Raw genomic sequence first — 72,089 nt, forward strand, 5'->3', positions numbered from 1 at the left:
GAACTGAGAAGATCAGTGCTATACAAATCCATGCATTCTGCAAACTTGACTACCAAATGAAGAAGAAGGAGATAAGAAATAAACCAAGCACCGGAGCTTAGCCACCTGAAAAAGTGAAAATCAATCCCTCATTCTAGACCCATCACCCCAAAACATCAATCAAAGACCATCCCATCCCAAAACACAAACAATTTTAATATCCAACCCAAAATCCTATCCTCCTTGACACCTCCTCCCTCTGTAAACTGCACCTCTGACTTAGACTGGAGCATCGTGTTCCATTGTTTGCCAAATTGATGAACTAGGAATTAGTATTGGGGTTTCAAAATGGGTTTTGAAGAACTAATGAAGGCTTGCTTTAGGAATAGAGGTTGGGAATCCCAAATATAAAATATGAAAATATGGAATCTCAACTGATGAACCCGGTTTAGAAATATGGAATCTCAACTGGGTTCTTCTTTCTCTTCGAATTGGGAAATTCAGAATTAGGGTTCTTGTTTGAAGAATAGAGGCTCAGGAAAAAAAAAATGAAAAAATTGAAAGGGATCTGGGAAATGGGGAATAAATGAATAATGGAAATAGACAAATAGTCATAGATTAGGCTTTTTGGGCTTTAAAATATGTAAATTACAGGGCCAGGGACCGGCCCATAAATTTCTAAACGGTCCGGGCCTAGTATTTTTGTGCATTTTTTTTTATTTCAAAGCCCGCCCCGGACTTGAAGGTCCGGATCGGTCCGATCTAGGTTTTCGGGCTAAAATGCCCAGGCCTAGTCCCTAGTGCAGTTCATGCTGTGGTTTTGGATGTTATGGAGGCAATCTAAGTTGCATGGGTTCGTCGCTGGACACATATATGGTTGGAGATTGATTCTTTATTAGTGCTTTCTTATTTCCGTTCTCCAAACCTAATTCCTTGGCACCTTTGTAGTCGTTGGCTAAACTGTTTATATTAGACTCAGCAGCTTAATTTTCATGTCTCTCATATCTTCAGAGAAGGTAATGGTGTTGTGGACAAATTGACTAATTATGGTGCTTTACATGAGGGTTCAGTCTGGTGCAGGCCCGACCTTGCCCAAGGGTAACCTTGGTGACAGCCCAGGGCCCAAGGGAAGGTGGGGCACCACACACACACACATATATATATTATAATTTTTAATAATATATGTTGCAGAATATTAAAAAAAAAAAATCCAGAATTTTAGATCCAATAATTTTATAATTGTGTTTTTCTTCTTCTTCTCATTCTTCTACTATTCAAGTCATCGAGAACTGTAAAAAGTCAAGCTCCATTATAATAGAGTCTCTCACTCTCTCCAAAATATTAAAATGAAACGAATTTCTCTTTAAATTTGGGGTTTCAATGGTTATTCAATCCCTCAATTCATTTTCTTCATTTGTCCCTCTAGTCTTTCTCTTGTATGTTTTTCATCTCCCAATCTTTCTTCTCTCTATTTTTTTAGTTCTTCTAAGGTGATTAGACAAATTTTTTGACATTCCATGATGCAGGTTGAAGTATATATCAACATAGGTATTGGGTGTTCTTCAATTTTGAAATTAAGAATAGTAGAAGTTATATTTCTTGTTTTTGTGGTTCTAATAATTATTCTAAAAACTTGTAAATTGGTAACTTTACGGAGCCAAATTAATCTCAGAATCATCATCGAAAAATTCTCTAGACCAGCCTTGGACACCAAAAAAAATAAATTCGCCCTGGGCATGAAGAACCTCAGAACCGGCCCTGGTCTGGTGGCTTTCACTTCCTTCTTTTGTCATTAGTCAATTTGGTCATTATTATTCTTTGCAAACTAGCTATCGATCTTCCTAGTAGTATATTTGCTTGGGCTTTTTTTGGAGTTCCAATTTGTTTCATTTACTTTTTTGGTTTCCTTACTGTGTTTCTGGGAGTAGTGTTGGTGTGGTCTCTCTAATGCTTGTACTCTCTCTTGGCAAGGTTTTGGTTTAGTCCCCTTGCTTTGTACACTTTTATTTAATTATTAATAAAATTTTGAGTAAGAGCACTGAGTTTACTCTTACACCGCTTCCCTAAAAAAGAAAAAGAAAAAGAAAAAAAAACCCTGTTTGCTATTTAAGGAAAACTGAATTGGGAGAGAATTGAGTCGTACTTTCATTGATAATAGGGGCCTTTTTATATAGAGGATTACAAGCACAGAGATAGAGTTGTACATGGAAACATAATCGTACATTAATTGGATATCTCATAAGATTCTCCGAGAATATCTCTAATATAAACCCTCTTTCAACTAGAGCAAGTAACCTCGAGTTTGGGTGAGACACATATTCTGGAATTACTTGAACACTCCCCCTTGTGTCGCCCAAACGTTGTGCTCCTCTCGTTGCCTAATTAAAAACCTTGCCGAGTAACAAAAACTTGTGGGACAAAAATAACCTCGGTTGAAGGGGAAAAAGAGCACAACACACCCTTAACATTTCGAGACCATACATGTAGACATCTCCCCCTGATGACAACGGTCATGGGAGTTCAGATAACTTCCGCAAAAGATGCTACCAACATGTTTCTTGAAAGTGGAATTTAGGCAATGACTTAGTGAGCAAGTCTGCCACACTGTCCTCAGATCGAACCTAGTTCACTTTGATCTTGAGGAGAGTTTGTTGTTGCTGATTATGCTTAGTGTTGTCACTTTTGATGTAGCACTTGTTTCTGTATTCAAAACAAGCAGCATTATCTTAAATGCTCATAGGCTCATCTGTGGTAGACTTCAAACCACAATTGTTTGAACATGCGTAATTATGGATCCAATCCATATACATTCATGAACCACTTTGTGAAGAGCAATAATCTCTACATTGTTCGAAGATATAGCAACTACGGTCTATTTCTGTAGACCTCCAAGATATCACGGTCTTTACCCATGGTGAACACTTAACCATTTTGGGAATGACCTTTGTATGGGTCAGAGAGATACCCAACATCAGCAAAACCTTCCAAAACACATGTCGTTTTGGGATGGGGATAGTGGACACAGGCTAGTGTTGGCGGCGTTCCTAGTGTGTGATGGGTCCGAATCCATCATCTCTTTGTAGGGATAGAACAAGCCCATATCAATCATACATCTCAAGTATCGAAAGATATCTTTTACACCAATCCAATGGAGTCGCGTTGGCGCAGAGCTATATCTAGCTAACAAGTTTATGGAAAATGAGATGTCCGGTCTTGTGCATTGAGCTAAGTACAATAATGCGCCTATTGTACTCAAGTAAGGCACTCCTGCCTCTAGCACATCTTCATTATCATCCTTTCAACGAAGAGGATCCTTTCCAGGATCAAGACTACGGACGTTCATAGGGGTGCTTGAATGTTTGCCTTGTCAAAATGCCTAAGCATCTATCGACACGATGCTCAAGTTCCAAACTGAGACATAATCGTGTTCTCCCATAATCCTTCATCTCAAAATCGGATTTCAAGTGTTCAGAGGTTTCCCTTAACTCTTTAAGGGCTTCTAATGAAGATCATGTCCAACATGAACCTCGATAGAATCCGAAACTTGTTATGGAAACGCGTGGGCATATCCCTTCCTAATCAAGTAGTCACTTTAGTGAGCGTTCCAACCTTATTGTAAACGCGCTCCGTGGTCTAGAGCCACTTGACTTAGGTAAATGAAATTCACCATAAGCCTTCATGTATATTCCGTATCTAGATCCCCATATAGATACGTAGCGAGCACATTTGTAAGTTGCATGTTCAGTTATTCGGAAACTACCAAACTGACAAGGTAGTGGAGTGCAATGACATCCATTACGAGAGAATATGTCTCATCGTAGTTGATTCTAGGGCGTTTTGTGAGAAGCCTTGCATCATAAGGTGAGATTCCCATCTCTTTTTCTCATCACGCTTTTTAATGAAGACCCATTAGTCAATAGGTTTTATGTTAGGAGGTATTGGCATCACTGGCTCGAAAACCTTCCTCTTCGTTAGAGAATCCAACTTAACCTGGATTGCATCTTTCCATTTAGGCCAAATCTATCTATGTTGGCATTCATTCATCAACAGAGTGTGGTTTGATATCATCAGACTCAACAAAATCATGTGCAACTAAGTGCGTGACTACATCATCAATTATGATGGAGTTTCTATCCCACGTCTCATGTACACTAGTGTAATTTTCATAGAGCTCTATATTCTCAGGAATATGTTCTGACATTGAGGCGTCCCCCAACGATAACCATAACCCGGAAGATACTCATGAGCCAAATTTTGGGTCTTGATGATCAAAGGATTGTGTTGTGCCAAAGTATCCTTCGAACTAATGGGCCTCCCACGCATCCTAGCTAGAGCTATGGCCTGTAACGCCAGAGTGCCACTCTCTTTGGCGTTGGTGCCACGCCTACCTCCTTGTAGAGTGGCGCTACGTCCTCTCATAAGGACGTACTTCCTTGCTGGCATATTTGCAGCAGATGTGTGATCTCGTCACTTTAGTAGAGATCGAGATGAGACATAGTGGGGACAGGCCACGACAATCCTGTCGTTCCTGCTGAACATCCGTGTTCTTATCTCCCCCTAACGACAGGAAGACTGTCTCATCAAAGTGACAGTTCACAAATCTAGCGGTAAGGAGATTGCCTTGCAAGGGCATTAAGTGTCGGACGATTGTTGGAGTCTCAAATCCAACGTAGTTGCCCATTCGTCTGTGAAGACCCATCATAAAGCGCTATGGCTGATAGGAGCATTTTAATGTGATGTTTTAATTGTTATTTCCTCATATTTTACTTAGTTATTTCCTTAAATAAATCAGTTTTAATTTAGTTTTTATTTTCTAGGTACATCGGAGAAAATGGAGAAGAAATGAGCTGAAATGAAAACATATGGCGAAAAGAGAGGAGTCCTGATGGCACTAGGAAACCACATGGCTTGAAGATGACGTGGGAGATATTATGGGAGATTAAATCTGATTTTTGCATGGGAAATGATGGAGATAATGTGAAAATCAAGGAGATTACGTTGAGAATATCAAAGGAGAGTTTCAAGGGATTGTGCAATAAGAAAAGGCTCAAAACAAGTCCAGATTCGTTCCTTAATTCCCTCAAGATATGTTGGCTGAAATTAGAGAATCAAATCTGCAATTTTAATGTGAAAATCAAGAGAAAATCAAGGGAAGACATTAAGGATAAAGCCATGGAGAGATTTAAGGGAGAAAAGGTCCAAAATGCATCCAGATACATTGTCTAGGTTCATGCCTAGATATTTGGCCAAAAATTGTGAATAAAATCAGATTAAATCATGGGAAAATCAGCAACAAAATATTTGGAGCTTTTTGATTGGTTGGATGACACAACAGAGCTGACGTGGCGCTACGTGATTGGTCGAAGCTGTGTGGTGCAACCAGAAAATTCTTTGGAAATTAAATTCATGAAGCCTTGCCTTCCCCTATATATAGCCTCCTCTCTAGACGTTTTAGATACATGCCACCTCTCTCCCTCTGTAAATAAACATTAGAAAAATTCTCTCCATTCTCTAGTTTTTAGAAGCTCTGCGTCTCAACCAAGGAGGAGAACAAGTCATGCAATACATCAAGATCTTATCCGCCATCCACCCTTGTGTCGTCCCTAGAAGATTGCTTGCTTTCAAGAATCTTCAAGTTCTTCGTCTCAAGGCTTGTCATCCATCTTTCATATATGGTGTATTTCAAACTTTCTTTTCTTTTCTTTTGTTTGATTCGTAGAGTTATGAATTCTAGTTAACATGACGTTAAGGGCAAAGTTTAAAGCCCGTTTATATGTTTTGAAATAAAGTTGTGATTTTTATATGTTGATTTTTATGTTGCTTATGTGAGATTGCTTGATTGATTTTGGATTATAGAAAACTTTTGCATGTTTGTGTTCTTTGGTGGACAACTTAGGATATATGCATGTAATTGGAGCTAGATTTAAGTAGTAAAGGCTTTGGACAAAAGTCGAAATCAATTAAGGAGGATTGCAAATAGGTGAACTTATTCATAACTAGGTTGTGCACTTTGGTTGACATCCTTTCTTTGTTCTTCATGCGTTGAATGTGTTCTTGATTAGCTAGCTTTCTAGACTATGATTGCATGTTCAATAGGATTGATTTAGGTGCTTTCACTTAGATTAATTATTCAAGGAAAGTAAAAAATGGGAAATCGTTTGCTTTCTAACGTTTCACATGGTCTACTTCTTTCTCATGACATAGAAGATCAACTATAGGAATTGTGATTGGATTTCATTCATATGATTGTGGATTTGATCTTTGTTCCTTGCGTTCCACCCTTGTATATATGTTTTTACATTTTCTTTATTTTATTTATTTAATTTTTGATTTAATAATCCTAAACCCCCAAGTTTACTTGTATATATCTCTTTTCTTTGTTTTATTTTTGTAAATAATACTTTATACTTATTTTAATTCTTTAGTTGTTTTTTGCAATTACAGGTGTACCCTCAATCCCTGGTTAGAACGATCCCTATTTACTATATACTAACGATGACATTTTCAGGGTTAAATTATACGCTTGCTTTAAGCGTATCAGTAGCGGCGCAATTGGCACATAAATGGCACACTCAAAATATGAGTAAGTACTATACTTGTACCCAGTCACTAGCTGTAACGCAGAGATAGATTGAGTGGCGGTGGGTCGTAGACGAATTAGCATAGCTGCATGCGATATTGCATCACTCCAAGCGGATATAAGGAAATTAGTGCGCATTACCAATGTTCAGACTACCATCGTAGTCGTTTCCGCTAGACCAATTAGGTGTGTTTATGGGAATATAATGTCCAACATTAGTCCCAATGCAATAACCATCGAAAGTCTTCGATGTAAACTCTCTAGCATTGTCAAGTCCAATTGATGGAAGAGGATGATCCGGGGAGTGAGCCCGTTCTCATATGATATATGCTAGGAGTGTAGCATAAGCAGCATTTACAGGTGGACAATGGCACAACACGTGACCAGCGTGTTTGCGTATCAACCAATATCCTGAGGTATTTAAACGTCCGCAAGTTGGTTGAATCAGTCCATAGAATCCCCCATGGATTTTATGTAAGAACATAATGAGTATTTTCATATCCTTTGCATAGGGCCGTCTCAGTCCTAATTTTCCTAAGGAACGGCTTTTGTAAAGTAACCGAGAGGCTTTAGAAGCAACCAATGAGAATTTTGGTTAGGTCTGAGCGTCTAAAATGCTATGTGAAGCAAGTTGGTGATTGCAGCATCACCTGGGGCACCATCACTATGATGGACGCTATCCATGGTGTCATGGATAGGGACTGTGCCAGCCCCAGGCTGGTGGTGGACGGAGATCGTGCCCTAGGCAGCAGCGTCGGTCACACTTAGTTCAGAAATCAACTTTTGATTCATGCTTCGTTTCGCTCAAAAGAAAAGATGTCCATGTGAAATCTTTAGTAGACGGATCATCATATCATGACCATGATGACCTATCATGCCGTGACAAAGCCAATATGTGTCTAAATCCAAGAGATCTTCTCTCGTAACTTTATTGGATTTAATAAATCGAATAGTGACATAAAGTTCACTAGAGAGACACACAAACTTCTCTAAGATGCGTCTTTGTTCGCAATCATTAGAGGTATTGCAAAAGACCTCATTTCCGTTCTCTACATGCGTTTTCGCATGGAATCCATTGGCTATTTATAGGTGTGATTCACCCTAGAAACGTAGAGAGTTTCTGTGACAGTAATTAAGGTGCCATTTGGCAAGTGGAACTTGGGCTATTCCATGTCCTTGAATTAATACTGATGGCCCAGCCAACGTAGTCACAAAAGTCATATGCTCAGAATCAAATTGGAGTCATAAAGAACTCGAAATTTTATTCATAAGCCAACGGAGTTACATCATTGTCTCTTTGACTAAACAAAATTTAATCCAAAATGATAGCTAATGCAAAACAATGGCAGTCGTCTAACTTCTTTCGATAATTCCAAAAGAAATGTGACCAGGTGAGTAGAGAGATGTCGGTGGAGCAAGGCTCGCTTAAGTACCACTAATCTTAGAACCTTCCTAGACATCACACTAACTTTGAGTGAGATTACTTTGAAGAAAAGCTAAACCATTGGCATTTACTACAAAAATATATAGCAATTGCCTATTACATCTCTTGGAAAAATAAAGACATAAATAGAATTGGCGATCTATTGATCCCAGCCAGATTTGTAGTCTTCAACCCTTCACTCTAGATCATCTTCTTGATCTTCTTGTTTCACATAGTGAGCTTCTCTTGCTTCACAATATGCTTTGTAGGCGGTGACAAGTTCTTCACGAGCTCTACAAATGTGTGCCCAATAATTAGACACTCCACATCGAGAACATATATCTCTTTGCTCAAACTCCATTGATTGAGGAGCTTTGAAAGCGTCATTTAGATGGCTCTTAGTGTTGGTGGCGCCACTAACAGGGCCGGAGGCGTTGCCTCCATCTCTTTCCACATTGACCTCTTCGGTTCCGTGTTCGCCTATTTTGGCCATTACCTTTCCAAGTAGAGTGATTATATGGACCAGAACGTCCAAATGTATTCCTAAGATTAGGGTTTCGCTCTTGGCGCCCTCTCTTTCGAGTGCGACTATAATTGGATTCCGGAATATGCGCTGTTCCCACGGATCTCGAATTATAGTTCTTTACAAGGATGTTGCCATGCTTTTTAGAGACATTCATAGCTCTAATGAGCTCATGAAACCTTGTGATTCGTCTTGCAGTAACATCGATTCGATAGTTCTTAGCAACCATCAATGCAGAGACGGGGAAAGTAGAGAGAGTCTTCTCAATTAACATCGCATTTGTGATCTCTTTACCACAGAATTCCATTAAGGATTTAATGCGAAGTGTTTCCGAGTTGTAGTCAAGAACTGACTTGAAATCACAGAAGCGGAGGCTATGCCATCTCACTTCTAACTCAGGAAGCAGGGAGTCACGGACGTTGCCAAATCTATCTTCAAGTGAGACCCACAGCCTTCTGGGGTCTTCTTCATTCATACACTCGTACTGGAGCGAATCATCCATATGACGAGTCATTAGGATGATTGCTTTCGCCTTATTTGCCTCTAAGGCTGCTCTATTTGCTTCCAAAACTTGAGCTTGCTCAACAGTTAGCACGTCCTGGCTATGCTCGAGAATCATATCCAAGATTCCATCGGCCTTGAGATGCTGGCGGATATCATGAACCCACTTGTGATATTCAGAGCCAGTTGTTCCCAATGGAGCAAAGTCCAATTTGTTCAGGTTACTTATCCTGAAAGAGAACAAGAAATTATGGTTAGTTTCGGAGAGAAAAAGGCTACCACGAAAACAAATAAAATTTCTGAGCGTAGTCGCTTCCAAGAAATTCCATTCCAAGAGGGGTTGGATTAGATCGAAACAATGATGTTTGTGGTCGATCGTTTTATCTCAACAAACTCTAAGTTTGGAGAACTCTACAAGCTCCAAGCTTGGAGTGAGCACGAACCTCCACAGTTCAGCTTAATTTGGTCTCCCCTATGATAAAGAAAGGTGGGTAGAAGAAGGGAGGTTGCAAGTCCCCGAAAAAGAAGAGAAATTGAATTTAAAAACTCTAAAAAAAGGGAATGTTTAGTAAAAAATACCTCGAAATAGGTCGCCGGAAAATTTGACCAGAAAAAGTCGCCGGAAAATTGGCCGGAAAAGTTGCCGGCGATCGTTGACTGTTGACATGGCAATGGGGTCCAGTGATGACGTGGCTACTGACGTGGCTTGTCTGTGGGCTCGGCTTGATCTCGGCTTGGGCTCTGCTTGGGCTAGGCTTGGGCTTGGCTTGGGCCTCTGGGTTGCAGCTTCTCCTTCCTCCTTTTTTTTTTTTTCCTTTTCTTTTCCTTCTGCCGGATTTTCTGCCGGACTTTCAGTTGGCCAGTTCACAAGTTTTTGGCAGGTTTTTGTGATATTTCTTCCGGTTCCTAAATCTTGAGGTGTGGGATATTCTTGTGACAAAATTTGGTGGAAATTGGTGGTCCGGAAGAAGGTGAACCGGTGGAATATTTGCTGCGAATTGTATAGAGCTTCCGGTGGCTGGTTCGGTTGGTTTCCAGGCGGTTCTTGGGGTGGGGCCACCAGTTCTGAACTCCTAGGATCGAGTTCTTCAATGTGTGAGGTGGAGGCAGAAAAGACTTCAATGTTTTGTATTTGGATTCAAGGTTTTTAGCTTCTTGAATCAGAGTTTGGCTATTTGTTTCAGGGTTAGGGCTTCATGCTGATAACGTGTTTAGGAAAAATTGAATTGGGAGAGAATTGAGTCGTACTTTCATTGATAATAGGGGCCTCTTTATATAGAGGATTATAAGCATAGAGATAAAGTTGTACATAGAAACATAATCGTACATTGATTGGATATCTCATAAGATTCTCCGAGAATATCTCTAATATAAACCATATTTCAACTAGAGCAAGTAACCTCGAGTTTGGGCCAGACACATATTCTGGATTTACTTGAACATTTGCTTAATTAGTATAATTTTTCTTTTTTAAGATAAGTCAATACAATAACCTGATGTGAAAGGAAAACATGTCTGTATAACAATCTCATGACAAAATGTTCCTACAAAAGAGAACGAGTACCAAAGAAAATATTCCTTCGCTTATGTGCGGAAGCAACCACATATTTGGAGGGTGATGAGTAATACCATCTTGCACAACAACACTAGCTTTCTGGTCCTTAGTTTTCTCCCAACAGATGCACTTTTTAAATAACTGTTGACAATAATATATGTGTCACACGTGAATGCCTCTGATTCATTTAAAATAAAAGAAATTAAAATATAAAACAAAGAAATAACACTCGTCCATCTTCTTCCTTCAATCATAGACGTAATCCATAAGCTAAAAATTAGAATTTGATTTACTAAAAGAAAAAGTTCACCAAATCTAACAATTTTTTTTCTTCAATTTAATTTTATCTTTTTTATTTTCATTATCTGAATGTCTTTTATTCTTCTGTAGGTTTGTCTCTCTCTTTTTTGTTTTTGTTTTTTGATCTCTAGCTAGTAGGACATTTCTACACCACTAGGGCATCAATACTCGAACTCTTGAATATGATACTGTGTCAAATCTTGAGAATGGGGATGAACTAAATGTAGGTTGAATTTTACATATGTGTATATAGATTGGTTGAAAACTATGGAACCTCATTTCTATTTCTATATTTTGACGGAACCGAAAAGACCTCTTAGATGCAAACAAACAACAATTAACATTTTTATTTTATTTTTTCATATTTTATGACAAAAACATTCTAGCAATCAACTTATTCTTTCGATAAAAGAAAAAGAAAAACTTATTCATATGAAACAAACACAGAACTCAAGAAAAAGTGAAACTATGGCATTACTCGCCCTTTTGTAGGTGAAGGTTCTGAGTTTGAATAGTTGATTGATTATTGTGTGTTCTTAGTTGTTATGTAATCAATAAATAAAAATAAGGGCTAAATACTGTTTACTACTCTATGGTTTGGGTCCAACATCAATTCAGTCATTCGACTTTCAATTTCATCAAAAACACCCCCACACTATCATTTCTTGTCCAATAGGTCCATCTGTTATGATTCCATCAATTTCAGCCGTTTAGTTGCTGACATGGCATTCTGACTCAGAACAGGTGGGACCCACATGGAAGGCAAAATTTCAAAAATGTCCCTGACCAGGAGGGAGAGTCACGAAAGAAGAAGAAGAAGAATTTTTTTTTTTTGGTGAATAGAAGAAGAAGAAGAAGCAGAAGAAGATAGTACTATAATACTGGGAGGTCCTCCACAGAGCGGAGGAGGAGGAGCCGGCCACCCTGGTCGAAAGCCATGGAAGCTTCTCAGCAATTGAGGTTACAGGTGGGACCCACATGGAAGGCAAAATTTCAAAAATGCCCCTGACCAGGAGGGAGAGTCACAGAAGAAGAAGAAGAAGATTTGTTTTTTGGTGAATAGAAGAAGAAGAAGAAGAAGATAGTACTATAGTATTGGGAGATCATCCACAGCGCGGAGGAGGAGGAGCCTGCCACCTTGGTCGAAAGCCATGGAAGCTTCTCAGCAATTGAGGCTAACGCCGAGGGGATGATCAGGTCTAATTATTTCTCACTAGAGAATCAGGGAAGGTATGGCTAGGCTAAGAGTGAAGAGGATTCGATTGAGTCCGATAACCCAAGCTGGATTTACTCGGTTTCGGTCACTACGTATAAGGAATCAGGTGGGTTATGGTCCAATTCGGCCAATGATCGGTCTGATGACCGGAAATGTCATGATTTTGAGGTGAGAAGCGAGTTGGGTTTCGACGGAAATGAGCAAAGTCGGGTGCTTTCGGAGCCTGTGGAGGAGAGTTTGGGGAAATTGGGGTCGAATGAGGCGGAAGGGAAAGTGATTTCCAAGAAATTGGGGAAGTTTGAAGCTTTGATAAGGATTCAGACAAGTTTCGGTCTGATTCTGGCTGAGAAAGCTTGGTTTCTGTGAAATTTGACAAGTGACTCGAACAAGGAATCAGCAGATGAAGAATCAGCTGAGACTCAAAGTGTTGTAATGGAAGAAGCGAAAACGGTGGCGAAGTCAGGTGGTGAGGGTGAGAAGAGGGTGGTTTATGGTGGAAGGTTCCATTGGAGGTGTTGAAGTATTGTGTTTTCAAGGTGAGTCCTATTTGGTCTTTCTCTGTGCCGCAGCAGTAATGGCTTTAGTTATCTTAGGAAGGAGATTGTATAGGATGAAGCGAAAGAGCCAGAGCTTGCAACTCAAAGTTGCTCCGGATGATAAGGTTAGTTGTTGCGATTCATTATTAGCTAATGCGTTTATAGTTGTTCTTACTTCATGTTTATTCGGTGCCGGCATATGAACACTCCCTCCTGGTCAGGGACATTTTTGAAATTTTGCCTTTCATGTGGGTTCCACTTGTGCTAAGTCAGAATGCCACGTCAGCAGCTAAACAACTGAAATTGACGGAATCATAACGGATAGACCTATTGGACGAGAAATAGTAGTGTGGGGGTGTTTTTGATGAAATTGAAAGTCGAGAGACTTAATTGATGTTGGACCCAAACCACATGGTAGTAAACAGTATTTAGTCCTAAAAATAATTTTAAAAAGGAGAGAAACTATAGCTATAAATGTAGTTCTTTGCTCGACTTACCTCATATGTGGTTCAGTTGTGATTCCAAAACCAAAGGGGAAGAGGGGATCATAATTTTTGTCACCAACATTCATAGGGAGCTGGTCTACTCTCTTGAACCAAGTCCTAGCAAGCTTTCCAGTGAATCCATAATCCCCGAAAAGAACATCAGCAACTCCTTGGCCTTCAGTTCCAGGTAGCCATGCAGCCACAAGGGCATCCATCATTGGAAGATAGGGCTCAATCACAAGAGGACGGCCAGAGACAACAATAACAACACACTGGACTACGCTGCAGACATTGCTAATGATGCTTGGGCCTGGTTCTGGAATGGTCAAATTCAAATTATCCCCTTTCGTCTCTGCGTAAGGGGGTTCACCAACAGCAACAATGGCATAGTCAATGTTGCTTGCCTTGATAAAATCAGGATCTGGATTTAAACTGTGCACAACTTCTGTTGTCGCGTAAACTGTAGCTATGACGCCACCTAGAATCGTGGTTCCTGTTTTCAGAGATGGATTATTTAGTATACTACTATATATTCATGTCAATTCGCAATATACATTCTGAATGAGATGAAGCAATCCATACCAACAGTGTTGTTATTGCCACTTACTCCTTGCCAAGTGATACTCCAACCACCACATTGATATCCCAAATTGTTTGCATGAGTTCCGGCAACAAGGATCCTATTGGCCTTTTTAGGGAGAGGCAGGAATGGTGTGTTTGGTTTTTTTCCGTTCTTCAAAAGAACAAGTGACTTCCTTACTGCCTCCCTTGCCAGATCTCGATGAGCCTGTTACATATACATATGTATAAGCTTTCATGAACGAGATCAAGAATTATAGTAATTTTAGGATGGCGATGAATACTACTGACAGTCGGGCAATTAAGTGATGTAGGGTGTAAGAGTTCAAAACTACCTGGCATCCAAGCCGGTCAACGAAGGTATAATCAGCCATGGGGTTGTCGAACAGACCCATTATGAACTTAATCCTCAGTATCCTATACACTGCATCATCAATGCGGCTGTCGGATATTAGGTTTTTAAAGTGAAGGTCGAGTACAGTATCATGGAACTCTGTATAGTTGAAGGGAAGTATGAACTGAAAACCATCAAGAAGCAGTTCGAATATCATAATAGTGTTTTTTACTTTGATTAACCTTAGTATTTTGCATTGGTAACATGCTTAAGTTAGCAACAAACCATGTCAATACCAGCTGTAACACCAGCAAGAACCGAGTATGTGTAATTCGAATGGAACGGATAGGTAATTTTGTCAAGACCCTGCCAGTCGGAGATGACAAAACCCTGAAAGTGGCCGGAGAACGTACAACAACATGTTAATTAGTTAGGTGTAATTCATTGGTTCTGGCATATATTATGTAAGAGTGTATTTGATATATTAAACACTACCATAACAATCGATGAAAAAAATTTAGTGAACATATTTTGCCATCCCAGCTAGCAGTACGTACCCCTCTTCGAATTGAATTTTACAAAACTAGTTAGGTGTAAGTTATACCTACCTTGAACTTCAAGGTGTCCTTGAGATAGTTGGTGACAAGGTCATGGTTAGCGTGCATCTTGACTCCATTCAAGCTAGAGTATGAAACCATGATACTGCACACACCCTTGTCAATAGAGTCCAAGTAACCAGGCATGTGGATCTTCAACAGTTCATTCCGATCAATGGCAGTGTTGTTCTCATTGATTCCCTTGATGGTGCCACCATCTCCCACATAGTGCTTTGCACAGCCAGCTACCTTCTCCCTACCGACCATAACGAAAGAGTAAATCTATCGCACAAGGAAAAATATCTGTTTTCATGGCTTGATTACGGCCTTTCTGGATTAATTTCTATATTAAAATGAAATTTACAAGTTACTAATTACCGCTCTAAGCACAAATTCATTACATTTTCTTTTCACGAGGCCATAATAAACGCATGCATGGCATGGTAAGAAAATGTACAACCAGACTGCCAAAGCAGAGTCTTTCAAGTCACCAAGACCTTTTTTTTTCAAAAGAGGGTCAAAGGGTTTCACTCCTGCCCTCATGGTGACTCGAACCCATGACTTCGTACATAGATAGTAGGTGCTCTAACTATTGAACTAACACCACTTCGTCAAAAGTCAAGTCACCAAGACTTCACATATTATAGCCTAGCTAATTCGAGAAATAGACAGTTGCCCAGCTGTGAGGAATATAATAAAGGACCATCAAGTACCAAGTAGCGGAGTAGTAAAATACTTGTTCGATCAACTTACTTTCCACCAACGTAAGGATGGCCTTTCTGTCCAGCTGGGACTTCGCCTTGCAATCCGGCTATTATTTCAGTCATTTGTCTTACAATGGAGGGATCCTCGCTAAAACTTTCATAACACCTACCCCATCTTGGATCTCTGCAGACCTTTCATTGTACATATTACGGATTATAATATGGAAAAGGAAACACAGGTATTGCAAATTATTTTTTGATCATTGGACATACTGCAACTTCTCAAAACTGTTAAAAGTTAATGAATAGCATGCATACCGCAACACATGGTGAAAATGCATATTGAATGCCGGTAGCTTTAACTTCAGCGGCAGTTGCCGCACCTATCCTCTTAATAAGATCTGGATCCCTGCAAAAAATAATTGAATTGGAAAGTTGTCATATACGTTATGCTCGTCATGAAGAGCTAGATTTCCATTCGAAAGAGTCATGACTTGCCTGGTAACTCCAAGTCCAACATTATGTGGGAACAATGTGGCCTTGTAGACATTATTGTGGCCATGAACGGCATCAATGCCATAAATAATAGGGATTGCAAGCCGGCTTTGAAGTGACCAATTTTGAAACTTGTTGATCATGTCGATGTCTTCATACGCAGTAAGTCCAACTCTTGGCAAACTCTCTCCCCCATTCAGTACACTTCCTATGTTGTGTTCCTTCATAAGCTCCTCCGTGACACTACCACGGTCCAGCTGCGCCATTTGAGCAACCTTCTCGTCTAGTGTCATTCGATCCATAAGGTCATTTATTCGAGTCTCGATTGGCTGCCTAGGGTCTTTGTATGCCATGTATTCATTATCTTCTAGTTTCCTGTGCTGTCTAGATAACCTTGCTTCTGTCATGGCCGCCCAGCAACATAGGCACGCAAGTCCCACTAACAGGACTGAAGAATTTATCCTTTTCATCACTGGAGATTATTCAAAACCTGTTGTGCAAGTAAACTTTTCTAATTTACAGATTTAAACAAACAACATTTATTCCAGTTTCGAAAATGGAAAGCATCATTATTAACAATGCTAGTCAAAGGAAAAAGAGTTAAATGATTCGAGAAACAAAAATAGAAATAGGAGAGTACATGTTCACAGTAACTCATGAATTGGTAAGAGGAAGGAGCTATTCGCGGTGACCCAAGCATTATATTTTCATTGAATTCCTTAGTACTAGTCCATCTGCGAAACATTCTCTATTGGGAAAATAAGAGAAAAGCACGTACCCATAGAATCTCTGTCAACAAGAAATTGTAGTTGACAAAGCCGTTACTCTCTCTGCCTACATGGGCGTGGCTATTGTCAGAATTTTTGCCGGAGTTGAGACATCTGTTAAACTGCGGAAGCAAAGCCGGAGAATGCCGGAGATTAGACCAATAGGTCTAACCAAGGAATGATTAGAAGTCGTGAATTTTTGAAATTGAATTGGCTTTTATGTCTCTTTTTCAATGATCTTCATGTGACGTAACATTGTTATTCTTTTTTATTGGGTGTAAAGAAGGAAAACATGAAATATTTGATTTTGAAAATTCTCAAAATGCCGGCAGTTTTAGTATATCTCTGTCAAAATTGTTGGAAAATAGAGCAAAATTAGTTTGGTATAGCTGTCAACATTTAACTCATTCATTCTATATCATTCATTCTGTATCATCACATTGATTCTATATTATTAGGCATTGGCCTAGAATAGCTTTCATTTTTGTATCCTAGAATCAAGCTGTATTCTTATATATATGATATACAGATCAATAGAGCAGTTATCACCTCCTGCAAATCAGTCTTTATTGTTTTTCAAAAATTTCCCATCAAAACTATGGACTTTGTTACCCAAATTGTAATTGTCACTTCAGCATTGTTTCAAGTGTTTCGTATGAAATGTTATTACTCTAATTGATCGCGCCAAAATAGGCACTCAATTTAATCCTGCAAAATTTAGTTGTCAGTATAGGATAAACAGAGATCGTTCAGTTCGGGTATTATAGGGTACAACTGCACAAAAATGTCAATTAACAAATAAAAGAATAAAATTGGGGGGGGGGGGGGGGGGGGGTTTGAAATTTGGTTCCTAATGTACTTAAAATAACAACAAAACAAATAAAACTATCTACAATGATTGACTTCTTCACACTCAAATCAGAATTTTCAAACCATATCAACATGCAACGAGTTGTTTCAATCTATACAACCTAAAATCGTGCTAACACTAAATATCAGAAATGAATTCGAAGTACAAGTCTGAAGAGATCGATTACCACTTTAATTCTTCTTTTTAGTCTCCTAAGTTAGGAAAAATCCATAACTTAAAATATTTCATATAAAACATTACGTTAATATTGAAGAGCAGCCATCAACATTAAATATGAATCATTAATTTCAATTAGAATTCTGAATTCAAAAATGTATGCATCCATAAAAAGTTACAAACGCACAAAACATGTAGCATATAATCTCAACCATTGTACGTAGCCTTTACCACTTCAATTTCTGTCCTAAAACGATTAGGTGAATTAGAACACAAATTTGGCTTTATTAACCTGCAGATTAACATCATTATTTAACCAAAATCATATGCTTAAAGATATAAAAGTAGGAGTGTGCAAAACATGGTACAAATCGGCCAAACCGGTCAAAACCGACTGATAAATATGGTTTGGTTAGAGTTTTTTAACTTTAAAAATTGAAAATCGGTTCACTACCGAACCAAACCATTTATGAACTGGGTTGGTTTGGTTTCTCTTGTACTTAAACCGTGGAACCCGAACCGACCGGTATGTTTGAAATATAAGAGAATTATACACACACACACACACAATAAATATATATTCATTTGTCTGGTTTGTTCTAAGTAAGTTCTAAATTTCCATTTATAACTTTATTCTAAAATGATATACTATCATATAGAATTTAAGGCCCAAAGCCTAAAACCTTACTATATAATCGCTACAATTTTTTTTATCCTTTCATATCACATCTCTGACTCTCAATCTCTCATTCTTTGACCTTTGATACTATCATATTAAGCTAGTATTGATGGCTAAGTCGTTAAATAAGTGAATCATTTTGAATCTAATTTATGTTTTAGTTTTGGACTATATGTTTAATTTGGATTTTAATTAGATAATTTAACATAATTTCAATTCTTGAGATTGAATTTTTACTATGATTTTTTTCATAAATAGCATGTTAATAATATATAGGTGAAAACCGCCTAACCGACCAAACCAAACCATCTTTAGTTGGATTGGATTGGGTCGGATTGAGTTTTTTTTTTTTTAATGACCGGTTATCTAAAATGTCTAAACTGCTCACTTTGGCATAGAGACGGTTTGGAGTCAAAACTGATCCAACCCAATCTGTGTGCAGCCCTATATAAAAGGATGGCATGAAATCATATTGTAGAGATATCATAAACAACTCAAGACCATAAAGAAATGAATCTGAAAATTACTAACATAAATTCGTTCTTAACAAAAATCCAATTCCAATAATAAAGTTCATAAACGAAATCTGAAATTTAATACTAAAGAGTATGAAAACAGAAATAAGGGCCATGGATTACACTTTTTGATCTTCAAGGAAACTTGGAGAACGTCAAGAGAACATAGGGCTAGGCCTTCAAGAACATGAATAGCCTTGGAGAAGTCCTAAATCTCTTCACGGCAAGATGCTTCTTCTTTTTTTCCTGAATTTTGGAGAGAAAAGAGCTAGGCTAATTAACTGAATTTTGAGTGAAGAAGTGATGATTTTGGAGTCAAGAATTGCTGCTATTTATAGCGGAATCCTCCTCTCTTGTGATGCAATCATGGCCATTCATCTAGAGGTGATTTCTCCTCCAAATTTCCTTGATTTTTTCATGACAAAGTCTTGATTTTTCTGATCTCTTTTCCCTTTAATGACTGACAGTATATTCCTTGGATACCTCTAGAGTTAATCATGTAATGCTCCTTTTTTCCCTTGAATAGTGACCAGATACATCCCTTATTTCTCTCATTTGAATTGCACTAATTTCTTCTTCCAAGAATTGTGCACATGCATAAATAACTCCTATAATCAAGAAAAATCAGAAATTAATTAATGTCTATAATCCAATAAAAATTAAGATAATTAGGATAAATATTGACTATAAACACTCCCCTTTTATCTCCACAAAATAAGAAGAATTTGTGTGAATGAAAACTCTTTGAATTCCTCCTTATTTATGTAAGTCTTCTTATCCTTCAAGATTTTTTGATTTCATCACTCAAGAGTTCTCAATGGAATGGACTCCTAAATTCTCTCTTTAAAACAAAAAAAAAAAAATCAGAAATAGGAAAGTTCAAAGGAAGAAAGTTTCCTAAAACAAAATAGGAAATATTTCCTAAAATGAAAGAGGAAAGTTTCTAAAATGACTTGTCATTTACGCTCTTTTATGCTCTTTTTCACCACTTTTCTCCATTTCAGTCCTTGAAGTACCTAAAAACAGAAACTTTGTTAGAGTTGTTATAAACTAGAGAATAAGAGAGATATAGAATAGAGAAACAAAATGTAGGAGGAGGTAGAAGTGTGTGTTTCATTCTCATTAGACCCCTTTATATAGGAGTAGTGTTTACCTCATAAGGACATAACTAATGAGTATTTTCAGTGGACAACCACATATATATAATATTTACAACACTCCCCCTTGGATGTCTACGAATTTGTGATATGGTGTTGGATGCGATTAATGTTGTCTCATCAAAAACCTTGCCAGGTAACAAAAACCCGTGGAATAAAAACAACCCTGGTCTAAGGAGAAAAAGAGTGCAACGCGCATATGTCTTCGGTAGCATAATTTTGAATGCTCCCCCTGATTGTTGCAAGTTTCAATCATGTATGTAATAAAATACATGCACCATGTATATTAGATATGGTGTGTCGATCACGTAGGTGAGACTATGTGTGCTTTGCATAAAGGGGACTCATCATAAATTGCAATTCCTGCAAAGGTTAGGGCAATACCAATAAAACTGTGATATTCTTAATGAATCTTACCTGACATGATAAGAGTAAAACCAATTTCATATGCTCAAATTATAGATAAAGATATTAGTTAAAGAATAACAATATAAAGGAACAATAATTGACACGTTTACCTTTATCCGAGCATTGAAGTTTAAGTATGGAATACTTAGCCACAAATATTAATTAGTGTAATTGATAATTTCATATATGCTCACTACTAGAGAAAACCCATTTAGAGACAAAACCTTTTGGGATGGACCAATTTTTCGTCCCCCAAACACATAATTAGGGACAAATTTTTTAATTTTGTCTCTAAATTACAGGACCCGCCCCGGATTTCACCCTGAAATCCGAGGTGGCCATGCGGGGTCCACCTTAGAGATAACTCTACCGAGAACTGGCCGAGTCACCCCTAATAGATCAGAGCTAAACGAAGAAGTGCGGAAGCTATTCGTCAACTATGCCTCGAACCATGTACGCCTGACCTCAACCAATAACGCCTGCAAACTAGGCATTAGAAACCGAAAGGCCCAAGGGAAAGTAGACGAAAAACGTTAACGTGAGGGGACAAAAAATAAACAATTTAAAAGAAAAAGGATTTCATACTTTCCCACATTTATTCTCTTAAAAAAAAATCTGATGCATGCACAATAAGAAAACACATTTAGCTTTAAATCCAAGGATTTCAAAACGATAAACCGACTAGCCTCGCTAGTCACAACATTCGAAAAATATATATCGTAAAACCAAAATTTCGATTCTCAAGAAGATAAGACCAGCCTCGCTGGCTACAATGAAAATCAGACTAGTCCTGCTAGTCAAGCAACAATAAGATATGGGGAAGAAGTATCACCATACAAAAGAAGGGAGCTTCTTAGGCTCGGGTCAGAGTGTCCCACACTCTGGAGCATCTCATGCTCTGCTCAGCTCACCCGCAAACACATAGTAAGCGGGGAGGAGTACTAATAAGGCTCGACTACACCCACGTGAGGAGGAGAACTAAATGACGACCCAGGTATGGTGGGTAAAAACCATTCAAATCCAGTAAATCTATAGGGCTTCCCCATAAGTCCCGCAAATAAATAAAAATAAAACACGGGTACGATTGCCAACCGTACCAGGAAATTCTCGTAAAAAGTCACATAAATCAATAGCGTGTCCCACACGCTAAAAGAATAATTAGATCAATCGTTTCCTCGACGAAAATTCCATTTAAAATCCGAAAACAATTCATTCCCGAAATCACTTTATAATATTTCATAAATCCCAAAATCCAATCAAATCCGAAATCACTTCATAGTCCGAAAAACCAAAATCACTACCGATAGCAATTCATCATATGCTCAAAATATAAAAGATGATAATTAAATAAAGCATTACTTTAGAGAAATAAATGCATGCATCAATATTCAAAATCAAACGCCCACTCATAGTACTGGTTGGCGACCACGCAAACGAGTTCCTTCGTCAAGCGGTAGCTCGATATATCGTCCTGTACACAAGTACACTTCTATAAACGACAATTCGAATAAATAATTACGAACCTAAATGAAAACCCGAAAATCCCTATCTCCATTACTTCTCAGATTCAATCCAAATCACACCCATAACACCAATTCCTTGATTTACATATTCCACAACGAAAACGAGGGAAATCCAACGGTCGGACTTCTCACAATTCAATCACAAAACTCCGAATTTCAGAAAATCACAAACAATTCCAAAATTCACCAAACTTCTTATACAAAGCTCTACAACATTTATAGGATTTAATGGGCTAAAAACTAGAATCAAAACACTGCCCTACACGCTGCAGCCGCCGCCACCGCCACCAGCTCCGATGGCCACCAAATTTTGGCAGCACCACCTACTCAACAGTCCAAGCATTTTTCACAGCTACAACAAGTTCCAATTTTACCTGTAAGTGATCGAAATTGGCAGGTAAAGTTTTTCCAGAAAAAAACCCGAGAACCCTACGATTTGAAATCGTCGATTCGAGCTCCACACTGCAAATCGTGGGTCAAGGCTAGGGGCAAAATGATCCTTGGCAAAAACTGAACCTTCGACGCCGGTTTGGTGGCCGGAGATGGCTGGAATCGCTGAAAGTCGACGAAAGTTCTGATAGACTACAGTGAACTTCACGGCTTAAAATCGAGCTCCTTCGGCCGAATCACTGCAAAACACCACCACAGATGTGACAAGGAGGAAGAGGCGAGCTTGCCGGTGCCTGGATTCCGTCTTGGGTCGGCTGGAGAAGGAAGAAATCCGAGGAAGAATCAGACCGATGAGAAGAAAAGGATCGGGGAAGAAGAGAGAGAAAACTGGGTAGGTTTCCAAAAATGGCAACTCACCACAGTAACTTTCACATTTTTGGCCATAACTTTCACATACAAACTCCGATTTTAGTGTACCACATGTCCACAAACTCGGTTTAACATCCTCTACAACTTTCATGAAGAACATTTTCTCAAGTTTTGACCCGAACAAAAAGTCAACTTTTAGGGCCACTAAAAGTATCGAAACAAAGTAAAAAGTGAAAGTAGGTGTTGTTTACCGTCCAAATGACTGGTAAACGGGTAAATTGAGATATGGGACGTTACACTAAAAGTTTTGGTCTTCCGAATTGTTCATTCAATGTTGTTAGAGACAAATAAATTTCAATTGGGGACGAAAAATATTTGTCCCAAAATTTAATTGGGGATAAGATTTAATTTGGTCTCCTATATTTTTTTTATTTTGTAAATAATTGGTAAAAATTTAAGTGGAGAATTATGATGACTTTTAAAATTTAGTCGAAAAGAATAGGGGCCAAATTTTTTGCCCCCAATTCTATTGGCAATATTTTTGTTTTACTGAAGTTTTTTTTGGCGGGTATTGCTAAAAAGAATTTTTGTCTTACTTACATTTTCTTTTGGCGGGATTTAGCAAAGAATCAATAAGTAGGAGACCTTTGGCGGGATTTAGAAAAAATTTAATAAGTAGGAGACCTTTTAAGGTAGGAGAACTTTGGCGAGATTTAGCATTGTTAATAAGTAGGAGACCTTTGGCGGGATTTAGCAAAGAGGTAATAAGTAGGAGACCTGCTGGCAGGATTTAGGAGAGAGTTAATATAGGAAACCTTTTAAGGCTTTAGCAGGAATCTTTAGGTCTCCATAAGTAGGAGACCTTTTATTCTGTAATATTGATCACGGCATAATACCACTTTGAGTCTTATTCATACAAAAGCCTCCAAACACCAATACATCCGAGCAACAAGGTCTCCATCATGGAATCTCTCTTCTCTCGTATTTTCCTTTCGCTTAGCCTCTAGTTATGTTTTGGTTTCTTCTCTTCTCTCCGTCTCATAATCATTATAGTTGGAGAAACCATACTACGAATTTTCAGAATTTTTACTCCAAAATCCAAAGGCCTAAGATCTCTTCAATTAGATTTGTCGTGCAAAACAAAAAAGTACTTTTTTTTTTTAACAAACAGCAAAGTTACAAGTCATATTGAACTACAATTTTTCATGTTTGCAGTGATATATCGATCAATATTTTTTAAAGTTTTGATATTGCTGATTTTTTTTCCTTACAGTATTGCAGATAGTTTTACTGGATTTGGTCAGATATATCTGGTAATACACCATATGCATTTGCTTGATCAATTGGTATTTGAGGGCTTTAAGTTGATACATGATAGCTATGCTATTTTTGTACTCTATGGATGGCTGGATGTTTGTGTGGCATGTATTGTTCTCAATATTTCAATTTGCGAAATTTTTACCTTCTCTTACAAGCTATGATGTCTTGGTCCTTTACTCATCACCAATCGATTTAGTAACAGAATCGTAACCGATTGTTCATGCAACTGACCAAAATAGTAGCTCATAGCACACCAGATAACAGATATAATCATTTCATCCATCCATTGTTGTCAAAAATGCAAATGCAGTACTTATTTTTGTTGGAATTAGAAGATTCACAAAACTATACAAGTGCTCGAATACCACTATTGCATTGAAAATATGATAGCAATACATATCGTTTTAGATCGGACACTGCATGAACTCCACAGAATAAAGATAAAATCAATAATATCACTCTTCTGACGTTACTGATAGCAGTAAGGCCTTGATCAAACTGCCCTTAGTCCTCTTCATCTTTTTTAGCTTGTCTTCAACTTCATCCGGTGCTTCAAAAACTAGCTTGTTCAGTTTCCCCTTCTCTTAAAGATTCTAAATTATTTGTAGATTTGAAGTTTTCTGTAATCTTCTTACTTTTGACTTTGGGTTTCCTTCTTCTCATAAAATATATATATGAAATTGAGAATAGGTATGTGTTGAGCATGAACAATTGGTGATTTAATGTGTGTTATTTCATTGCAGGTAGCAAATTGGTGATCGTAATGGAAAGGTAGAGTGCTTTATCTCATGTTTGGGCATGTAGGTCTGATTACATGCTTTATCTCATGTTTGTTTGCTTGTTTTTAATTGTCTAACTCAAGTTAAACCATTGATATCTTGTGTGTATTTTTGCTTTGATTAGTTGGTAAGCATTCAGTGTGCGGTTTTGGTACTATTTGATATTTTGCACTTATTAAATAATGTTTTATGCTCATCATGAATCCATTTCTATACAACATTATGATTGCTTTCTTTGATGTTTCCTTATGAAATCCTGTTTACTCCTTTCAATATTCCTTTATCAAGGTCCAACACATATTTTCATCTCCTTAGTTTCATGAATTTTCTTGGAGTCAGCGGTATTTTATGATTAAAGCTTTTGATCAGATACATGTTCAACGATAGTCCATATGCCTCTGGTTCTCCATCAAACTGGTTCTCCATCAAAAGCCGTCTGCATTATTGATCTTAATTGGTTACATATATTATTTATAGTTGAAGACTTGTGAAGCATAATATGAAAGTGCTTGATCAATTTGTTCATGTTTGTTGGATTTGAAAAAAGAGTTGATGTTAGGCTCTATTTATTACTATTATCCATAATAAATTCAAATTTTTGGTAAAAACAAATTCTATTTATATAATTGGCGACAACCATTAGATTTGTTGTCTAATATAATTCAATAATTTATTAAAAATAAAAATTAAATTTAAAAATAATTTAAAATTTCAGAATAAAAGGAGACGAAGTGAGTTTCGTCCCCTATTAGTCTGATTGGCACCATTAAATTTAAAATATAAAGTAAAATAAATAGAAAGAGATGGAGTGTGTTTCGTCCCCTATTTGTCCGATTGGCGCCATTAAATTAGAATTTTTTTTTTAATTTTAAGAAAAGGAGACGGATTGAGTTTCGTCCCCTATTTGTCTGATGGTGCCATTAAATTTGAAAAAAAAAATTAATTTGAATAAAAGGAGACGGAGTGAGTTTTGTCCCCTATTTGTCTAATTGGCACCATTAAATTAGAAAAAAAATTTAAATTTTGAAAATAAAAGGAGACGGACTGAGTTGGTCCCCTATTCCTTTGATTGGCGCCAATTTATTTTATTTTCCCTCCATTCTCTCAATGCTCAATGAGAATTGGGGATGAATTTTCATTGAATAGGGGACAATTTTTATTTCTTCTCCAAATACATTAGGAGACGGAATTTATCAGTCGTTGCCTTAAACAATTTGGGACGAGCTTTAGGAGACGACTTTAGCCACAAAACGATTCTGTCTCAAATTTTTTAGGGGACGAATTCTCAGCTATTAGAGACAAAATCAATTTGTCTCTGAATGGGTTTTCTCTAGTAGTGCTAGATAAATTCATAACTTCGTGTAAGTTAGAATATGTTGCAACACTGTGAGCATGATTCTAATTTGATTTATTGGTCTTGTCATAGTACTCATTGAGGAAATAAGTCACTTTGACGGTAAATGAGTATATATGAGCTTCAAGATTTTTTGATTCTATGAGTGAGCTTTAAGCTCTTTCATTTATTCATGGACTTGCCTTTGGCAATATAAATCCATTAAGGATTCGGTTAAGCAATATGCTTATGATGACACATAGGATTTGGGGATTTGCTTGTAGCAATTTGCCTATAAGATCTTCATATTAACCAAAACAACATACCATAAGCCTCTCGTCAATATAACACATATATGTAACACTGTACTTATAGAAAAGTTGTCACTTGGAGAAGAATGATAAGCCCATGTCTCTATAAAGAGACTTGTGTCATAGTGATTTCAATTCACTTTAGTACAGCCTCTTGTAATTTTTAGGTCAAGACGAGATATATCAAGATCCATAATTATTAGAACAGTATGTTCTATGAAAAATGATAGAAAAATCATATACGAAACAAAAGTTTCGAAGTGTTCATAAATATGAACAACGGATCCCATAGGAAACACACAAGAAAAACATTTGTGTGATGTCTATAGAACCATAGGTTCTAAGACTACTCGGTCAGAAGACTAGAGTCTTGAGCAATGGAACATGTAGTTCTCATTGTTGTATATGAAATATAAATGTTCAACAATTATATGAACGCATACAAAAAAATTGATATTCATCTATAGAGAAAAAAAGAAACTCATAGATCATTTGTCTTGGTATGAGCAACTATGTTGCACCATAAGACTTGCAGATCGATCATCATGGAGTTCAAAGAAGAAGAAGAAAAAGAAAAGAAAAGAGCAAAGTGTGCTGATAACATGTTATAAACTAGAGAATAAGAGAGAGATAGAATAGATAAACAAAATGTAGGAGGAGGTAGAAATGCGTGTTTCATTCTCATTAGACCCCTTTATATAGGAGTAGTGTTTATATCATAAAGACATAGCTAATGAGTATTTTCAGTGGACAACCACACACACACACATATATATATATATATATATATAATATTTACAACAAGAGTTAGTAATTTTAAGAAAATAACTTAGCCAAATGAGGCAAAATACATATTAAAAACGTCACATTTTGTGTTCTTATCACTAATCGCGAAATTTTGATAGACATTAAAGTGTTACTGGAATTTATAGTTGATTTACCATTGTAATAGTTTGTAAACTTCTGGTGGCAAAGCAAAGCAAAAGTACCATTTGTGATTTTTTTTCCCTATCCAAAAACCTTCTCTCTTAGCCAATTTTTAAGTTATACCTAAACTACACAAATTTAAGTAATTCCAACAAGTAAAGTTGAACATTTGTAAGGAAGGAAAGAAGAAGAGACTATCACCGGCTTAGTTGAATCCAATGTCTAACTTGACTTCTTAATCGGTTGAGTTATAAGGTCAAAACCAAATGGAAAGAGGGGATCATAATGTTTGTCACCAACATTCATAGGGAGCTGATCTACTGTCTTGAACCAAGTCCTAGGAAGCTTGCCGGTAAATAATCGCCAAAGAGAACATCTGTAACTCCTTGACCTTCAGTTCCAGGTAGCCATGCAGCCACAAGAGCATCCATCAATGAAATGTAGGGTTCGATCACAACAGGACGGCCAGAGATTACTACAACCACACACTTGACTTTGCCACATACATTGGTGATGGTGCTTGGACCCGGTTGTGCAATTGTCAAATTTAAATTGTCCCCGTTTGTCTCCGCATAAGGGAGCTCTCCAACAACAACAATGGCATAGGAGAAGTTGTTTTCCTTGACAAAATCAGCGCCGGGACTTTCACTGAAGATGATTTCGGTGCTGGGGTCTACTGCAGCTGTGATGGCACTTAGGATGGTGGCTCTTGTATTGATGAAATAAAGTGTTTAGGGTTTTGAGGTAAGCAATAGTGTATATATAAGAAGTATGCTAAATTATGAAATAAAGGTGGGAACTTGTTATATATATGTACCAGAAGTATAGTTGTTTCCAGTAACTCCTTGCCAAGTGACACTCCAGCTACCACACTGATAACCCAAATTATTAGCATGAGTTCCAGCAACTAGATTCTTGGGGCCTTTTTAGGGAGTGGTAGTATTGGTGTACGTATCTGCATTATCTCCGTTCTTCAGAAGAACAAGCTACTACCTCACCGCTTCCCTTGCCAAATCTCTGTGTGCCTATTTGTTGACATCAAGTAGTTGGTTAATTTGGTTACTCATATGAAGCTAGCTAGACTAGTATTAGTACAATAAGTGATAAAAAATAACCTGGCTTCCAAGCTGGTCAACAAAGCTCTCATCAGCCAAGGGGTTCTCAAACAGACCCATAGTGAACTTGACTCACAAAATTCTCCCAACTGCATCATCAATACGACTCATTGGGACGAGTTTGTTGTTGACATGATTAGTTAGAATCCCAATGAACTCAGTATGATTAAAGGGAACCATGACCTGAAATACACCAAGAAGCATTTTTACTGTATCACATTATCTTGAAACTGTAGTGTATCACCTCGATATGTAACATCTGTATGTTGCACTAGTAAGTGATGACATCAATCAGTCATCCTGAAGATAGAAACTAACCATGTCAATGCCAGCTTGAATACCAGCAAGAGATGGGTAAGTTTGTTGATACCCTGCCAGTCAGAGATGACAAATCCCTGAAATTTGAACAAGGTACCAGAGGAGGATGAGAAAAGTTAGTACTAATTCATTCATGTTCCTGAGAAATTAGGCATGGACTTTTAGGCTGTTGTATACATACGTACCCTGAACTTAAGCGTGTTCTTAAGAAATTGGGCGATGAGCTTGTGGTTAGCATGCATCTTCGTTCCATTCAAGCTGGAGTAGGAAACCATGACAGTGGATACGCCCTTGATGATAGAATGGTAATAACCAGGCATGTGAATGTTCAATAATCCATGCTTATCAATCACGGTATCGTTCTCATTGATGCCCTTAATCGTACCACTGTCTCCAACAAAGTGTTTTGCGCAAGCCGCTACCTTATCCCTATCGATCATAAGCAAAATTCATTCACACAAGGCCAGCCAGTAAAATTTCATAGTAGTTTTTTAGCGTCATATATGAAATTATTGCATTATGTTATCTATATATGACTTAATATAGGCTGTTCAGTAGAATAGTTTTACAACTTACTTTCCACCAACAAATGGAACACCCTTCCGTGAATCAGCTGGTATTTCGCCTTGCAATCGAAGTATGATATCAGTCATTTGTTTTACGATTTCAGGATCCTCGCTGTAACTCTCGTAACATACATCTACCCCATCTTGGATCTCTGCAGACCTGTTGTGCAGTTTATAAGGTGTAAGGTTATTTTTTACTAAATTAGTTCAGTAAACAAGTCAAGTTACAAGAGAAACATTGCAACTTTGCTAGAATTGTTCAATCAATCAACAGCGTACCGCAACACATGGTGAAAAAGCATAGTTAATGGCTTAATGCCAGCAGCTCTAACTACGAGAGCAGTTGCAGAACCAATTTTCTTCACAAGTTCTGGATCCCTGCACAAGATGGCAAAATTGTTATGCAAATTAGATAACGCCTAACAATAGTTTAAAACATTTGTTATTTTGGCCATCTCTTTAGAAATTTTGAAGCAAGGCCAAGCCACATAAATTATAAATTAAAAGCCATATATAAGGAAGTAATTTTTCTGAAGATCAGTCAGCAGCTTCCAAACTCATAGCACACAAATATATATGCTCCTAAAGAAGCGTGTATATATATCGACACACACACACTCTTCATATATAGACACACACACACACACATTTCACACATACATACAAACAAGAAATAACCCTGTCTTGCAAGTTGCAACAGATGTATCATATTACTTAGTTAATTAATTAATTAATCTGACTGATTGAGATAATAATATATTGCATAAAATTAAATATCGTATCAATATAAGGAGGCTAGAGATGACTGGCCTGGTAGCTCCAAGACCAACATTATGAGGGAAAATGGTGGCCTTATAAGCATTATTGTGGCCATGAACAACATCAATTGTTGTGCGGAAGCGTAACAAACTCAATATTAATATGGAACTAGATAAGCGACCAAACAACGAAAAAGAAAGCAAACACAAAAACACAAGAATTTATAGTGGTTCACTCAATCAATGTGATTGAACTACGTCCACTTTCGGAGCCGGCGAGAAATTCCACTATAATCAATTGGAGAGAATACAATTAGAGTTTGATGATAAACTCTCTACCCAAAATTCCAATACCCCAATAACCTAGTTAACTCCCTCTCTTTGCAATATTGGCGACATATATATGTGTTGTCTAATTAATCTAGATATACATATATATATATATATATATCCTATCCTAATTAACCTAGGGGCCTTGCCCACGTGATCACCATGGGCCATTCAATTGGATTTTGCCCACCAATTAAATAAAGCCAATATTCAATAATCTCCACCTTGGCTTTATTTTGATGTAAATTCTCCAAAGCAAAACTTAAAAAAACAATCGCCGCTCCGACATCCCCGTAGGGAATTTCAAATTCTACAAACACCAATCAAGTTCAAGCACTCAATGGAACCGACTTTGTCAACATATCAGCAGGATTATCTGCAGTTCCAATTTTGAGGAGTTGAACATCACCATCCTCCACCATCTGACGAATCTTGTGAAATTTGACATTGATATGTTTAGTATGAGCATGAGTAACTTGGTTCTCTGCTAAATGAATAGCACTTTGACTGTCACAAAAAATATCCACATATTCTTGAATAATTCCCAAGTCCTCAAGCAAACCACGAAGCCAAACTGCTTCTTTTGCACCCTCTGTTACCGCCATATATTCAGCTTCTGTAGTCGACAAAGCAATTGTAGATTGCAAATTCGACTTCCAACTCACCGGTCCACTAGCAAGAGTAAACACATAAGCTGTAGTAGATCGGCACTTATCCAAATCACTTGCGAAATCAGAGTCCACATATCCAACAACACATTGACTCTTCTTATCCTGCTGAAAAACCAATCCAACACCCACAGTACCAAGAATATACCGTAGAATCCACTTCACTGCTTGCCAATGACCTTTACCTGGGTTATGCATATATCTGCTCACCACACTTAAGGCCTGTGAAATATCCGGTCTAGTACACACCATACAATACATCAAGCTACCAACAACACTAGCATAAGGAACTTTAGCCATATATTTCATATCATCATCTGTGCTAGGAGACATAATAGATTTAAGCTTAAAGTGAGAGGCAAGAGGTGTACTTACAGGTTTAGATTTATCATTCATGCCAAACCGATGCAGTACCTTCTTCAAATATTGCTTCTGTGACAAACAAACTTTGCCGCTTGATTTATCTCTTTCAATTTCCATGCCCAAAATCTTTTTAGCTTCTCCCAAGTCCTTCATCTCAAATTCACCACTTAATTGTGATTTTAATTTATTTATCTCCACCTTGCTCTTAGATGCAATTAACATATCATCAACATATAAGAGCAAATAAATGAAGGTCCCATCCTGTAGCTTGCGAAAATAAACACATGGATCATAAAGACTCCGAGTGTACTTCTGACCGAACATAAATTTATCAAACCGCCTGTACCACTGCCTTGGAGATTGTTTCAAACCATATAATGATTTATGCAGTTTGCAGACCCAATTTTCTTTACCAGCAATTTTAAACCCTTCTGGCTGAGTCATATATATCTCTTCTTTTAATTCACCATGTAAGAAAGCAGTTTTTACATCAAGTTATACTAACTCAAGATCAAACTGTGCAACCAAGGCCAATAAAATACGAATAGAAGAATGCTTAACAATAGGAGAAAATACCTCATTGTAGTCAATTCTTTCTTTTTGTGCGTAGCCTTTAGCTACCAATCTAGCCTTATACCGTGATCCTTCCTTTTTAGCAAACACCCACTTGCAACCAATTGCTCTCTTCCCATGCGGTAACTGAACCAACTCCCATGTTTTACTCTTGTGAAGAGACTTCATCTCCTCACCCATAGCTTTTTCCCATTCTACACAATCTGCATGTATGACAGCTTCTTCATAAGTAGTAGGAATTTCTTCTTCAGTAACTAGAAGTGAATAAGTCACCATATCATTAAGCCAAGCTGGCTTTTGAGCATTCTTTTTCCCTTTGTAGTTGCAATTGGGCCATCTTGCTGTGTAGGCTCTTGGGTTGGAGCCTCTACTTCAATACTCATGTCCTCAATATTTAAATCATCTGAATCAACATTAGGACTCACTGGATCAATTGGAGTTTCAACAATTTTTTTCTTTAACTCCACCTGCTGCAAACTCTCTACGATCATTCTCTGCTCTTCAGAATTTTTCTGCTTGTTCTGATCAACCATAATAGCCTCATCAAAAGTTACATCTCTTCTTACAACAACTTTCTTCACATCTGAACACCAAAGCTTAAATCCCTTAACACCCTCATTAAATCCCAAGGATATAGCTTTCTTGGCCCTTGGATCAAGCTTGCTTTCCCTGACACGAAAATAAGCAGGACAACCAAAAATATGTAAATAATGATAATCAGTAGCAGGTTTACCAGACCATACCTCCATGGGAGTTTTTCCCTCAAGTGCAATAGTAGGTAACCTATTAATGAGATGGCTTGCATACACAACTGCCTCAGCCCAAAATTCTTTGCCCAATCCAGCATTAGACAACATACACAAAATTTTCTCCAATAAAGTCCGATTCATGCGCTCTGCCACCCCATTCTGTTGTGGTGTCTCTCTAACTGTGAAGTGTCTCACAATGCCCTCATCTTGACATAATTTCAAGAACGGATCAGATTTGCATTCACCCCCATTATCTGACCTGAGCCTCTTAATTTTTCGACTGGTCTAAGTCTCAATCATCTTCTTCCACTTGACAAATATATCTAAGACTTCATCTTTATGCTTCATGGTGTACACCCATACTCTTCTAGAGAAGTCATCAACAAAAGAGATAATAATGCTTACCTCCCAAAGATGCAGTTTTGGTAGGTCCCCATACATCAGTGTGAACATAATCTAGAGTACCTTTAGTCTGATGAACTGCGGTACCAAATTTAACTCTAGTATGTTTTCCCAAGACACAATGTTCACAAAATTCTAATTTTCCTGTCTTTGCACCTTTCAATAGACCTTACTTCACTAATCCCTGCATTGCTTTCTCACCAGCATGTCCAAGACGCATATGCCATAATTTTGTATTGTCTGCATCATCATCTATAGTCTCAGATATTGCTGTTTCACCTGTCACTGTGCTCCCTTGTAGAAAATATAAATTTCTGAACCTTTCACCTCTTATCATCACAAGTGAACCAGAGACAACTTTAGCAACTCCACTTTTCAATGTAATTGTGTGCCCTTTTGATTCTAAAGTTCCCAAAGAGATAAGATTTTTCTTCAAATTTGGAACATACCGGACATTAGTTAATTCTCTGACTACTCCATCATGCATCTTGAGATGAATTGTACCAATCCCTCTTGTTCTGCAAGGACTGTTGTCTCCCATCAAAACTATTCCACCATTCAACTCCTTGAAAGTAGAGAACCACTCCCTATTAGGGCACATATGATGTGAACAACCTGAATCCATAATCCAATTGTCAGAATAACCAACTGCAGATGAACTAGCCAAAGCAAACTCAATCTCTTCTTCTTCAAAATCTTCAAAAGCTGATGAACAACTCAAAGCAAAATCAAAGTCGTCATCTTCATCATCTCTTACAACATTCACTTCAGAATCCTTCTTGTCTTTATTCTTCAACTTAGGACAATCTTTCTTCCAATGACCTTTGTTGCGACAAAAAGCACACTCATCTTTTGCAGGAAATTTACTTCTTGACTTGGAACGAGATTTACCTCTTTTTCCAGTAGGTTTTCTCTCATCAGATCTGCCCCTTACTACAAGTGCTTCACCTGAAACATTCTGAAGTTGCTTCTCTTTCTTTCTGCACTCATTATTTATCAATGAATTGCACACATCATCAAATTTCACATCATTCTTTCCATGCAACAAAGTTGTAATCAAATGGTCATACTCGTCAGGAAGAGAATTTAGCAAACACAACGCTTTATCCTCATCACTAATTTTCACATCCAAATTAGCCAAATCTGCAAGTATCTTATTGAAATCACTGATGTGTTCAGACACAGAAACACCCTGTCGATAATTAAATTGAAAAAGCCGCCTCTTCAGGTGAAACCGATTTTCAGCACTCTTGATCATATATTGGTCTTCTAATTTCTTCCACAACTCTTTTGCAGAAGTTTCTTTCATGACAAGGAATTTCTGATCTTTAGCAAGGCACATTCTGATAGAACCACAAGTCCACTTGTTAATTCTCGCCCACTCCACATCATCTATGTTTGCAGGTTTATCTTCCAGAGCTATATCCAATTCTTGTTGACACAAGACATCCATCATCTCACATTGCCACATGCCAAAATTGTTGGTGCCATTAAACTTTTCAACTTCAAATTTGGCATTACCAATTGATGGCCTGGAAGTCGACCAACGCGAAGAACCTGAAGACTTAGGCCCTTTCTTTTTCTCGTCAACCATGATTTCCAATCAATGAATCAACTCCCAATTCAGAACCAGAGCTCTGATGCCAGTTTGTTGTGCGGAAGCGTAACAAACTCAATATTAATATGGAACTAGATGAGCGACCAAACAATGAAAAAGAAAGCAAACACAAAAACACAAGAATTTATAGTGGTTCACTCAATCAATGTGATTGAGCTACGTCCACTTTCGGAGCCGGCGAGAAATTCCACTATAATCAATTGTAGAGAATACAATTAGAGTTTGATTATAAACTCTCTACCCAAAATTCCAATACCCCAATAACCTAGTTAACTCCCTCTCTTTGCAATACTGGCGGCATATATGTGTGTTGTCTAATTAATCTAGACATACATATATATATATATATATATATATATATCCTATCCTAATTAACCTAGGGGCCTTGCCCACGTGATCACCATGGGCCATTCAATTGGATTTTGCCCATCAATTAAATAAAGCCAATATTCAATATCAATGCCATAAATCATAGAGATTCCAAGGTGGCTAGACAATGAACCGTTTTGAAAGTCATTGAACATTTTGATCCAGTCCTGTGGAGTGGCCTGCGGCTGCAGTACGCTTCCTCTGCCACTCAGTACACTGCCTATTGAGTAGTTCCACATGATCTCAGCTGTTGCATTTCCATGTTCCAGCTGCGTCATCTGCCCCACCTTTTCTGCTACTGTCATTCTGCCCATCAGGTCCTTGATTATAGCATTTATCGGCTTCTTTGGGTCCTTGTATGCCATGTATTCTACTTCTGCTGCCCAGAAAGATAGCCACAACACTCCCCATAACAGGACTAACGATGTACTTCCCTTCATCACAAATTCAAACCTAGCTAGTGTTGAGAATATATATACATCCCACATGGGAAAAATGGGGCCTTGCCTAGAAGTTTATAAGGGTTTGGGTCACTCCATCCATTGCCAATTGGTTTTAGATGTGAACCCCAGATTACTTTATCATGGTATCAGAGCGGGTTACCCACGGGTGCATGCCTAACGGCCACACGGACTCCACGTCACCCAAGTTGTCCACGTGTATGGCTTGAAAATTTGCCACACGTGCGGGGGTGTGTTGAGAATATATATACATCCCACATGGGAAAAATGGGGCCTTGCCTAGAAGTTTATAAGGGTTTGGGTCATTCCATCCATTGCCAATTGGTTTTGGATGTGAACCCCAGATTATTTTATCATCTAGCCAGTTGCTTTTTAAGTAATCCATCATATATATAGAATTAGATAAAGATATTGCACCTAAGAGAATGTGAAGAGGATACGAACAAATCAATATACACAGAAAGCACATATATACCTTTTAAGGTTTTTTGCACCAACTGTGTCTGAAGACTTGGGTGAATGATAATATAATACCCGAACTTACAAAGTTATCAAAGTAATACCCAGACTCAATTTTTCTTATCAACGTAGTACCTGCGGTCGATTTCCGTCATGGTGCCGTTAATCCGAACACGTGTGACGCATGTGAGGTTGGATGATGACAACAAGACTGATTTGCCTTAAATGTAGGGTCATATCCGATATTTTACCTATTTTTAATTAAAAAATAACTATTTACCTTTTATTTTTTAATCATTTTTTTCTACAGTCTCGTCTTCTTCCTCTACTGTCTCTGCCTTTCGACTTCTTCCTCCTAAAAGCCCAGCTTCAAATACAATCTCTCACTTTAGACTCCACTCTAACTCCATTACCATGCTTGACCATTTTCTGATATACCGGCTTGAATTTCTCTTCTTTAAACTCACGATATGAATTGGAAATCTGTTTCAATTTGAGGTAATTAAGGGTTCATTCTCAGTCCTCATGAACGTTTGGTGTATTTTAGGCGGTAAATTTCTGGGTTCTTTGTTCTTGGCTTCTAGGTTTGTTGAGTTTATGGGTTTCTTTTTTTTATCAAATAATACTTGAATTAATCAATAAGAACTCAAATCCAAAATTTCATCTTCAATAATTGATCAGATTTTTTTTTTCTACTGGGTTCAAGAACATGAATGAATCAACGTTGTTGTGATTCTTCTTTTGCTTTTTTGCTGGGTTCAAGAACATGAAGATGAAGAATTGTTGGGTCAAGTGTTACCAACATGAATTTCTCTTCTCTAAATTCATGAAGACCATTTCCAATTCGTCTACTTCCTCTACCATTTCTCTTGATTCAAGTGAATATATGGGCTTAGAAAACCTGGGTTGGCCTTGTGGATTTTTGCTGAGATGGTGCGAGGATGAAGAAGACGAAGAGGGCATGGAAGAAAGGTCTTCATCGCCGGAGTCGACAATGGGAATGAGAAGCTCTCAATCTCGCGGCTCTCTGTCTCTGCTGCTTGCCATTACAATTGATGACGATGACGACTTCTCATCGCCCATCACCCACGGACCCAGAAATTCAAAGCGAGACCCAGAAGATGAACTTGAACTTGAAATTTTCTTTTTTTGTTGTTCTTTAAGTTTGTATCAATTGATTGGAACTCTAGAGAGAGAAAGATGGCATCATAATGGTTTGCTGGGTTTAAGAAGAGGAACATGAATGGGCCCAAGAACATCAACGTTTGCTGGGATTTCTTTTGTTTTTGGTTGCTTTTTGGCTGCATTTAAGATGATGAACATGGTTGATCAGAAAAAAAAAAAGAAAAAAAAGTCGATGAGCATAGAGTTTCTGGAGGAGAGAGAAAAATAAGTTTTTTTTAATTTTGAATTTATTCATTTAAGGTTTGATGGAGTGAAAAAGTCTTTTTTGCCCTCATTTTGCGACTCATGTGCGTCACACGTGGTTAAGATTGACGGCACCGTGACGGAAATCGAGTGCAGGTACTACGTTGATAAGAAAAATAGAGTATGAGTATTACTTTGATAATTTTGTAAGTTTAGGTATCATATTGTCAGTTACCCAAGTATCTAGACATTGTTGGTGAAAAAAAGCCTACCTTTTAATAGTAGAGAATATGAATTCACAGGATCGACAAGCTAGAATGTTAGACTATTAATGGAGTCATCATATATAGAGGAATAATTTGCACGTAGGAGTGATTCAAGGGATAGGTTTAATTTGGATGAGAACAAATTTATGAGTCTTATCTAATTTGGATGATTCGTAGGAATATAATTTTAGCATAATTAGTTTCCAAACTGGTCTTTAATTTGAAGATTTCGAAAACCTTACCAACTTAATTAATGACTCTATCCATTTTTCAGAGCAGTCATGGACTCATCGTGCATATTTGAAATTCTCTTTTAAAAAAAGAAAAAAAAAAAATAATAAAAAAACTCTTTTTTGGAATTTTTTTGCCCTTCTCTAGTTCAACTCTAAAAATATCGTGTCTAAACGTGAGGCGGTAAGATGAAGTTAGATTTTTTATTTTTTGGGCTGTAGTTCAAAAAAGTTAAGTAACAAAATATTGAGATAAAGTTTATTCTAAAAAAAAAAGGAACAAAGAAAAAAAAAATTAACACACATGAGAGTTTGTGTTAAGAGGAAAATATTGAATAAAATGTTAATTAGATCCTATATTCAATTGTCCTCTTAAGGTTGTTCGAAAGGATTTGTTTCCCATCTAGACCACCAAAAAATCTCCCAAAAAGTTCCTAATGAGAGTAAAATTATCAGGTTCCTCATATAGCGGCGGGATGCCAGAAACCCGAACCCAGATACGAACATGTTTCATTGAAGCCTCAGCAATAGGTAGGACTCCATCATACTCCTCCAGACAGACCGGAGCACGATCAAAACACCAAATTCCTCTTCTAAGAACCTTATTCCGTTCTTAGATTGATTCAAAAGAGAATAAGAAAACATTATCCTCCCTTTCCTATACCCTAAAGTCCCTTTCCACCATCCATGTTAAGAAGAAGTGAGATTTGAAGGCAACAGAGTCCACAGGTCTGCGAGTAAGAGATCTTCCAAGGAGAAAAGATTGGGAGGATTTGCACACAGAGCCTCCACTCATCTTTCCAAGGTCTGGGGCTTTACCACCCTCGGCAAGAGCCAAGGAGGCAGCGAAGCTAGTAGTGACTGCGTCAATGGAGGCCATGAAAGAGGAAGAAAAGTGATGGATCTGGTCTGGTAGGAGAGAGTGGCAAAGTTGCCGTGCTAGGGTTTTGGGAGAGGAACTAGGGGAGAGAAACTAGGGTGAGAGAAAATCTCCTTTTGATTGATACCAATTCCAGCTTTTGAAGGCTCTTGTTAACTCACTGATATACTTTATTAGGATGATGAGGTGAATATGACTGATAAAATCAAAGCATAAATTGCTCCATGGAAAGATCTCAGAGAGGTACAATCATGAGATATCATCAGAATGTTGACTAAACAGAGCAGGGCAATGGAAGTTCTCATTGCACGGAAATTGCTTTTCTATTTACTATCATGTAATAAATTTTTTGCAAAAAATAATTTACAATTCAGTAACTTATTAGGATGAAGAAAATTTAGGGGAGTGAAATCTAAACTCCCCAATTTACAATCCAAACTTGTTTTTTCATTTTTTAGTTGAAATTTTTATAAAAAGAAAAAACGTAAGTTAATAAAGGGAAAATTTAAGTTACTAAAGAAGGAAACATAATGTGGATTGTAAAATAGGAAGTGTGACTCACACTCCCTAAAATGTAAGTATTCTTGTGTGGGCTTGATTATGGTGAATGCTATTGACGTTGTCCGGGCATCCCAAGTTTAGGCAAAAGTCTCATTGATAAAGGAACAAGAGCAATATGAAGTATGTTGAGTGATTTGGAAAATGAGGAATGTTACGTCCCAAAACTAAATTTACCGGTTTACTAGTCATTTGGACGGTAAACGACAATTATTTTCACCTTTTACTTTATTCGATACTTTTAGTGGCCCTAAAAATTGACCTTTTGTTCGGAGAAGTTTTTGAGAAAATTTCCTTCATGAAAATCATAGAGAACATTAAACAGAGTCCGTGCATACATGGTACATAAAAATCGGAGTTCGTATATGAAAGTTATAAGCGAAAAGGTTGAGTTACTGTTCATGGTAACTTTCTATATATATGGAAAGTTACTGTGGTAGGTTTCCAAAACCAGAAAGCCACCTCGGGTAACTCCCTCTCTCTCTCTCTCTCTCTCTCTCTCTCTCTCTCTCTCTCTCTCTCTCTCTCTCTCTCTCTCTCTCTGCGTCGCCCTCCTTCCTTTTCTTCTTCGATTTGCCATTGTCCGGCCACCAAACGGCGAGCCCCTGGTGGCGGTCGGTTCATCTCTTCCTCCCCTACACGCCTATGGTCGTGGGTCACGGTGATTTGGGCAAAGAAGCATGAATTGAAGCCTGGAAGTATACTGTACCAGTTGACGTTTTCCGGTTATTTTTCCAGATTCCGGCCATCTCTGGCAATGAAACCAGGTCTAATAGGAGAGCTTGAGCCATAAAACCTATTCCTCCAAGTTTCTTGCCTCAACTTACACCATGGAGAGAGAATTAAAGGAAACCCGATTTTAGGGTTTGAAGAAATTCTGGGTCTTCTTTTTTGGCCTAATTCCTGCAATTTAAGGTATATCTAGGCTTAGGTGCAGTTGAGAAAGTTGTTTGTATTGTTGTTGTGAAGATGTGGCTAGAATTTGGTGGTCGGAAGTGGAGTTGGCCGTGAAGGCATGTAGGGCAGAAGTATATTTCCTGTTTTTAGCCAATTAGATCTTGTATTAGTTGTAGGTTCTGTAAATATGTTTTGGTGAAAATTGGAGAACTTTGATATCGATTATGAATTTATGAAATTTGGAGTTTCAGATGTCGATTTATGGGAATCTGACCTTTGGATTTCCCTTGTTCTCACTATGGAATACTTTAATCGACGGATTGATATTAGTGGTGAAGTTTGGGTTGAACTCGAAAAGAAATGGAGATGTTGGGTTTACGTGGGGTTTTCGGTTTTTGTTTTGGAATCATAATTAATTGTCGATTTGTTGTTTATGGAATATAATATTGTACAGGACAAGGTACTGACCCATTGCTCAACGAGGATCGTTGGATATGAGTTTGCAATGCTCGGACTTGGATTTATGACTAATGATGATTTTCGACGAGTTATTTTCCGATATGATTTCCGGAATTAAGTACGTATATCTTTATTCATCGATTTTGTGATTTCTGGAGGATTTCTGAAAATATGATTTTTTCCGATGGAATTATATCTATCTATCATTTCTCGTTTGTTGGTTTATGGATTTGAGAATATCTTGGTGTGTGGGACACGTCATTGATTCATTTTTTTTCTCATGAGATTTTCCGAGTACGGTTAGAAATTGTACTCGTGTTTTCATTTGCGAGATATTGGGGAAGCCTTTCTGATTTTCGATTTTTCGCATGATATTAATCCATCATACCTAGGTCTCCATATTTATATTATTGCTAGCTAGCCTAGTAGTACTCCTCCTTGCTTACTCTGTGTTTGTGGGTGAGTTGAGCAGAGCATGGGATGCTCAAGAGTCTGGGAGGCTCCGACCCGAGCCTGGGAGGCTTCCTTACTTGTATGGTGATAACTTCTTCCCCATACACTATTGTTATTGACTAGCGGGGCTAGTCCGGTTTGTTTAACCAGCGGGCCTGATCTTATTTTCTTGAGCATCGGAGTCTCAATCTTTTTACTTGGCTGTTTGTGACTAGCGTGCTTAGTCGGTTTTCTTGAGCTGATTATCATTCAGATTATTTTCTTTAATTTTTGCATGAATTGAGCTTTAAAGGAATAAATGTGGGAAACTATAAAACTCCTTTTTCTTTACAATTACTTATTTTTGTCCGCTCACACTAACGTTTTTATGTACTTTCTCCCTGAGTCTTTCAGTTTCATTCGCCTAGTCTGCAGAATAGCTGTTTCGGCATAGTAGGATTCGAGGCATAGCATTTGCTGCTGTTGTTTTCCTTATTGTAGGTTATTTATTGAGCCTACTTGTATCTTGATTTCTTTTTCATCTTGTAGATTGCTCTGATAACCTGTGAGACAAATGTTGTAAAGTTTGAGAGTTACACATGTGTATTTGGATTATGTTGTATTATTCGGTTTTCAGTTGTTAATTGTAGAGTTGTGATTTGGGGAGCAGGGCGGTTCCAGAAGAATAAGGATGGTTTGTTAGAAGTGTGAATGTGTTTCTAGAAGTTTTGGGTAGTCTATTTTAGGGGTGACTCTACTGAATTTTCGGTAGAGTTATTCCTAAGGTGGGTGCCAAAGGGCCACCTCAGATTTCAGGGTGGATTTCAGGGTAGGTCTTGTCAAGGAACCTCTTAGCATTATCTATGTGCTCATTTTGATATCAATTCAGCTAGTTTTTGGTTTGATGAGAGCAAAGCAGCTTTGGACTATGAGACTCTTCTTCAGACTCTCTCGAAGATTCATCCCATAAAATAGCAGGAGAGACATGAGGTTGAGTTTATCTATACTTATATGGAGAAGGGTGATGAAGGATTAAACAATGATAAAATTAAGGAGTTTCACGCTAAAAAGGCTAAGGAGAAATAAAGTGGAGTACAAACTTCTCAAGCTAAGAGCTTGCAAGGTTGTTACTGTATACCCCAATATCCAAATTTACTGGTTTTCTATTCATTTGGACGGTAAATGACAATTATCTTCACTTTTTAACTTCGTTTCGATCATGTAGGGGATCAAAAGTTGACTTTTTGTTTAGTTCAGTTTTTTAGGAAACTTCCTTTTGTAAAGTTGTAGAGCATGGTAAATTGAGTTCATGGACATGTGGCACACTAAAGTGGGAGTTGTAATGAAGAAGTTATAAGGGTTTCAAGTCAGTGGCAATTTGTAATTTTTCTGAAAATTTCTGATACTATAAGCAGCAGTTTCCTTTCCAGAAACAACCATCTTGGGAACTTTCTAGAAGTGGAAAGTCGTCCCCAAGAACTAGAATTTTCAATTTCGGCTTCAAACCTTCTCGACCTTACCGGCGACGATTCCGACCACCTCAGGATGTGAAACCGATCACATTCTCTTCGTCTTGGAACGATATTTCCGATCATATATACTTTGCATCATATCATTCACTGTACATGAGGAATCGAAGAAAAGAAGGTACGACGCTTTTAGGGCATATTTTTCAAATTTCGGTCAATTTCGGCCAAATTGGACGTTGAGACTAACTGGGTTTTGTTCGTCTTGCGATGTTCTACCTGAGGAAGACAAATTTCGGATTTGAGCGTTTTTGGCCCCAAATCGTTTTGAGGTACATTTCGGCTTCTACACTTAAAATTGGACTGTGTTAGTTGAGAAAATTGTTGGGGATGATGAAAGGATCATGGTGATGAAATTTCATGACCCAATTCGGGGTCATAGGTGGCGGCGCTAGGGTCACGTCCGGCCACTTTAGGGTTTCTAATTGGGTGATTCTGGTAGAGCATGACGTTATAGACATGTGGTTTAGTTTGGTTACCATATGATGAACTTTGGGATCGATAGGAATTTCTGAAGTTTCAGAAATTCAAGTTTCAGTTCGGGAAGATTTGACCGTTGGATCGATCCCATTTTTCGATAGATTTTAATAATTATGGAGCCAACATAACCTATGGAGTTTGAACTCGTTCTCACATGATTTTGAGCTTTTGACAAATTATAGTTTAGGGGTTTCGCTTTTGTTATCATTAATTTAATTTCAATTCTTGAAATCTATTTTTCATTATTATCAATTTGTTCACGATGATGTATAGATCAAGCTCAAGGAGAAATTCATCGGACGACTATCATAGCTGTGACTAAGTGAGTGGACATTTGATTTTAAAATAAGGGACTAAATTTAGTTTGCCTCCTCCAACTTTGAGGCAAACATTAGTTTGGTCCCTAACCTTTTTTTAAAGGGCTAAATACTAGTTAGTACCCTGTGGTTTAGGTCCAAAATCAATTCAGTCCCTGGACTTCTAATTTCATCAAAAACACCCCTACACTTTTAATTTTGTTCTAATAGGTCCAATTCGTTAATATTCTGTTATGGGTTCAAGTTATAGTTGGATTATTTGTTGAAAAATTATTTATTTTTATTAGTAGGACTCACTCCTAAATTGACTATGTAGACCACCTCGACACCACGTCATAAAACATAGGCCATATATGAGCCACATTAACAAGTTAAATAACTCAATTGTTGGAAAACTAACAAATTGGACCTATTAGATCAAAATTGAAAGTGCAGGGGTGTTTTTGATGAAATTAGAAGTTCAAGGACTGAATTGATTTTGGACCTAAACCACAGGGTAGTAATTTGTATTTTCACCCGCATCCAAATTCTCTAATTGTAACATCACAAGCTGAGTTTGGCCCGACATGAGGGCCCACTTTACAGACTTTCACCCTCAATTTGGACAAAATGTTCAAACTACCCTTCCCTCCTCCTCTCCTAAATCCCACAACCCTCTCTAACCCCAAAAACCCAGATCCCTTCGTAGCTCCGCATAACCTCCACCAAGAGCGCAACCCAACCCTCCTTTCCTCTCCTACGTCACCTCCGGCTCTTAATCCTCTTCATCATCAAAACCAATCTTCGACTACACTCTCTCTCTCCTCACCTTCATCTCCCAATCTCCCCAAACCCACTATCTGTACTTTTCAAATGCATCCCCACCACCACCCAAACAATCAAAATTAGATTTCTCTACACCTTCGCCACCCAAATCATTAAAACCAAATTTCTCCTTTACTTCCAAGAAGCAACGCGCCATACACGCTGTTAACTCAACTAAGCCATGTCCACAAAAGTCCATAACCCAGATTCATATATGAGCAAACCTGCACAAAAAAAGGCTTGAACCAAAGATTGAAATTTTAGTCAAAATGACAGAATCCCAGAAGAGAAAGATGAAAGCTTTAGAAATGGGTTACCTTGGAAAATATATATAGGGGGAGTTGTTGGGATTTTTGAGGTGAGTATCATCGTCATTCTGGGTCAATTGGGACTGCTCAAATATGAGAGTGGCAGAGAGGAATGACGAGTATGAATTTGAGATCTTCATCTTCTTCGTCTTCTTTCTTTACAACCATCGCCGCCTATACTACCATCTCGGACATCAAAATCTCACTCACCGAACTGGGCCAGGTCCATGCCTAGCTCGTCAGAACTCAGCTCTGCCGCATCGTCTCCTCCCTCAATGATTCCAACCACCCAGATCGGATGGTCCTTCTCCCGGATAAGAGAACAATGTTTCGGCAATTTTCAGGTGTAGGAGAAAAGAGAATGTGGGTCGTTGGTGGAGGAGAAGAGAAGCGGCGATAGAAAATGTCGATCTGATCCAAGACCCATATCTTATGGGATTTATTATTTACTAATTTTATTTATTGAGATTATTGAGTTTAAATGTCCATTGTGCCCTTTTAAGTTTGCAAAGTGGGCCCTCATGTCAGGGCCAACTCACCTTGTGACTTCACAATTGGAGGATTTGTAAGCGGGTGATGAAAATTAAAAACAAAGGGACGATCATGATTAAAAAAAAAAATCAGAGACCAAACTGATGTTTGCCCCAAAGTTGAAGGGGGCAAACTGAATTTAGTCCTAACATAAATTATGCATGCAGTACTACTTTCGAGCATTTATTTTATTATGAGATTTATTTATCATTTACGAGATTATTAGTGAATTTTCTTTCCAAGAGCTTTTATTTATTATTGAGCTATTTAAATTATGAGTTATTGAGAAATGGTTTACGAAAAGTGGTTGATTAAGAAAATATTATGAGGATTAATGATTTTTGAGTATTTGAGGACGGTTGCATTAATGAGATTTTATATAATTTGTTTTCAAGTATTTGTTTATCATATCGTTTTTACCATGATATTTAAGTGTGATATTGAAGTATTTGAGTATAAACGAGTTATCGAGATTTCATGAGTTTAATATTTTAATGAGATTGAGTTCAGTTTATTCGAGGAGGTAACTATGAACAATGATGATTATGTTAGCGCATGTATGCATTACCTGGTTGATAGTATCCTTCATGTAATAGTCTGGTTGGCAGTACCCTCCAGAATATATGTTCCGGTCGGCAGTACTATCTAGATGGCATGAGATAGTTAGTTGGCAGTACCCTCTAACTATCTATTCCAGTCGGTAGAACTCTCTGATGAGTCTTCTGGTCGGCAGTACCCTCCAAATGACATGAAATGGTAAGTCGGCAATAACCTCTAGCCATCACTTCCTAGTATTCCAGTCGGTAGTAACCTCTGATGCTTCAATGGTCGGTAGTACCCTCCAGGTGGCATGAGATGACTAGTCGGCAGTTCCCTCTAGTCATCGCCTATTTTACTAAATGAGTATTTTTTATTGAGATTTCTAAAGTGATTTTGAGTTGAGATTTCCAGTATGATTTGAGAAATTTCTTTATGAGAGGTTTTGAGAGGATTTTTAGATGATTTACAGAGAATTTGAATTGATTTTGAGATATTAGTATTAGTAATCGAGAGTATTTTATCCAATTTGCACTGCATACTCGGTTTTTAATAGAATAAATTGGGAAATCATTAAATCTTATTTTTATTTTCTTTAAAATAATTTATTTTTCGTCCAGTCACCCTAACGGTTTTCAAATGCTTTTCCTTGGGGTTTTCGGTTTTATGCTCCTAGTCTGTAGATAGGTTGAGGTCGAGTGTGCGTAGGCGTCGAGGGAGTGTTCACTGCTTCCGACTTCCTGTAGTTTAAGTGTTTAACCTACTTATACTTTATTTTGGTTCATTGTCTAGACAGCTCTGAATACCGACATAAATTGATATTTGAGATTCGAAATTAGTTTATTTTATATGAATTGTGGAAGTTGAACTGTTGAGGAGATATTGTTGGCTATTAGAAATGTTCAGTTGTTTTATCTTAGGTTTGGGTAGTCCACTTTTAAGGGAAATTCCACCAAAATTAATGTGAAATTTCTTCTAAGGTGAGCCCTATAGGGTCACTTCGAATTTCAGGATGAAATCCAGGGCAAGTCCAGTCAGTTACCCTACTAAGAATATGATTTGTACTGTAAAGCTGAATCTTTGATTATTCTTTGCAGCTTTCTGAGAAATTCCTTGGTTTCTTTAGATTTTATTTTGCTTTTGGCCATTCTGTTTTGTTTGAGGTTTTGGTTTACATGTCATCCTCTCTTTCATTACTTTTGTTTTTCTCTCTTTTCTTTAATGAAATCCTCGTTTTGCTGATTTATGAAAAGAAAAAAATATATTTTCTTATGTGGATAGCTACTCTTAAGCTCAGTTTGAGCTCTTTATGGTAGTTATTTGATGAGGTGTATGGAACGCCAGGTACATATTCTTCGTTGGGAAGAGTTGTGGTCCACTCAATGGAGATGGCTTTTCAGGCTTTAGGTTCACTGCATACGTACCTATGAGTTCATGCCCATCCCTGAGGAGACCCCTATAATGTGTGTAGTGGTCCCCCCTCAGCTGGTATAGCATTACGGTAAATAGTGGATTTTTTGAGTCCTGCAATCTGGAAGTAATGGTTGTGGCACCTTGGGATCACAAGGGATGGGTGTGGCTCTTTTTTTGTTTACACGTTTATGTTCCAAAATAAGTAGAGGTTTAATAGAGTTTAGCAGCCAGTTTGTAATTGAGCATATGTTGGGTCCTGTCCACTTGAGATAGACTATCCATGTTTAGTTTAGATTTTATCTTCTCAAGATGCTACTTGGACATGACTAAGCCACATCTATGAGGACAATGATGAAAACCTTAAGAGATTCCATATGTCATTTTTACTAGGAGGCAAATCAAGTAACACACTTGTTGGCTCGATAGGCTCTACATGATACCTTTATTTTACCTTATTCCATTATCCTCCCTTGTTATATGTGGCCTCTTTGTGTTGTTTTTTTGGGTCAAATGAATTTGACCACCTAGTTAAGGATTGTATAATCTTTGATTATCTCTAATAAAATTCGCATCTTGTCTCCCTGAAAGAAAAAAAAAATAGATACTTAAAAAAACATTTTTTTTTTCTTCTAAAGTTCAAAAGAGCTGACAAAGTCAAATTCTATTATGTTTCTAAATCCACTATAAAAGATAAAAATTTGGTGTTTTCCTCATGTTCTTCTTTGGTGTTCTCCTCACTGTGTTCTTTAACATAGCTGTCAAGCAAACCCCAAGGTTTCTTTTATAAATTATTGTCATCTACTACTCTGATCGTGATGGTTTTATAATCAATGGAACTTGCAATCTTTGGGTCGTGTTGGTGGTGCGTGGGGTTCCAGTCCTTGATGGTTATTGTCATTATAGATTTGTTGCTGCAACGGTGTTAGTTGATTTAAACTTTAGTGAGATGTGAGTGGTTACAGAACCTGGATTTGAATTTTGTGCTCTTATGGGATTGGATTTTAGGTTACAGGTCTTTTTTTTTTTTTTTTTTTTTTTGCGAAAAGGGGTTTGGAACCCAGTCAAGCTGGGAGTCTCATCCCCACGCCCATGTTATTTAATATAGATTGATGCATCGGGGGGCACGTAATACCTGTACCTAGAGCATTTATAGAAGCATTACAAAAATCTTCATAGAGGACATCCTGTAAGTAATCAGGAGCCTCCCCTAACGATAGGTCAGAAACATGACCTAAACTAGCAAAATGGGCAAATCTATCCGCCACTTTATTTGCTTCTCTGAAGATATGTCGAATTACAATAGCATTAAAAGCAAGTACATAATCTTTACAATCATCAATAATTCAACTAACCTCTGAGTTATCCTCCCCTTGGTTATTCAGGGTATGCACTAAAACCGACGAGTCACTCTCAACTTCGACTTCACGCCATCCTTGGTGAATGGCTAGGAGCAGCGCTGCTCTACAAGCCTCAGCTTCACATTGAAAAACAGAACCTGCATTCGGTAGAAGCTTGGACCACGTAGCCCAAACCTTACCCCTAGAATCCCTCACAACAACACCTATCCCACCTCGACCCCCATCTTGCTGGAATGACCCGTCAATATTCAACTTGAGTCTACCACTGGGAAGGAAGACCTACTTTGTTTTCTCCCTTCTCCTAGGCTGTCTGGCTTCCTTAATTGGATGCAAACGTTGGTATTCCAGAAGAAGTTGGTTTGACCATGCAGAAGCATGCATGGGATTAAATATGCACCCATTCCACACAATATGATTCCTCTCTACCCATATAGTACAAAGAGACATGAAGAAGATACACACTTGTTGCATGGGAAGTACATCCACCATATCCAGTATCCATGCACGAAGAGAAGTTGAGTGATTGTTCCTTGCTCGCAAACCAAGTGCACCGAAGAGCCAAAAGCATGCCACCACATTACAGTCTTTGAATAAATGTAAATCAGTCAACATGCCAAAAGCATGCCACCACATTGCAGCGCCAGAAGCTGCAGTTGTTGCTGTCTTACTAAGTCTAGGAATCAATTTTCGATTCTTACTTCATCTCACTCTAAAGAATGGATGTCCGTGTGAAGTCTTTAGTATGCGGAGCATCATATCACGACCAGGATGTCCTAGTCGGTCATGCCAAAGTCAGTATGTGTCAGAATCCAAGAGATCTTCTCTTATGACATTATTGGATTCAATAGGTCGAATTGTAGTGACATAAAGTTCACTAGATTGACACATAAGCTTCTCTAAGATGTGCTTTCGTCCGTAATTATTAGAGGTAATGCAAATGAACTCTTTTCCATTCTCATTATGCATTTCCGCATGGAATCTGTTGGCTCTTATATCTTTAAAGCTCAATAAGGTTTGATTTGCCTTAGGAGCGTAGAGAGCTTCAGTGACTTTAATCAAGGTGCCATTTGGCAATAGGAATTGGGCCATTCCATGTCCTTGAAGTAAACCTGATGGCCCAGCCACCGTAGTCACAAAAGAATATGTAGGCAATATCTCTAAGAATAATTGCCTATGTTGTAGAATGGTGTGCGTAGTCGCACTATCTGCAAGACATTGTTGTTCATCCATTTCTAAAAGGAAAGCTCATAATTAAAAAGGAGTCATAAAGAAAAGAACTTAACTTTTATTAATAAGCCAAACGAAATTACATCATCATTTCTTTAACCAAGGAAAATCTAATCCAATAAAATAGCTAATGCAAAACAATGGTAGTCGTCTAACTCCTTTCGGTAATTCCAATGCAAATGTGACTAGGTGATTAGAGAGATGTCAGTGGAGCAAAGCTCGCTTAAGTACCACTTATCTCAAAACCTTCCTAGACATCACACTTACATTGAGTACGCCTACTTTGAAGAAACACTAATATCATTGGCATCTACTACAAAAATAATATGGCAATTGCCTACAACTCTTGGAAAATAAAAAGACTTAATCAAAATCGCCAGTTTCTGGGTCATGATCCTTGTAGTCTTCCACCCTTAGATCAAGATCACGATCTTGATCTTCTTGTTCCATGTAATTTGCCTCCCTTGCATCATGATACGTTTTGTATGCGTTTGCAACATTCTGGGGTGCTTTACACGCCTTAGCCCAATGTCCAATTGATCCACATCGAAGACAAACATCATTATGGTCAGGATCCCTTGATTGAGGCGCCTTTGGGACGCGATTTGGACGACCATTGCTCTTGGTGGCGTCACCACCATGGCCGGAGGCTCCGCCTCTCTCTCTCTTCACATGTTGACCTCCACGGTTCCATGCCTCTCTTGGAGATTTCCTTCCTCTTTAGGGCGAGAATATGGACCATAACATCCAGAAAATTGTCCCTACTCTTAGGGTTTCGCTCCTTCCGTCCTCCCTTGGGGGTGTGACTATAATTATTCTCCGGAATTGACTTGGTTCCCACGGGTCTAGAGTTATAGTTCTTCACAAGTATGTTGTCGTGCTTTTCAGCTACGTTGATGGCGCCAATGAGCTCATGAAACCTTGTGATACGTCCTGCATTCACATCAATCCGATAATTCTTTGAAATCATCAGAGCAGAGACGGGGAAGGTAGAGAGAGTCTTCTCGATCAACATTGTATCAGTTATGGTTTGGCCACAAAACTCCATCAAAGACTTGATACGAAGGGCTTCCGAGTTATAATCAAGCACAGACTTGAAATCACAAAAGCAGAGGCTATGCCATCTCACTTCTAAATCAGGAAGCAGGGAATCAGGAACGTTGCCAAATCGCTGCTCAAGTTCTACCCATAGCTTTCTTGGGTCTTCCTCATTGAGGTATTCACTTTGGAGCACGTCATTCATGTGCCTTGTCATGAGAATTATGGCTTTAGCTTGATTTGCTTCAAAAGCAGTAGCTTGCTCAACGAAGAGCACGTTCTGACTACGCTCTTGGATGGTTTCCAGAAGTCTATCAGCCTTAAGATGTTGGTGCACATCTCGGACCTACCTATGGTATCCTGCGTCAGTTGTCTCCAGTGGAACTGTTAATGTTTGTGACCGAGGGGTCTAATTAACGTAAAGAATAAGAGAGTGAGAGAGAAAAGACACAAGAAGTATAGTGGTTCGTCTCCCACGTCTCCCGCCTTAGTGGGAGACTACGTCCACTTGAAAGGTTAACTATGTGTGTTGGGCCTTGCTGCCCAAGAGGATTACATGAGATGTAATGGGATGATGCTTAAGTGGGAGGAGGAGTCTCTTTTATAGGTAAAGGAACCCCTCTCATTTACATTTTCTTCAATGTGGGACAAAGAGTATGTCGTGGTTGGGTCCCACCATGGCTCGTGGGCCGGCTAAGAGAGGGTTACTTATGCTTGGTGATGTAGAAAATAGCTTGCTAGTAGAGATATCTACAAGTCCCTGAAGTCCCCAAGTAAGAGGGGCTTCTTGGTTGGGGAGTTATAAACATGATGTCATCAAGCATAAGTGACGTTCGGGCGATGCCCAGCCTCTACAAGTCCCCAAACTCCGTAAGCAAGAAGGGACTTTTTAACCTGTAAAACAAAAAGGCGTGTGTTTGTAGAATGCTTATTGTATTGGGCAACGTATGTAAGTTGCATTGCTATGCTTTGGCATATACGAATGTATAAGGTGCATGATACATGTTGATGTATACATGTGAATGGCGCCGAGTATGATCGATTATGACGTATAAACTCGAGACCGCTTATGGTTGTGTGAACATATCGCGAATAAGCATATGAATTGCATATGATGCGTGTAGTGCTTGCAAGAGAACGAACGAGGTTGAGTTGACGAGGTTACGCTCGGTGTAAGTTGCATGAGTGCCTTGAAGGCAAGCGTTTGCAATTCGCGAACGATGAATACATAAACGCTTGTGTTTGTTTGGTTTTCGCTCGTATTAATGGAACGCCAAAAGAATTCGATTTGTTGCAAAGGACAAATGGTAGAAGAATTCAATGTTCCACTAACGTGTATTATGTCAAGGGGATGTGAGTCTAAAGCTTGGAAATGCCGGAAGGCAAGAGAATGAAAGCTCGGGGGTGCCGGGAAGGTTTGAGCGGAAAGCTCGGGGGTGCCGAGAAGGCGTGAGCGGGAAGCTCGGGGGTGCCGGAAAGGCGTGAGCAAGAAGCTCGGGGTTGTAGGAGAGGCATGAGCAGGAAGCTCGATGGTTGCCGGGAAGGCATGAGCGGGAAGCTCGGGGGTGCCTAGAAGGCGTGAGCGCGGAGATCGTGAGCGGGAAGCTCGAAGGTGCCGGGAAGGCATGAGCAGAAGTTCGGGATTGCCGCGAAGGCGTGAGCGAAAGCTTGTGAGTGGGAAGCTCGAGGGTACCGCGGAGGCGTGAGCGTGATAGCTCGTGAGAGGAAGCTCAGGGATGCCGTGAAGGCTTGAGCGCGAAGCTCATTAGAGGAAAGCTCGGGGGTGCCTCGGAGGCGTGAGCGAGAGAGCTCGTGAGCCGGAAGCTCGAATGTGAAGCCCTGAGGCGTAAATATGACCGCTGCTAATTATGCTGGGATGTATGTAAAAGTCCTCGAAGTCCCCAAGTAAGAGGGTTTTCTTGCAGGGTTGATACCAAAGCGTAGCTTTGTACCATATTGGGAGCATAATTAGTGCAAGTGTGTCATCCATCTAGAATTGGTCGGAGCGAGCGCTTATGCCCTTTGGGGTGGGCCCCTGCTAGGCCCTCCAAGGAGTCCCCCACTCCTGGCAATAGACCTCCGTATGGTAGAAAAATTGTTTGATGAGGGGAGCTGCGTTTAAGCAGTGGGTGTTAGGTAGCGAACCTAATCTTTTATACCCAAGCGTCGGGGGTTAACCACCGGATCAATGGCTGCCGTGGGCTGCGTTAACATGTCCCTTTACTCTTTCCCGAAGGAGAAAAGCTTAACTTGCAATGCCGCGTAGCGGTCATTGCCATTATAAGGCGTTTACCTTACCGCTTGGCGGTTGGTCGTGAACTATTGACTCGTGGAGTCTAGACCCGTTTAGGTCTTTTTCCTGTGGGGAAAGTTTGACAAAGTATGGTGCCCGGAGGCTAGATCATATGTTTACATAGAGTATATATAAAGTTTGTAATTGTATGAACAATGCCAAATAAGTATAGCAATTAATAATATATGGATTTTATGGCCATGTGACATGCATATTAGATAATTGCAAGTGTAATGGGTGTCCATATAAAATTTTGGGAGTAGCTCCCAGTGAATAGTATGAAGCCTTGTGAACTTGGAATTTTAATTAAAGCATGTTGGATGTGTTTGAGCGAGTTAGGTTGTGTTTGAGCAAGTTGGGTGTAGTTGAGCGGATAGGCGCTATGCGAGCATGCAGGGCATGGCCCAAGCAAGTCGTGGCCATGCTCGATACACAAGTGAGTCGTAACCGTTGCAAGTGCTTATCCGAGCATGTTTAATTAAGTCAAGTGTCACAAGCTTCTAGATATGACATAGTCTTAAGTAAGTGTCACATGCGTATTTAATTGAGTTGCAATTAAATAGTAGCATGGCATATCTTTATAGCATGTACTTGTAGTGTGGATGCTAATAATATTTTTGCCTTGTTGTAACCATGCTAAGGATCATGGACACATGTAAGTGCATATCAAGTGTGATATATTGTAGGCATGCTTAGAAGTTATGAAAGCATGTTAAGTCATGGTTATGGCTCTAATTGCAAGAGCGTAAAAGGTAAGATATAGTTACTTATCTTATGCAGATTTGCGAGGCCGTGCGGTGAGGCCGCTAGGCTTGGGTACTGCAGATTTGCTAGGGGATCTGCAATGGTGATGTCGGAGGAAAACTTGTCGGAGGAAACCTTGGCGGACGAAGCTAGTCCGAGGAAAGTTTGGAGGGCGAAGCTTGTCCGAGGAGAGCTTGGCGGACGAAGCTTGGCCGAGGAGAGCTTGGCGGACGAAGCTTGTCCGAGGAAAGCTTGGCAAACGAAGCTTGGCTGAGAAAAGCTGGGCGGACGAAGCTTGGCTGAGGAGAGCTGGGCGGATGAAGCTTGGCCGAGGAGAGTTGGACGCACGAATCTTGGCCGAGGAGAGCTGGACGCACAAATCTTGGCCGAGGAGAGCTGGACGGACGAAGCTTGGCCGAGGAGAGCCAGGTGGACGAAGCTTGGCCGAGGAGAGCTGGACGGACGAAGCTTGGCCGAGGAGAGCCAGGTGGACGAAGCTTGGCCGAGGAGAGCTTGGCGGACGAAGCTTGTCCTGGAAAGCTCAGCAGATGAAGCTTGTCCGAGGAGAGCTTGGCGGATGAAGCCTGGCGGGCGAAGCATGTCCGAGGAGAGCTTTGCGGATGAAGCTTGGCCGAGGAAAGCTTGGCGGACGAAGCTTGTCCGAGGAGAGCTTGGCAGAGGAAGCTTGGCCGAGGAAAGCTGGGCAGACGAAGCTTGGCCGAGGAAAGCTGGGCAGATGAAGCTTGTTCGAGGAAAGCTCGGCAGATGGAGCTTCTCCGAGGAAAGGTTGGCCGATGCTTGCTATTGTTGACGCTTGTACTTGGCGGATGAGCTCCTCAGCTAGAGTAATGAGAAGTATTTGATGTTAGCGGTGATTCACCACAAATGTTGTTGTTGACCATTGCTGATTCTCAACATGTAGTTGATCTTTTTTTTTTTTTTTGAGTTGCCGTTGACCATTGCTGATGGGCGTTGACCAGGCTTGTTTGGTGTTGACCAAGCGTTGACTCGATGCCTACAGGTCAAAGTTCAAGGTACGTGACGAAGCCTTTGTGTTGGCTTCCCACAGACGGCGCCAATGTTAATGTTTGTGACCGAGGGGTCTAATTAATGTAAAGAACAAGAGAGTGAGAGAGACAAGACACAAGTTGTATAGTGGTTCGTCTCCCACCTTAGCGGGAGACTGCATGCACTTGAAAACTTAACTATGTGTGTTGGGTCTTGCGGCCCAAGAGGATTACATGAGATGTAATGGGATGATGCTTAAGTGGGAGGAGGGGTCCCTTTTATAGGTAAGGGAACCCCTCTCATTTACATTTTCTTCAATGTGGGACAAAGAGTCCCATTTGTAGTCTTTAAAGCATGTTGTGAACGCAAGTTGGCAAGGCCGGGAAGCAACTCTTGTCCCCCTCCGACCACCACAGGGTAGGTTGTATGTCGAGTTACGGCATGTATGTCGTGGTTAGGTCCCACTATGGCTCGTGGGCCTGCTAAGAGAGGGTTACTTATGCTTGGTGATGTAGAAAATACCCTTGCTAGTAGAGGTATCTACAAGTCCCCGAAGTCCCCAAGTAAGAGGGGCTTCTTAGTTCGGGAGTTATAAACATGATGTCATCAAGCATAAGTGACGTTCGGGCGGTGCCCAGCCTCTACAGGAACAAAGTTCAACTTGTTCAAGTTACTCATCCTGAAAAACAACACAAGATTAGGGTTAGTTTCGGAGCGAAAAAGGCTACCACGAAAAACTATTAAATTTTTTAGCGTAGTCGCTTCCAAGAAATTAGGGATTTTCTGAGTGTAGTCGCTTCCAAGAAAATCAGATTCCAAGAGGGGTTTTGGATTAGATCGAAACAATAATGTATGTGATCGATCTTTTTCTTCTCAACAAACTCTAAGTTTGGAAGACTCTACAAGCTCCAAGCTTGGAGTGAGCATGAACCCCCACAGTTTGGCTTTTGGTCTCCCCAATGAAGAAGAAAGAGGGGTAGAAGAAGGGATGTTGGAAGACCCCAAGAAAAAGAAGAGAAAAGTAATAAAAACTTCAAAAACAGGAACTTTTAGAAAAGTTTACCTGGAAAAGATGCCGGAATTCTTGATTGGAAGAAATGGTGAAGATGGCCGGAAAAAGGGCATCTGGGTTCCCCGGAAAATTGGTCGAAGTTGATGGCCGGCAGTGGTGGCCAGAGCTAGGCAGGATGCTTGCGGAGGTTATGCTGAGGCTGTGCATGGCTGTGCATGCGTGTGCAAGGGCTGCGCAGGTGCTATCAACAGATGCTCGATAGATGGTGCATGGGATTGCAGGGGCTGCGTGCAGTGCTCGGTGCTGTCACAGGGGCTGTTGAGTGCGGGAGCGCGCGCAGGCTTGTGCGAGGGCTGGCAGGATCTGTCTACAGATGTTGACAGGGACTCGGCAGGCTTGTGTGAGGACTGTTGGCAGACGTCGGAAACTCTCGGCAGGGGCTCGACAGGTCTCGGCAGGTGCTTGTAAGGGGCAGGCACAAGGCAGGGCAGGGGTCGGTCCGATTTTTCCGATGACCGGTTCAGGGGTTTTCCAGACTGTTCTGAGCTCCTTGTGGCTAGGGCTTTGATATGTGGGGCGATGGTTGCAAGATTTTGAAGGTTACAAAATTAGGGTTTTCAAGGTTAGGGCTTCGTGTTGATAACGTGTCGTAGAGAAACTGAAATTGAGAGGAATTTGCTGTGTATTCTCATTAATAATAGGGACCTCTTTATATAGAGGATTACAAGACATAGAATCTGAATCATATAAGGAAAGTAATCGTACATTGAATAGGAATCTAGATCTTTCTAATGTATCTCTATTACCACTAGGTCAAGTAACCTAGAGTTTGGGCTGAACACATAATAGAGATTTACTTGAACAAGCCTCATTATATTAGATTTGGAAAACAAAAATCAATGAGTGTGAAAACATTTTCTTCTCGCTTTGTGGGCATTTCTTCTCTTTCACTCAGAGCCTCTATGCTCTCCCTTATGATAAGACCTGCCTCGCTTGGCCATGGTATGCGTTTTCTTTTGTGTGGACATTTCTCTTGAATCGTTTGGGTTTGATGGCTTTGTATTTGGGATTTCTTTCTTGGTTTCTAGGGGTTTGCAGAAATTTTTTTGCAGTTGCTATTTTAGGGTACTCAAAGACCAACACCATTAACCGTTGACCCATTTCTATGTTAACACATTAGGAACATCTATGCCAATAAAATGCTTGAAAGATGAATATGATTAGGGGTCGTGACCACTTACCCAATTTTAGTCTAAAAATTGCCCACTTACTCCGCTAAGAGTTTTTTACTCCCATTTACCCAATTTAACATATATTGACAAAATTGCCCTTGTTTCCCTCATTCTGTCTCTTTCACTCGACTCCCCTCAGCCTTTCTCACCTACCAGACTCTCTCTCTCTCTCTCTCTCTCTCCCCCCCCCCCCACCGTCGCTGGAATTATGTCGGAAATCAGACTCCAGACCACCAGCTTCTCATCTCCGTCGTCTACCTTTTTCAACAACCACCAGGACCACCACACCGACTACCACGACCACCATTCCGCTTCACCGACACACATCAATCTCTACACCTCCAGTGCTCTGTCTCCAGCTTTCCGCTTCTCCATTGAGCACCGTTCCATCTCCCCAAACCGATCCATCACCACTTCCAAGAAGAACGGCCCAATCGCGGCAGCCAGGAAGATGTGTATGTACTCGCTGACGAATCATCCAAGCTTGTTTCGCTGCAGATCTGCCATGACGAACTCGCTGGTTTGAATCAGTGGAGTCGAGGGGGAGTGGGTGAAGAGAGCCTTCATGGCTCTATTCGTCCTTCTACGCACCAGCAGAGGCAGAGAACCGGGTTTCTCTATTTTTCCGATCTTAGATTCTGGCGAGTCAACTCCAAGTAGCCACGAGTGAACATATCTGATTAGATCCAAGGCTCTTGTTTAGTCCAGCTCAACTCGGACAAATTTTGAAGCGGTGGCGTCGAGTCAACCCGGTGAGTTTTGGGCTTCTAGATGCTACTGAACGCCAGCTGCTGGAAACAACACTGTGGAAGAAAAATTCTTTTTTTGGGTCTGAAAGAGGAGAGACAGTTGGAAACAAATTTACTAATGAAGATAGAGTAATTGGCTTTTATTCGGGTCTATTGGGAGGCAATAATATGATTATTGGGGGCAATAATATGATTATTGGGGGTAATAATATGATTATTGGGGCAATAATATGATTATTGGGAGGCAATAATATGTTTATTAGGGAACAATAATGTGATTATTTATTTGGATAAACCTACTAAAACATTCAAAATTAAAAACATCTTCATTTTCACTAATTATTGATCCTCAATGAACTTGTTACTGGGGGCAATAATATGATTATTGGGAGGTAATAAAATCAGACGCGGGAATCCGGTCACCAGTCCGGCAATCGGATTCGAGATTCCGGTGACCGGTCGCCGGATTCCGGTCATCGGTTGCCTGAATCCGGTCACCGATCGCCGGAGTCCCATCACCGGCCGTCGGAAACCGTGGCCAGCCACTGGTCGCCGGAGCACAGCAAGGTGGAGGATGACTTCTCTTTCTAAGTGAGAACGAAGGAGAGGGCAAAAAAGTCCCCAAAAAATTAAAAAGAATTAATTGGGTATTAGGGAAACAATCTCTTAGAATGTTTTGGGTAAATAGGGTTAAAAAAATGTTAGTGGAGCAAGTGGGCAATTTGGTGCCTAAAATTGGGTAAATGATCATTTCCCCATATGATTATCGGATCTGGCATAATTAATGTAAATTTCAAGTTTTTAAGTAGTGAATTTATTCTACTCCATTTTAATTTCACTATCTTACGTTTCCAACCCAATAATCATTCTCAAAACTGCTTTCCTTATTTCAGTAGATATTCCTTATACATTCATTGAGATAAAGTTGACAGTTTGTGTCTTACCAACCCATCCACTCATCCTGATTCTGAAGTAATTGGTTGCTTATGCTATAAATAGTTTGTTGCATTGCTTATTATATCGACTGAGATAAGCCTAGGACTCACAAGATACGGGGTCTTCTATATTGCCATACTTTCTCAATGACCTCGTTTACTTAACATAATGAATTGCGACACATTATGATGAATGAATTTGGTTAACAAAAAATGTAACTGATTATAGCCTTTTATTTTGAATGAATATAAGAATCACAATAACATAGTTGCTGAGCAACAATAATTTTTTGACTCTGTGTGTGTCTATATATATCAACTACTGGGAAAAATTTAAGAGGTTGTGTCGAAAATGCACTCGTATCATCTAACTAGAAATGAAATATTCACGCCTCAAATAGTATACCGATCTATTTAAGATTATAGAGATAATCTCAGCGAACTTCTTCTCCTATTTGCAAGAGACAGGTCAAAAATCATTTCTCCAATCTGATATTTATAATACAAATATGAAGGTGAGGGAATATTTTTCATGCGGCACTGGTTGAAGTGTATGATCAAATTCTGGACTAACTTTGCTTCGTCTACGAGATCATAAATATAAGTCCTGAATTTATAAGCTCTCATTGCATAGAATTTTTATTTTTTTTCTAATTGTACGTACGTTAATTTTCTTCCGGTAGTCCTGCTGCATCCAAAATCGATAGGCTACATCCTACTTATGATTTACAGAGTTGTAAACAATATTCCTATTCTGGACGTTTTCAATAGCCATTGTTGGGAAATCAGTAAAATCCTCCCGACTTTGTAAAATTTTATGAAAATAGAGATTTTGAAACTTGAGCCTATTTCAAAACACAAGAGTCAAAAGAATATAAATAACGATATGACAAATTATAGACAAACATGGGAAATAAACTTACAATGAGAGTTTTGAGTCGCTGAGTTTTTTGTCCTGAAGCCTATTATTGCCCAAGTTTCTTGTAGCGCGGTACCATAAACTCCTGGCACGGGGCCAAGTATCGAAAAGATGAAATGCAAAAACAGATTTGCATAGCTCTTATAATCCTTCAAGAGACTTGTTTCAGGATGAAGGCTTTGTTATCCCTAATTTTTTACACTATAAGTATTAAATTTTGATTAATTTAACTTTGAAAGATTAAAAAATTTTGAAAATAAATTAAATCACAAAGGTAAATATGACAATTACAAAATAGATTGTAAAAATTAAAAAGAAATTATCCTACAACCTCCACTTTTCTCTCCCACTATTTTCTCTCTGCAATAACTGTTTTATTTCTTTTCCTTTTTTTAATTTTCTTAAAAAAACAAAAAGAAGTATCATACATGCAGGAGCATGTGTGAAGAATGCTAATTGTTTTTAAACAATTGGAAATTCATAGATGTTATAGATGTTCTCAATAAGTTTTCTATTTGTCATGATGTCCTCAATAAGTTAAGTTTTCTATTTAACTAAATGGTCAGTTGAAAAGTCATAGATGTCCTCAATAAGTTTTCTATTTGTCATGAGTTTTTTTTTTTCATTCATTCAATCGCAAATTCATGTTTGTGTGTCCGTTCGCTCGATCAAACAAAAGAAAAAATTCACTCAAAAATTTATTTTTCATTTATTTGTTTACTCAAAAGTACATTTGCTTGCAACTTTATTGTTCATTCAATAACGATTTGTTCGAGAATCCCACATCTTCTTATGTACGATCGCCAAATTTGATTGATAACTTCAGGCCCAAAATACCATATACTCATAGAGACATAGTAATCAAGTTGTTGGGTAAGATCTAAGCCAACAGAATGTTAATTCATATAAAAATAAAGATTAAAGGAATACATAGATGATAAATATGTTTAAATTCCTTTGGTCAGATAATAGATTTTTCATTGTTTAAAAAAGACACATTTATAGAGAGAAATTTATAGAAGTTCTCTTTCTCAAACACAAACCAAATCATCAACCAAAACCACCAGATTTCAATTTGCACTTTCATAGAATTGACAAAACTTTTCCATGAATGTTCTTTTAGAGATCCCTCCATGATTTCAACAACACTCATTTTGTCAGTTAAGGCTCAACAAAATGAAAATAGGTGAAGGTCAATTTTGCTTTCTCCTAATTAATTAATTATAAGTGAAAAGATCGACTTTATAAAAAAATTAGTACCTTGAATTTGTTGATAGAGTGTTGAAGCAAGATCTTGGATGATGAGGGTGGGAAATTCGTATTGTATATGGAGCAAGAGCCACCGGAGCCTCCAAACCACAACCTCTTCTTCTGTCACGCCCCTGATATTTATCACAAATAAAAATCGATATATAATCTCATAATTATACATGCGTGATCGTTCAGCCATCAATACAAAATACATGGAGACATCTTCCCTTTACAGCAAGTACATATTGATGTCCTGAACCACAATTTCAAATATTGACCCGCTCCACAGAGTCATATATAACAAAACTTACGAATTAAATTGTCATCACAAAATAAAACGTAAATGCTCCTCAGAGCTTACTACATAGCGGAAGTCATAACAACGGCAAAGCCAACAAAATTTGCTTCCTACCCGTTCAGCTGCCCACAAGCTACCTCAACTTCAGCCACGATTTCCCTGACCTGCAGGATTAACCCTTACACCAAAAGACTGGTGCACCGGGTTTCCACACAACAAAACCCGGTAAGCTTATGAAAGCTTGAGTAACTCATGAACATCAATCAACAACTCACACACATCAGCTAAAGGAAACCATGCAACCATGATTCCTTCTAACACTCCATAACCTTTCCATCTAAAGGACAACATAAATCACCGCTGTGACAATGTTCTATTTGCTAACTTAACCATCAAGAAGCAATTCAAGTCCCATCTAGACAATAAAAGAAGAATACTTAAGGAATTCTCCTTTAACTACATATTTATGAGTCTCCAGCAACCTCGACCGTTACCCCCATAATCTATAATGGCACAGAGACTATAGCCCTATTGAAATCGTAACCACTCATCCGGCTATGGACGTGATTACCTATTTCCTGCCTTGGTCACCATCTGCGACTTGTCAGCATCAGTGACATGTGGTTTTCAGACCCCGTCTGGTCTCATAATCAACATTAAGGTCACCATATGTGAAACATGATATTCAGACCCCATCTGATCATGAAATCAAACATCAAGGTCACCGTCTGCAACCTGTCACCATCTGTGACATGTAATCTTCTTAGACCCTATCTGGTCTTAAAGTCAAACGTTAAGTAAGTTGCACCCGACCAAAAAACGTTACAAACATCTAGTTTCGGCTTTCCTAATCCCTGCTCACCATCTGTGACTCTTGGTACAAAGACCAATACATCTAAAATGAGTCACGCTTGACTCAAAAATGTAACATCAAGCTCAATAGTTTTCAAACAATAGAAAACATCTTTTTCCACAATATTGTTTCCTGAAAAGTCACATTCAACAATAATATGAACATCATCAAGCATATTATTCATCACAATCATCCACAAGGATATATATATATATATATACATATATATATATATATATATATTCCATGTATATATATATATATATGTAGCCATTCGCTCAGGAATGCCTACTAATACCAACTATAGTTTGCAGTTAAATGATTAACGCCAAAACAATAATGGTAATTCTGTTCATAAAGAACCTTGTGAGATTACTCACATCGAACTCCCGCTGCGTATTCAATAAAGCACAAAGCCGCCAATCCGCAAAATAATCGTCCAATGTACTTCATCAAGTACCTAATCACATACGGTTCCAACTTAGCAACGATTCACATTTAATTTAAGTCCGAAACCCCTGTTTTGAACTAAAATCCCCAAAGTGGCGCCAATCGAGGCAAAACTACATCCGAGACCTCCCAAAGTCTCCGGAATACTTCCACGATCGATATGACCAAACCACAAGTCGATCGGACGCTCGAATCCTCACAGATCGAATAAATCAACGGGTATGAAATCGTAAAAATCATAACAATTCCATACGAACTCCAAAATTTGCATATTATATATCAAAACGCTTGTATGAACGACTAGAACATATATAATATCAAAAATAGTTCCCTACATGGCCGGAAAGCCACCAGAAAGCCTCCACAGACGGTGGTGCACCGTCGCGGGCCAAAACTCAATATTTCACAAAACTCCAAACATCAAAGTTCTTCATCTAAGCATGCTTGTGAACTTTCATAACTAGCTCAAAGTCAGAAAACAAGCATAAAGGGTCAAAAAATACCTCACAAGCCGTGAACAGTAATCCAATCTGAATTGATCCAAACAACCACCAAGGATCGATCAAGGAGGCTGCTCTGAGCTCCCCAAGCTCAAATTGAAGCCCCGCCGACGTCGGAGATCAGAGAACCGATCGGGTCAGAAAACACTCAATTGCGCCGCCTTGCAGCGCCGCCGTGGAGGAGAATCGGAGCTAGAGGACACCAGAGGGACGACCAGATGGAGGAGATGATCCTATCTGGAAAGTTTTGTCGCCGGAGACCGCTGCAGTTCGCAGGAAAAGTCGAGTCAGGTCACCGGGTTCGGGTCGGGTCAATCGCAGGCGAGGAGAGAGAACGGAGCGTTTCTGATTTTTCCGGAAATGGTAAATATGAAATGTAAATAGTAAGTTTCCGAAAATGGAAACTCCTATTTATAGAACTTTCCCAAAACTTCAAATGCTCATAACTTTCACATACGAACTCCGATTGACGCGTTCCGCATGTCCACAAACTCGTATCGACGCGCTCTACAACTTTCAAGAAGGAAGTTTTCCGAGGATCCCAACGTATAAAAAGTCAAACATCGCACAACCCCCTAAACTGTGAAATTCGAATAATTATACGTACGAAAACCATTCCACTTCACAAACAACCTACGAATAAAGCATAATAACAATTATTCGTACAACTGGTCCTTTATTAATTACCAAAATTACATAACAGAAATCCAGGTCATCACAGTCTACCCTCCTTAAAGGAATTTCAGGACGAAATTCACGCTTGCTCATCAACAAACAATTGTGGGTACTTCGCTCTCATATCCGACTCTAACACCCAAGAAGCATCACCCTCGTCATGGTGACTCCACAATACCTTGACCAAGTCAACTTCCTTCCTTCGAAGTTACTTTGTTGACCTATCCAAAATACGAACAGGTTCAACAACAAAGGTCGTATCCGCATGCACCTTAATCGCACCATAATCGATCACATGTGACTCATCCTGGACATACTTCCTCAACATAGACACATGGAACACATCATGCACACCAGACATACTAGGAGGTAAGGCAAGCCTATAAGCCAAATCTCCTACCCTTTCCAGAATTTCAAAAGGTCCAACAAACGTTGGTGATAACTTCCCTTTCTTGCCAAATCTCACCACACCCTTCATGGGTGAGACCTTCAAGAACACATGATCACCCTCTTTAAACTCAACCTGCCTCCTTTTCAAATCTGCTTAACTCTTCTGTCTACTCTGTGCTATTCGAATCCTGTCCATGATAATTGAAATCTTGTCAGTGGTCTCCTGCACAATCTCAGGACCCAATAACACCTTATCTCCCGCTTCTGCCCAGCAGATCGGAGATCTACATGGCCTACCATACAGGGTCTCATATGGTGCCATGCCAATACTGGAGTGATAACTGTTGTTGTAGGAGAATTCAATCAATGGCAGATGATCCTCCCAACTTCCCTTGAAGTCCAACACACAGGCTCTCAACATATTCTTCAACACCTGATTCACCCACTCAGTCTACCCATCAGTTTGAGGGTGAAATGTTGTACTCATATCTAAATCAGTTCCTATAGCCTTTTGGAAACCGCTCCAAAATTTTGAAGTAAACCGAGCATCACAATCAGAAACAATTGACACAGGCACTCCATGAAGTTTCACAATCACCTCAATTTAAAGCTCGCACAATATGTCAACCAAATACGTCATTGACACCGGAAGAAAGTGCGCCGATTTCGTCAAATGATCCACGATCACCCACACTGCATCGTGACTTCGTTTGGACTTAAGCAGTCCAGTGACAAAATCCATTGAGATCTGCTCCCACTTCCATACGGGAATAGGTAATGGCTTCAACATACCTGCAGGCCTCTGATGCTCAGCCTTCACACGTTGGCAAGTAAGACACTTGGAAATATACTCTGCCACATCCCTTTTCATTCTATTCCACCAGAACTGCCTTCGCAAATCCCGATACATCTTAGTGCTTCCAGGGTGCACAGTATACTGCGATCGATGTCCCTCACGAAGAATCTCTCCCTTGATCAACACGATCTGGAACATACAACCTATGGTTCATCCTCAAACCACCATCCTTTCCCACCGAACACTCCGATGGAATGCCAATGGATGAATCGGTAGCCAACTCTGCCAACTTCGCACGTGAGAACTCTTCGCACGTGAGAACTCATCCTCTGTTTGACCTTGAATGATCCTGGAAATCAGGGTAGGCTGTACCATGATACTTCCAAGGAAACTCCCATTCTCAACTCTTGCTTGTACAAGGTTAAACTCAGATGCAGTCTCCAACATAAGCCACTCCTGAACCATAACGGAAGCAACAATACCTCTGGGCTTCCTACTCAGAGAATCCACCACCACATTGGCCTTTCCTGGATGATACTACAAGGTGAAATCATAGTCCTTAATGAGCTCCATCCAACTTCTTTGTCTCATGTTCAATTCCTTCTGAGAGAACAGATACTTCAAACTCTTCTGATCCAAAAAGAGTTCGAACTTCTCCCTATACAAGTAATGCCTCCAAATTTTCAAGGCAAACACAACTGCAGCCAACTCCAAATCATGAATGGGGTAATTACGCTCATGCACCTTCAACTGTCTTGAGCCATAAGCGACAACACCGCCGTGCTGCATCAACACACACCCCAAACCCTGATGAGACGCATCACTATAGATGACTAAACCACCACCGCTTGTGGGAATAGTCAACACTGGGGCTGTGGTCAATCTAGCCTTCAACTCATTGAATGCTCGCTCACATTCCTCAGTCCACACAAACAAGACATCCTTCCTGGTCAACTTGGTCAGAGCTGAAGCAATGCTAGCAAATCCCTCAATGAATCTCCTATAATAACCTGCCAAACCCAGAAAACTACGTACCTCCGTAACCGTAGTGGGTTGGCCCCAGTTCATCACTGCTTCCACCTTAGAAGGATCCACAGAGACCCCATCCTTCGAAACTATATGACCAAGGAACTCGACCTTCCTTTGCCAAAATTCACACTACTCGAATTTTGCAAACAACTTCTTTTCTCTCAAAATCTGTAGCACCATCCGTAGATGCTTATCATGATCCTCCAACGTCTTGGAATAAATCAAGATATCATCCACGAACACCACCACGAACTTATCCAAGTACGGACTGAACATACGGTTCATCAAGTCCATAAAGGCAGCAGGTGCATTGGTTAGACCAAAAGGCATGACAATAAACTCAAAGTGTCCATACCTAGTCCTAAAAGCAGTTTTAGGAACATCATCATCCTTCACCCTCAACTGGTGATATCCAAATCTCAAATCAATCTTCGAGAATACAGTAGCTTCCTTAAGCTGGTCAAACAAGTCATCAATCCTAGGTAAAGGGTACCTATTCTTGATCGTCACCTTGTTCAACTGCCGATAATCCACACACAACCGTAGTGAACCATCCTTCTTTCTCGCAAACACCACAGGTGCACCCCAAGGGGAAGTACTAGGTCTAATGAACCCATGTTCAAGTAAACCATCAATTTGCTTCTTCAACTCTTTAAGTTCAGTTGGTGCCATCTGAAATGGTGCCATTGATACAGGTGTAGTACTTGGTATCACATCGATAGCAAAATCCACTACCCTCGGAGGTAACCTTGGTATTTCCTGAAATACATCACTGTACTCGGAAACCACAGCAATCTCTGCCATAACTGCAGCACAACTCACTGACTCCACATGAGCTAAGAATCTTTCCCTCAAAGCAGTAACCTAAGACACCGATAACGAAACACCGGCTGGCTAGGCATATGAAATGACACTACCATTTCAAAGCAATCAATCATAGCATGATTTGGCCTCAGCCAATCAATACCCAAAATAACATCATACGTATGATCTGCTAACACAATCAAAGTTGCAGAAAGCTCCCTACCACCGATCACAATCGGACATGCATCACAATACATATCAAGCTCAAGGGAAACACTAAGTGGAGAAATAACACACAAAGGTCTAGCAAGAGGCCTAGGAGTCAAACCTAACATATCAACCACAGAGCTAGATATGAAAGAGTGGGACGCTCCCGTATCAAACAACACTCTAGCAAAGAAATCAAATAAGGATAAGGTAACTTCCACTCCGGTATTCTGCTGACCAATAGCAAACACCCAAGCCTGCCCCTGAGGCTGTTGCCTCTGCTGGTTCCCTTGTCCCCTACCCTGTTGGGTACAATCCCTTGAGAAGTGCCCCGTCTGGCCACATGTGAAGCACGCCAAGTTCTTCGGTTTCATGCAAGCTTGAGCAACATGGCCCATCTCATTGCAATTGAAACACTTCGGGTTCGCCACCGGCCTATTAGGTGCAACCCTAGCAGGTGAGGCTGCAGCCCTACCTGGCACCTGCTGATTAGTTCTCTGTCTCTTCCAGAATCCACCTCGATTCCCAAATGTTTTACTGCTCCCCGCAGTTGCCTTTCCCTTTCTTTGGAAATCCTTTTCAGCTGATTCCTGTTCCTGGAAAGTCAAGTTCTCCTGCTCAATGGCCATTGCCTTAACTAAAATGAGCTCCACCGTCTTCAGTTCTAGAACAGCAACATCACGCCGGATCGAAGCATTCAGTCCCCACTAAAACTTCATAGCTAAGCTCTCAGCATCCATCTGCCTCACAAAGCGATACAACCTTGAGAACTCAGCCTCATACTCCCTCACACTCTTAGTCCCTTGGACTAACGAGACAAATTTCTTTTCCAATTGCTCCCTCACAGAAGGCAAAAAGTACTTCTTCCTGAACAGTTCCACAAAACCGTCCTAGGTCATGGTGGACACATCCATCACTCTCTGTGTGCCATTCCACCACACCCGTGCATCGCCTTGGAGCATAAATGTGGCAATCTTCCTCTTCTCAATGTCATCGCAAACGACCATCTAGAAGTAGGTCTTCATGTTCTCGATCCACTGATCTGCCAACATGTGATAAGTACCTCCCTGAAATAGGACTCCTCCCAATCTCGAAATCTCCTTTGCCAAGTTTGACAAATGAGTGGGATCTACAACATTTGCAACCTCCACAACAGGTGGAACAGGCAGCTCAACATTTGATGCCTCCACATCATTCTCGAACATCTCCTCAACAGGAAGAGGAATCCTGCCCCTACCTCGAGCTCTACCCTTGCCTCTGGGTCTACCTCGACCCCTAGCTCTGCCTCCTTGAGAATCTGTCACCTAAGGAGCATAACAACATGTGGTTAATACATGTATAACTCTCAAACACAAGTATAAGTCAATGCTATGACTCGATCAACCACAACACTACGTCAGAGGATACAATTCCATCCCCTACGTCAATCTTGAGTTAAAACTAAAGGTCATCATTCCTCAAAAGTCTTTAACTCATAGAAGCTATATCTAGCTCCTACACTTCATCCCCTGAGCCGACACTACCCCAACGACTCACATCCTAACGCTCACTATATACCCAATGACTATATCAATACCGAAGAGCATCTGATGGGGATCCGCTGCAGACGGGCCATCACTCGAGGAGTATTGATTCTCACCAAATATGTACCTTACGCTTTGATACCAATCTGTCACACCCTTGATTTTTATCACAAATAAAAATCGATATATAATCTCATAATTATACATGCGTGATCGTTCAGCCATCAATACAAAATACATGGAGACATCTTCCCTGTACAGCAAGTACATATTGATGCCCTAAACCACAATTTCAAATATTGACCCGCTCCACAGAGTCATATATTACAAAACTTACGAATTAAATTGTCATCACAAAATAAAATGTAAATGCTCCTCAGAGCTTACTACATAGCGGAAGTCATAACAATGGCAAAGCCAACAAAATTTGCTTCCTACCCGTTCAGCTGCCAACAAGCTACCTCAGCTTCAGCCACGATTTCCCTAAACTGCAGGATTAACCCCTACACCAAAAGAATGGTGCACCGGGTTTCCACACAACAAAACCCAGTAAGCTTATGAAAGCTCGTATGAGTAACTCATGAACATCAATCAACAACTCACACACATCAGCTAAAGGAAACCATGCAACCATGATTCCTTCTAACACTCCATAACCTTTCCATCTAAAGGACAACATAAATCACCGTTGTGACAATGTTCTATTTGCTAACTTAACCATCAAGAAGTAATTCAAGTCTCATCTAGACAATAAAAGAAGAATACGCAAGGAATTCTCCTTTAACTACATACTTATGAGTCTCCAGCAACCTCGACCGTTACCCCCTTAATCTATAATGGCAGACAAACTATAGCTCTATTGAAATTATAACCACTCGTTTGGCTACGGACGTGATTACCTATTTCCTGCCTTGGTCACCATCTGTGACACATGATATTCAGACCCCATCTGGTCATGAAATCAAACATCAAGGTCACCGTCTGCAACCTATCACCATCTGTGACATGTAATCTTCTTAGACCCTATCTGGTCTTAAAGACAAACGTTAAGTAAGTCGCACCCGACCTAAAAACGTTACAAACATCTAGTTTCGGCTTTCCTAATCCCTGCTCACCATCTGTGACTCTTGGTACAAAAACCAATACATCTAAAATGAGTCACGCTTGACTCAAAAATGTAACATCAAGCTCAATACTTTTCAAACAATAGAAAACATCTTTTTCCACAATATTGTTTCCTGAAAAGTCACATTCAACAATAATATGAACATCATCAAGCATATTATTCATCACAATCATCCACAAGGATATATATATATATATATATTCCATGTATATATATATATGTAGCCATTCGCTCAGGAATGCCTACTAATACCAACTATAGTTTGCAGTTAAATGATTAACGCCAAAACAATAATGGTAATTCTGTTCATAAAGAACCTTGTGAGATTACTCACCTCGAACTCCCACTGCATCTTCAATAAAGCACAAAGCCACCAATCCGCAAAATAATCGTCCAATGTACTTCATCAAGTACCTAATCACATACGGTTCCAACTTAGTAACGATTCACATTTGATTTAAGTCTGAAACCCCTGTTTTAAACAAAAATCCCCAAAGTGGCGCCAATCGAGTCAAAACCACATCCGAGACCTCCTAAAGTCTCCGGAATACATCCACGATCAATATGACCAAACCACAAGTCGATCGGACGCTCGAATCCTCACGGATCGAATAAATCAACCGGTATGAAATCGTAAAAATCATAACAATTCCATACGAACTCCAAAATTTGCATATTATATATCAAAATGCTCGTATCAACGACTAGAACATATATAATACCAAAAACAGTTCCCTACATGGCCGGAAAGCCACCAGAAAGCCGCCACAGACGGTGGTGCACCGCCGCCGGCCAAAACTCAATATTTCACAAAACTCCCAACATCAAAATTCTTCATCTAAGCATGCTTGTGAACTTTCATAACTAGCTCGAAGTCAGAAAACAAGCATAAAAGGTCGAAAACTACCTCACAAGCCGTGAACAGTAATCCAAACTGAGTTGAACCAAATTTTACGTGAATCGATCCAAACAACCACCAAGGATCGATCAAGGAGGCTGCTCTAAGCTCCCCAAGTTCAACTTGAAGCCCCGCCGACGTCGGAGATCGAAGAACCGATCGGTTCCGAAAACACTGGCCGTGGAGGAGAATCGGCGCTAGAGGACACCAGACGGATGACCAGACGGAGGAGACGATCCTATCTGGAAAGTTTCGTCGCCGGAGACCACCGCAGTTCGCAGGAAAAGTCGGGTCGAGTCAGTCACAAGCGAGGAGAGAGAACGGAGCGTTTCTGATTTTTCCGAAAATAGTAAATGTGAAATGTAAGTAGTAAGTTTCCGAAAATGGAAACTCCTATTTATAGAACTTTCCCAAAACTTCAAATGCTCATAACTTTCACATACGAACTCCGATTGATACGTTCCGCATGTCCACGAACTCGTATGGACGAGCTCTACAACTTTCAAGAAGGAAGTTTTCCGAGAATCCCAACGTATAAAAAGTCAAACATCGCACAACCCCCTAAACTGTGAAATTCGAATAATTATACGTACGTAAACCATTCCACTTCACAAACAACCTACGAATAAAGCATAATAACAATTATTCGTACAACTGGTCCATTATTAATTACCAAAATTACATAACAGAAATCCAGGTCATCACATCTTCGACTCGATCTACCTCGAAAGCTTCCACCAACATCCATCAAGGACCCACATCCCCAATGGACTAGAAGACCCATCCGGCCGCACCCACAATGGGCCAACGAGGTACGACACTATTGCTTATGCGGAGGCCACTGGACGAGGGCAAAGAAAAAATTGCTAGGTTTTTAGTCATGCACCCGAGAGGGATAGCAAAAACAATAATGTAAACACTATATTTTTTTTTTGAAAAGTGAATTCATTGAAACTTTTAACGATTACAATCGTTTAGAATGGCATCCCAAAAAACCTTGGGAGCAGACACAAGCCACAAACGGCTTGAAGCTAGAGCTAAGCGAGAACAAACCAGAAGGTGTACTACACCAACGAGTAGTTCATGTACAATAAGATACTGCTCTAAATCACTTATAGATAAACTAACAGAAAACTGAAGATAAATTCCCAGTCTCCTCAAGATAATTACCAACAATGAGACCATTGCCATGACCTTGAGGTTTTGAGACCAAATCATCAGAAGCTGTAACTCGGGCATGCAAGAGATCGGTAGATGCCTCAAGACCATGTTCGTCCCAGCACAATTAACACTGCTTGCCAGGCACGCAATTGTGGTACTCACAGCGTGATTATACTGAGATCTTTTATAGAATATAGCAATAAGCAGTCTGCCTGCACTTAAGTACAACACACCCGAAATAATAACAACACATTTGAGCAAATAAGTACCCAAAGCACCTCTTGGATCCCAAATCCAAATATGAGAAGAAATCAATCCCAACCACTGGGCTCTGTCTCGGGCCCAAAGCCAGCCCTGCCCCCAAGCCCACAGCCTTATACTGGGCACCCATAAATCTAATATGGGCACCCAATCAAGGCAGGACCAGGCGCCGAAGAAGAAGACTGGTACCGTCGCTGCCCTTTGTTGCACCTCTGATCGCCGCACGCCCGGAACCAGCCCCCCTGCAGCGCCTCCATCCCAGATCGCGTCTTCACCGTCAAAGGAT

General features: G+C 39.4%; 2 protein-coding genes and 1 pseudogene across 5 annotated transcripts; 1 reads left to right on the top strand and 2 right to left on the bottom strand.

The window, feature by feature from the left end:
• Nucleotides 1-10,375: 10,375 nt before the first annotated feature.
• LOC112203947 (beta-glucosidase BoGH3B) lies at nucleotides 10,376-16,958 on the bottom strand. Of its 4 annotated transcripts, none has more exons than XM_040506902.1 (10): nucleotides 16,585-16,958; nucleotides 15,810-16,296; nucleotides 15,630-15,720; nucleotides 15,361-15,503; nucleotides 14,620-14,863; nucleotides 14,297-14,401; nucleotides 14,013-14,195; nucleotides 13,681-13,885; nucleotides 13,111-13,591; nucleotides 10,376-10,702 (listed from the first exon to the last, which is right to left on the bottom strand). In XM_040506902.1, exons 2-10 carry the CDS (start codon nucleotides 16,274-16,276, stop codon nucleotides 10,591-10,593), a joined length of 2,031 nt encoding a protein of 676 aa, XP_040362836.1. In that variant the 5' UTR covers nucleotides 16,277-16,296; nucleotides 16,585-16,958; the 3' UTR covers nucleotides 10,376-10,590. The 4 variants fall into 4 exon arrangements, with proteins under 4 accessions (XP_040362836.1, XP_040362835.1, XP_040362834.1 ...); XM_040506901.1 differs by having other exon boundaries at nucleotides 14,013-14,101; nucleotides 14,308-14,401; nucleotides 16,585-16,957; XM_040506900.1 differs by lacking the exon at nucleotides 16,585-16,958 and adding an exon at nucleotides 16,447-16,490.
• Nucleotides 16,959-27,533: 10,575 nt separating this feature from the next.
• On the bottom strand, nucleotides 27,534-54,326 carry LOC112203948 (annotated as a pseudogene).
• A 2,860-nt stretch (nucleotides 54,327-57,186) lies between these two features.
• LOC112203949 lies at nucleotides 57,187-57,504 on the top strand. Its single transcript, XM_024344845.1, has one exon. The coding sequence runs from the start codon at nucleotides 57,187-57,189 to the stop codon at nucleotides 57,502-57,504; it is 318 nt and encodes a 105-aa protein (XP_024200613.1).
• Nucleotides 57,505-72,089: the final 14,585 nt, after the last annotated feature.

This window comes from Rosa chinensis, chromosome 5 (assembly GCF_002994745.2).
Source record: "Rosa chinensis cultivar Old Blush chromosome 5, RchiOBHm-V2, whole genome shotgun sequence".
NCBI lineage: Eukaryota > Viridiplantae > Streptophyta > Magnoliopsida > Rosales > Rosaceae > Rosa > Rosa chinensis.

What these genes read in the sequence shown, in the direction of transcription:
- LOC112203947 (XM_040506902.1), bottom strand. Translation starts at nt 16,276, where the DNA reads ATGAAAAGGATAAATTCTTCAGTCCTGTTAGTGGGACTTGCGTGCCTA. An exon ending in CATTTTCACCATGTGTTGCG is followed by an intron (nt 15,504 to 15,629) that starts GTATGCATGCTA and finishes GTACAATGAAAG; the next exon opens with GTCTGCAGAGATCCAAGATG. An exon ending in TGGCAATAACAACACTGTTG is followed by an intron (nt 13,592 to 13,680) that starts GTATGGATTGCT and finishes CTCTGAAAACAG; the next exon opens with GAACCACGATTCTAGGTGGC.
- LOC112203949 (XM_024344845.1), top strand. Translation starts at nt 57,187, where the DNA reads ATGTCGGAAATCAGACTCCAGACCACCAGCTTCTCATCTCCGTCGTCT.